The 72,089-nt window shown below is 46.4% G+C and overlaps 1 protein-coding gene across 1 annotated transcript; it reads left to right on the top strand.

Annotated features, from left to right (window-relative positions):
* The first annotated feature begins 1,562 nt into the window (after positions 1–1,562).
* ADAMTS15 (ADAM metallopeptidase with thrombospondin type 1 motif 15) lies at positions 1,563–42,742 on the top strand. Its single transcript, XM_063139509.1, has 8 exons — positions 1,563–2,540; positions 23,523–23,655; positions 29,777–29,944; positions 34,532–34,815; positions 36,052–36,229; positions 38,326–38,507; positions 40,172–40,347; positions 41,540–42,742. The coding sequence occupies exons 1-8, from the start codon at positions 1,563–1,565 to the stop codon at positions 42,318–42,320; spliced, it is 2,880 nt and encodes a 959-aa protein (XP_062995579.1). The 3' UTR covers positions 42,321–42,742.
* The last annotated feature ends 29,347 nt before the right edge of the window (positions 42,743–72,089 follow it).

The following is a 72,089-nucleotide window of genomic DNA, read 5'->3' on the forward strand; positions in this document are numbered from 1 at the left end:
GGGAAGGCAATGGCAAACCACCCCGCTATAAGGCCTGCCAAGAAAACATCAGCGAAAGCTGGCATCCCTCCAAGAGTCAGTAATGACTCAGTGCTTGCACGAGAGGAGACATGTACAGGATTACACTGTTACTGTATTGTTTTATTGCACTGATTACATTTTAAGTCATACCATGACTAGAGAGAAAAGTTTTCATTTCCATTCTATGTTTCCTCCAGCATCAATGGGGTTAGCTTGTTTATTATCTTCATGGCAACCATGTGAGGAGGGCGAGGCTGGGAGATGTATGTCTTTCCTGGCTGGGCCATGCAGTGCTCACACACGGTGAGGTTTTTTGGCTGAGTGGAGATCTTAGCAGCCCAACTTATTGCTCTGAACTATACCACACTGCTCTTAACTGTATCTGCAGGCCCTCAGTCAGCCCCCAAGCTGCAATGTGTGTTCACACATGAGCTGGCATTCAAGTAAACGGGGGAGGAAATATCTGTGAGTTACAATATCTGTGAGGACAACTGAACAGTTATTTGTTTTAGTTTCAAGGGACCGGTAACAGTGAGTGCTCAGAAATGCACACGGAAAGCTTTCCAAGTCGGAAATGATAAGGGGAACACTAATGAAGAGAAAGGAGACATAATGCAGCCTTATGCATTTTTTGGCTGGGTTCAAACCTCTCTCTCTCTCTCTCCCCCTCCCTCCCTCCCTTCCCTTAAAACACACACACACAGCATCCTTTTGGCTGCAGCCTTTGGCTTGTCAACGCTTTCCTGGGGTTCAGGAAACCTCAAAAGATCTGGCCACAAACAAAACACAGTCCTATGAAAAAAAAACAGCGGAGTCAGAGAAACGCAGGAACTTTAATTAGAGAAAGAGGGGGCGGGGTAGAGCGAGAGCGATGCCCTAAAGTGGGACGTGGGGCAAAGCGTCTGCAAAGAAGGCACGAAAAGGAACAGCAGACGCAGCAGCACCGCTGCCGAGCGTCTCTCCACCCCACCCACCCCACTATTCAAAAAGGAAAAGGAACAATTGCAAAAGTCAGCTAAATTTTGGGCGGGTTTGCAAACAAATTTGCGCTGGCTCTTTAAAACGCGAGCAGAAGGCGCCGCACAGAGCTCCTTGCAGCAACTCAGAGCGCTGCAAGTGGTTGAGGGCAGCCCAATAAGACTCTTCAGCACCTCCCCTTGGAAAGAAAAAAAGAAAGAAAGAAAGAAAGAAAGAAACTCTCGTTACAAACCCCTGGATCTATTAAAAAAAAAAATTGGCACATGACAGCAATGTATATAAGGCCCTAACAAGCCCGATGCCTTTTGGAAAAGGCAGGTACCGTGAGGGGGGGAAAGGCACGGCGGGGATGCCTGCTTAAGCTAGACCAGGGCTCGGAACCGGAGCGGGGGCTAGGCGAAAGGCGAAAGGCGCAAGGCTCGCCGGGTCGGGGAGCTGGATTTCCCCCGGAGTGCCCCGGGGTTCCTTTCTCCCGCGTGGCGGATGTGCAGCGGACCCCGGCAGCCCCACCGGCTCTGCTCGCTCCCTCTCTCCGCCCTCCTGCCCTCCCTATCGCCGCAGCCATGCCGCTGCCGCGGGGCTCCCTCGCGCTCTGCCTGGCCCTCCTGCCTGCGCTCTGCGCGCCCCTGGAGACCGAGGTGGTCACCCCGCTCCGCCTCGACCCGGACCTCAACGGGCGCCAGTATTTCCAGCGGGGCCCCGAGGATCCCCCGCAGCAAGGAGCGATCTTCCAGATCAGCGCCTTCCGCGAGGATTTCTACTTGAACCTGACCCCGGACGCGCAGTTCCTGGCGCCCTCCTTCGCCACGCAGTACCTGGGCGCCCACGCGGCCGGCCGGGGCGAGCAGCAGGGCGACCTGCGCCACTGCTTCTACTCCGGGGACGTCAACTCGGAGCGGGACTCCTTCGCCGCCTTGAGCCTGTGCGGCGGGCTGACGGGGGCGTTCGGCTACCGCGGGGGCGAGTACCTCATCAGCCCCTTGCGCAACGCCAGCGGCGACCGGGCGCGGCGCAACAGCCAAGGCCAGCACCTGTTGCAGCGCCGGAGCGCGCCGGGCCACGCCGCCACCTCCCGCTGCGGCGTGGGCTCCAGCCTGAACCCGGCCATCCTGCAGGCGCTGGAGAAGTACAAGTTCAGCCAGGCCGACGGCCGGCCCAGCCCGCGCGCCAACGAGACGGGCCGGCCCGGGGCGCCCAAGAAGAGCGGCCGCGCCAAGCGCTTCGTCTCCATCCCCCGCTACGTGGAGACGCTGGTGGTGGCCGACGAGTCCATGGCCAAGTTCCACGGCGACGACCTGCAGCACTACCTGCTCACCCTGATGGCCACGGCGGCCCGCCTCTACCGGCACGCCAGCATCCAGAACCCCATCAACCTGGCCGTGGTCAAGTTCATGGTCATCGGGCAGGACGACAAAGGGCCCAAGGTGACGGGCAACGCGGCGCTCAGCCTGCGGAATTTCTGCGTCTGGCAGAAGAAGTGGAACAAGGGCAGCGACAAGCACCCCGAGTACTGGGACACGGCCATCCTCTTCACCAAGCAGGTGGGTGCCTCCAGAGACGCGGGGGGCTGGAAGGAAGGGAAGTAGGCAGGCGGGCGGGCGGGGGGCGGGCGCGAGCCGGCTCGCCAGCCAGCCAGCCAGCCAGCCGTGGGGCTTCAGCGCTTTAGATGTCGCCTCCTGTCCTGCGCCTTTGGCGAGGCCGGGAGGGCACCGCACGTCGCTGCCGCCGCCTTGCGCCCTGGGCGCCCTGCCTTGCCCCTGCCTCTCTTCCCCGCCGCCTTGCGTCCCCTCCGGGCAAGGCTGCGGGGCGCCCCTCTCGGCCGCCCTCCTCCCAAGCCCTCTCCAAGGCGCAAGCGCTAGAGGAGCGCAGAGCGGGCGCGCAAAGGGATCCCCTTTCCACGGACCGTCGATGGGCTTGTTCGACCCGGCTTCGTGACTTCAGAACCCGGGGAGTTTGGACCTGGCAGCCAATAAGGCTGGTTGGCCTCATCGAAGGAGGCTCTGTAATAATAATTCTCATTCTCTCTCTCCTCTCTCTCTTTCTCTCTCTCACTCTGTGTGTGTGTAGAATTGGCTCTCCTGTCCTTGTTTTAGTTTCTGCAGTTTTAAGACTACAGCATCCAATGGAGGCTTACTTAGGAGTAAGGCGTCCATTGAACGAAGTGGGGAGTTATTCCAAAATAAACATACAAGATTGGGCTGCACCTGCCGTCAAGGGCACGTCAACAAAGGCCTTCAGAATATGTCTGGCTAATGACAGCGGATGGGTTTTGCTAATCGGTTGTGTGGGCTTGGGGGTGATTTGCCAAAGAAAGGCAGGGCGCCTATGAAGCTGCTTCATTTAGCCTAGAACCCGGTTGCCTGCTAGGACTGGCTGTGACTCTTCAGGGTCTCTCCCTGCCCCTTGAGGGTTTTAATGCAGCGGCCAGGAACTGAAGTTTGGATTTTCTGCATCCGAAGCATGTGCTCTTTTGCTGAGCCCTGGCCCCTCCCATAGCTCAGTGGTAGCTCAAAGAGGGGAACTCGTGGGCCGTGTGCTTGGCATACGTGGAATTCCTTTGGAACAGCAAGCCAAGGGGGAAAAAAACAAGCGCCCGTTGGCACAAGTTTTTCTTTTTCTTTTTAGTGAGACCAGTAAATGGGTCAGAGGAAAGACATTCTTCAAGCGGAGGCATTTTCAGCAAGAAGCTGCAATTTGCCACTGGGCACCTCTTTGGGCAGGGCGGAGCCACGAACCTTCTCCTTTCATCCTGCTTCTCCCTCTTTCCTCCCTTTTCCTGCCTATTGGCTCTTGGCTGCCAATTACTCGATGCAGCAGACTTTCATTTCATGACCCAGAGCAGCAATCATCTGTGGCTCTGAACGTTTGCTGGATGCATCTGTAAATGCAACTTGAGGATTTTATTTTATTTTTTTACTTCTTCTTTTTTTTACTGGGGGTGGCGCAGGGAGGCAAGACTTCCCAGGGATGGAAATATATTTCCCCGATTCTCATACTACTAGGACTTCCAGGGTGATACAGTGAAATGAGTAGGCAGAATGTTCAGGACAGAGGAAGACAATGCCTTTTCACGCAATGAACTCATGGGATTCACTGGCACAAGATGTGGTAATGGTCAGTGACATTAGCTATGACAGCTCAATGGGGCTTCTATGTTGAGGGATAGTGTATCTATGCATACTAGTTACTGAAGGATTCCCCCCTTTCCAAGGAAGGGCTATAAAAAGGAGGCAAGGCTAGGTGAACCCTTGGCCTGATCCAACAAGGCTTGCATTACATTCTTATTTGTTCAATTGCGCCAAGAATTGGCTTCCTTTCTGAACTCTCCAAAACAGCTGGATGTGACAGCAATGTCTTTTCTGAAGCTGTTGCAGAATCCTCTGTTGCAAAGCGCCTAGGAAACTTGAGAGCCATTAATATGTTCCTCACCCATGTGAGTTCTCTTCCTTTGGAAACCATTAGCTCTCACGTGCCTTGTGTGTGAAGTGGGATTTGTTTCCCCAAAGTCATTTTTCATGTGAACGTTTATTTACAGTTGACGTAAACAAGTGAAGTTTATCTGGCGGCGTGACTCCTGTCCTTAAAGAAACAGTCCTGTGACTTATCCCTAATTAGAAAGATTTGTGACTCCCTTCCTTGCGGTTCTTTTATGTTTTGTTTGGCGGGATCCATCACAATCTAATGGAGAACAGAATGATGTTCCTAGTGTTTTTTTTTAAAGTCAAACTGTTATGGCTTCAGAAAAGTCAGCATCCATCCTGACTTCCTGCTGGTAAACTAGCCGTCTTCAATAGGATACAAGAGGACTGGACAGTTCCTAGCTCCTCCCTCTGTGGTCCCTTTGCTCTTTAGCATCTCTGCAGATGATGCTGACAACCAACGCATCCCCTGTCATTGGTCATGTGCTATCGCTTCTTGCCCAATAGGACTACAACTGTCCGCTTCACCCTGTGTCCCTCAGCAGTTGTCATCACATGAGAGTGAGTGACATCTGCTTTCTCTCCAGCTGGACTGCCTTCAGACAGGTGATAGACTTGAGACTTCCTCGAAGAATCCCTTGTCATGCTCAGGCAGGATTTTGGCTATTCTGATCCATGGCAGTGATCCCAGTGATGCTCATGGGAAGCATTTGCGTTCATCCAGTCAGCATTCCTCCTTTGACACTGCAATAGCTTCAGCTAAACCATATCCCGAAATGGTCCGTCCTTTGCTTTTCCGTTTCCACCATTGCTGATTTTCTTATTTTTCAGGGGTCGATTTTATCTAGACATATTTTCTTATCCGAGTCTACATGACTGGCTGTTAGCATTCACAAATTCAAGTTTTTGGGGTGGGTGGAGAGCTAGGGCCAAAAAATAAATAAAATGCCTCCCTTTCCCCAACATGCTGAAAAGCCTAACCCTAGATATACAGCTATAGGCTCATAGACGAAAAGTGGACTAAGAATGTAGCAAGTCACAAAAGCAATGATTACCGTGTGTGTTTGTATGTGTCACCAGAACACCGTGCATGACTACCTGCATGCATAAAACAGGTCAAAGTCACCATAGCCACCCCACAGCCCATGCATAAACATTGGGTTTGCTGGGTGAGAGCAAACCATAGAAGTCCTTGAGACTTAAGGGAGATAGTGTGGGGTGAGAGGCAATTTGGTGTAGTGGTTAGAGTGTTGGGCTGTGACTGGGCAGGCCCAGGTTCTAGTCCTCACTCAGGCATGAGGTTTGGGAATTATTATTATTATTATTATTATTATTATTATTATTATTATTTATTACATTTATATACCCTCCATAGCCAAAGTTCTCTGGGCAGTTTACAAAAGTTAAAAACAATGAACATTAAAAACAAATATACAAAATTTTAAACCATAAAAAAACATAAAATACAAACAAAAACAGGCAATATCCATTTAAAACAAATATTCTGGTGTCAGTTAAAAAAACTCAGCATATGCTTTTAAGTGCTGTTGAATGTCTGGGAGAAGAGAAATGTCTTGACCTGGTGCCAGACGATCCTCGTCAGGGAGATCATTCCATAATTGAGGGGCCACCACTGAAAAAGGCCCTTTCCCTTGCTGCCGTTCTCTGAGCTTCCCTCGGAGTAGGCACCTGGAGGAGGATCTTAGAAGTTGAGCGTAGTGTACGGGTAGGTTAAGGGAGTTGACTTGTGCCTGACACTGCCTCTCAGCCTAACCTACCCCACAGGGTTGTTGTGAGGATAAAAATGGAGAGGAGGGTTATGTACACTGCCTTGGGCTCCTTGGAAGAAAGGCAGGCTAGAAATGAATCAGTCAAACAAACAAGTTCCATATGTGAGCCTAAAAGAAGGGGTGAGGGGAGGTCATTGAAAAGCAGTGACGTAATATCTGTTTTGGTGGCGTGGTGCCTCTATGCATGTTCCTGGCACCAGCCCTCTTGTATGTAGATATAACTCCTAGAAAGAGCTACAGACTTTGGTGTGTTGAATGCAGATGCGAATCCGCCGTAAGACAGAATCCTGCCTTTCCCCTGTCTCCACCCAGTCCTTCCCATGATACCAGACTGGAGCAGGCCACGTTTGGCTGTTTCTACTGTGCTGCTCAATGGGGTGGGACTGCAGGAACCTCACATGGTAGACATTAGAGCAGGAGGTGGCTCGGCGGATGAGACCCCTTGTCTTACTGAAAATGAGACCTGGAACTTTTCCACCAACATTGAAGTGGGAACGGAATGATGCTTTAGTTGCTGCTGCACGGCAGTGTGACAATGGATGCAAATGGATGCAAATGTGTGACAAATGTGATTTTACTTACTGGGTTGTCAAGAAATTATTCACACAGGGTGAAGAGAAAATAATTGTTTTGGATTACTAACATTTAGGAGTGTCATCACACAGGGGGAAAATCACGTTTGTTTACTGTCGCTTCTCCGCCCCCGCATTTGTCCCTCATTACTTCCTCTTTTGAAAGAGGAAGTAAACAAAGTGCACGTGGCCCATTCAGTGGGCCGTTTTGATCCTGCTGCTTCTCCTGCACACAGCGGGAGATAGGGGCAACTTCCATCTTTAAAAATAAGTCAGACTTGCTGGGATGTTGGGTTTTTTTGTCATGCAAAGAAGGCCAGAAGAGGCAGGAGGTGCACAGGACTCAGATGACGTCATGAGAGGGACCCACAAAATCCCATGAGTGCCCAGTAATGAGTGTGTAATAAAACCCTCATCTGATGGAGCTCTAGATAGAGGTCTGCAGTCCCATGGCTGCTGAAGGGATAATAAAAAGCATAATATGATATGTTTTAATATATAATAAAGCAAACCTGTCTTACATTTTCCTTCCCCATTCTGTGGAATTCTATCTTGGAGAAGATGAGTAACTCTCCTGTCTCATTTTTTTGTTTCTTCTTCTTCTTCTTCTTCTTCTTCTTCTTCTTCTTCTTCTTCTTCTTCTTCTTCTTCTTCTTCTTCCTCTTCCTCTTCCTCTTCCTCCTCCTCCTCCTCCTCCTCCTCCTCCTCTTCTTCTTCTTCTTCTTCTGAATTTATCCCCCCTTCCATAAGTATTTCCAAAGTAAGATGCTTTGGAAACACAGGAAATTGATCTCAGCAAGTCTGAAGCAATTTAGACAACATGATCGCTGTAGGTCTGACCTTCCATTCAACTTGAGCAGTAGTGTCCTAGTTCTCACAAAGAGCAGATGAAGAAGTAATCTTGGGCATGGGGCCGTACCACTTCAGCCTGGAAGAGTAGGGCTCACATGGATGAGTGTTCTTCCAGACTTTAAATGACACTGCTTAACATGTCAGGGGGAAAGCAAGCCTAGATTCCTTCTCATTGAGATCTAATGCAGAGGGGATTTTGCTGTGTGCAGGAGCTTACAGTCACATGACTCCCCAGTCATGTGAGGCAGTATTGTCCAGGGATGGTTTACCATCTCGTATGCAGTTTGTAAGAACTAGGCCGTTGAACTCCATCAGATGAGTGCACGCTCATTACTGGGCACACACAGATTTTCGCAGGTCCCTTTCACAATGTTGTCTGCCTCCTGTGTGCCTCCTGCCCCTTCTAGCCTTCATGTGACAAAAAAACACCCCAGTAAATCCAACTTCTTTTTAAAGACAGAGGTTGCCGCTGTCTCCTGCTGAGTGCAGGAGAAGTAGCATGATAAAAACAGCCCACTGAATGGGCCACGTGAACATTGTTTGCTTCCTCTTTCAAAAGAAGAAGTAATGAGGGACAAATGTGTTGGCAGAGAAGCGACGGTAAGCAAATGCGATTTCCCCCTTGTGATGACGCCCTATGACAGGGCTTAACTATTTGTTGTGTTAATTGTGTGGCTTGCAGTCACATTGGAAGATTCCCCCCCCAATTTAATCCTTGGAATGGGGTTGGGGGGCAATTTTCCATTGTGATTGTGGTGTGTGGGAAGGGGAGGGTTAACCCTTGCCTCTCCAGCAGAGTTCCTAATGGAAATCATCTCATCCCATTTTGCAACAGAAACACACACACCTCCCACTGGGGTCAATGGGGACATCTTTTCTATCATGGATGGTGTGTGTGTGTGTCATATCCATAGGGATTGTGGCCCCTCCCCACCTGCTGCTGTCCATACGGAAATCTCCACTCTATGATTAAATTTCCAAAAATCTTTTTGATGTGGCTGCAACCCCCCAAATTAGCATAACGTGGTTTCTTGTGTCTATTTGTTCTCACTTGAATTTGAGACCCACATCTGGGCCGGTTATAAGAAACAGCTACAAAAGAGAGAATGGGTTCTCCTCTTGTATCAATATGGGGATGTTTCCCATATTCTTTGGATCAGGCAATACCTGATTTATGATTACAAGTGTGAGAAAGGAAACATGCTGGCCCCATTTACTTGACGGGCTCCCATAGTTCCTGGCAGAATCCTTTGGAAGTCTATGGAGTTACGTTCAGGATAGGTTTGGCTCCTAGCATATGAAGGCCTCATCCCATCTTTCAAATAATACCCAGTTTGCATTTTTCATGCATTACTGAGCTGCTCATTCCTCAATCCCCAATGTGAGGGCACTGGATCAACTAAGACATCTGCCTTGCTTGAACTCATCCATCTGTGGTCCCTTGATGATACTGCGAAATTTATCTGCCTGCCAAAAGGCTGTTATGTAAACCCAGAGCTCTTGTTTCATTAAAAAGAGAGAAGGGAAAAGCTAATTGATAGGCAGTTTGGAATTGCAGTCAACAAGTTAGGGATAGAGCACGGCTGTTCATTCTCGTTTGGCATCAGGACGTTCTTGCTAAGATTTGTTCCCCTCCCAGTAAATGGCACCAGGTGATGGATGCAACCTTACTGAGCTCATTCTCTTCCATAGCTCTTCGTTCTGACTGTCCGTGCAAGTTTTGCATGCAGGGGGTCCCAGGTCCAATTCCTGGCATCTTCAGGTAAGGTTAGGAAAGACCCTTTTCTGAAACCCTGGAGAACCACTGCCAGTCACCGTAAACAATACTGAACATGATGGACCATTGGTTTGACCAGGGCCGGCCCTACCATTAAGCAGGGTGAGGCAGTTGCCTCAGGTGGCAGATGCTGGGAGGCAGCAGCAAAGTGTTCAAGGAGAGAGTTGTGCCCTTTGCTCCCCTTAAGCTAGCCTGTTGCCTTCAGGTTCAGTGGAGGACATTGCCTCATCATTAGTGTTGAAGATAGGTTCATCTGCCTGTCCAGGCAGATTTTGTACATGGAATGGGAGGGGGCGCCATCTTGTCCTTTGCCCCAGGCAGAAAAATGTCTTGGGCCAGCCCTGGACATTCTTAAATAGTGTTGCTAAAGAAAAGCACCAACAGCTCAGGAACATCTCACACATCTGACATGGATACACAAGGTGGCCTTAAGGCCTAATCTCCAAATCTGCAATATGGAGATAATATTACTGACCCAACCTTATAGGGTTGTTGTTAGGATAACAGCAGGACAATGTATTAGGGGTTTGCAAAGTGGGTCTTCTCTGCCTCAAAAATCTGATCTGGAGCTTTGTAGAGGTAATTCTGTGCCTTGATTTCAAAGCCCCTCCCACCTCTCTGCCTCATTGAATTATCCTTGAAATATTCAGGTAACTGGTATTAATAGAAATGCTTACAGCCCCCTCATTTTTAAAGATAAAGAGATAAATTTTGGCACAGTGATAGCGCTTAAGAAGAGCCTTAGTCCCACCAAATTTGAATCACATCAGTTTATGCTTTGATTTTTTAGTTGTTGTTTTTTTTAAAAAAAATCTCCCACTCCAGCTTTCTTCAATCTGGTGCCCTCCAGATTGGACGCCCCCTTGCACCCAACCACTGAAAAAAGGAGCCTGCTTGTGCCTGACTCAGGTGTAGAAGCTTTCTCACTCATGATGTCAGCCATGTCAGCAGCACATGGGCAGCGCAACGTCATGGGCATCGCGCCCATGGAGCCACCATTTTTTTTAAAAAAGAGAAAGAGCTCTAATGAAAATTAAGGTAAAAAAAGAAAAGGCTTGACCCTGCTCCCCATCCCACCCCCAATGGCCCTGGACTCCCCCCATCCCGGCTCTTTCCCTCTGATGACCCCCACTACATGTGGGGAAGAGGGAAGAAGCCAGGACAGGAGCCTACACTGCCTGCGGTCCTCAGGATCATCCCAGGACCGCAGGTAAAACTGGGATAACTGAGGTTTCGGTTATCTTGGAGAAATGGAGGGATCATCCCTCCCTGCTCCCGGGATCCCCTGTGCATCACAGGGATGATCCAGGGATGATCCCTCGAAAAATGGATGGTTTAGAAAGGGCCTTCTTCTGCTAAGTCTTTCTCTCTGGAAAGTCAGCCTGTTAAATCATAAAGTGCTTTCAGCTGTCTAATGCAGGAAAAAAAATGGTGCTTCTGGAATGGGAAATTTGGGGAACACACCACAGGAGAACAGTGGGTTAAAAAGAGACAGTCTCTCTTCCTTTCTGCATTTCTTTCTTTCCCTCCCATACTGGGTGGAGTAATAAGCATGCTTGGGATTGCAGACTTATTTTAATTGTTGGTTTACAATTCAGTTAGAATTTGTATGCTAAAAGTGCCTTTCCTTCAAATAACCCAAGGGGCCTGCATTGGTGTGTGCAGCAAGGTTGTTGTCTGGGCTGGGTGGGTTTCCTCACTTCCCATGTCTTACCCTTTTCTGGTGCCAGTTGCGACACACAAACAGGATATTTTGCCTACTTCATCATCTCTCCCCTCTGCCCACATCCCGTCTGCTGCTCTGCCTATCGGCAGCACACCTCCTTCTTAAATGACTTTCCAATAACCTTCCTTCTTAAATGACTTTCCAATAATCTTCCTTCTTAAATGACTTTCCAATAATCTTCCTTCTTAAATGACTTTCCAATAACCTTCCTTCTTAAATGACTTTCCAATAACCTTCCTTCTTAAATGACTTTCCAATAACCTTCCTTCTTAAATGACTTCCAATAATCTTCCTTCTTAAATGACTTTCCAATAATCTTCCTTCTTAAATGACTTTCCAATAACCTTCCCTCTTAAATGACTTTTCAATAACCTTCCCTCTTAAATGACTTTCCAAAAACCTTCCTTCTTAAATGACTTTCCAATAACCTTCCTTCTTAAATGACTTTTCAATAACCTTCCTTCTTAAATGACTTTTCAATAACTTTCCTTCTTAAATGACTTTTCAATAACATTCCTTCTTAAATGACTTTCCAATAATCTTCCTTCTTAAATGACTTTCCAATAATCTTCCTTCTTAAATGACTTTCCAAAAACCTTCCCTCTTAAATGACTTTCCAAAAACCTTCCCTCTTAAATGACTTTCCAAAAACCTTCCCTCTTAAATGACTTTCCAAAAACCTCCTAGCATATCTTTGTCTGGACCAGGTTGGAGACCTCAGGTGGTGCTGCTGCCCAAAGGCTTTGCTCAGGGCTGAGGGCAACCTTGTAAGCTGCGCAGAAGGTCAACATGGATCTTCCCGTTTCTAAGGGGAAGTGGCATCAGTGGACTTTTCTATTTGAACCCAGGCCCAAGAGAAGGGGGTTAAAGGAGAGCCCATCAAGAGCTGCTTGTTAATCTCTGCCTGCAGTCATCAGGCAAGGTTCATGAGAGAAAGTGTGTCAGTGTGTCAGTGCAGGTGTTGGGCAAGGAGCCAAATGCTCTTTCAGCTAGCAAGGAAACAGGAATACGAGAGAGAGAGGGAGAAAGAGAGAGAGAGAGAGAGAGAGAGAGAGAGAGAGAGAGATGAGTAAGGCAAACCAAATGGCCCACCTCCACAGAGCAACGTTTTCCCTCTGTCAGATTAGCCAAGGTTTTACTTGGGGAATCATACTTTATGAATCTAAAACAGTTTCTGGGACCCATAATGCTTTGCTTCTTCTGACTAGCCGATTTTTACATGGGCCGGGAACGAGCTAATATTGTGTCCACAATGGATACCTTTATCTTAATTATAGACCATGGCAGGGCAACTTGTGGCCTTCTAGATATTTTGGCCTACAACTCCTATCAGCTCTAGCCAGGCATCATGGGAGTTGTGGCCATCCAGATATTTTGGCCTACAAGTTGCCCACCCCTGCTCAATGGGTGTGGTGACCTACATTTCCCCCCCTATTGCTGATGTGGGCTACATTTCTTACACAGAAGAATAGATGTGGAAGCATATGTGTGGGGAAAATGCCATTTGTGGAGTATGGAGAGAATCCACATAGATTTTGCAGAAGAGATTGGGTTCACCACGTTCTTCTTGGTTTCTGCTCACAGCACTTTCCAGAAAACACACACTCACATCTGGATCTTTCATTCCAAACCAACATTTTCCATGTGTGTTTGTTTGCAGGGCACATGCCATCCTTCGGTAGATGCCCAGGGACTCTTGGCCCCCATCCTCTGACATGGGGCCTAGGCCCAAGGCTGTGCCAAATAGGCTGTGCCATAGGCCAGCTCCACATTTGAGAGGGCCTTTGGCGCAGAGTGGTAAGTGGCAATTACTGCAGCTGAAACTCTCCCCACGGCCTGAGTTCGATCCCAGCGGAAGCTGGTTCTCAGGCAGCTGGCTCAGGTCGACTCAGCCTTCCATCCTTCTGAGGTCAGTAAAATGAGTACTCAGCTAGCTGGGGGAAAGGGAACCGCGACTGGGGGAGGCAATGGCAAACCACCCCGCTACAAAGTCTGCCAAGAAAACGTCAGCGAAAGCAGGCGTCCCTCCAGGAGTCAGCAATGACTCAAGTGCTTGCACGAGAGGTTCCTTTCCTTTCCTTTTCTTGGCAAAGTGCTCTCTGAGGGTCTCCCTCCTATTTCAGTAGGTTCTTAGACCACCACTATAATTTCCCACAATGCCCCAAGGTGAGGCAACATTGAGGGCACTGTGGATATAAAAATGGTGGCTTCAAGACCCAGCACTCAGTGAAGTGCTGAGAGTAGCGGGAAGATGTTTGAAGGTAAAGTGGGAGGTCGCGTCCTAAACTGAGGCCTGGAAGCTCCCCAAGGTTGCTGCACGCTGGTGCCAGGTCTGATGCACCAGGATTCCTTGGCACAGTCTTGTGTTACAGTTGTCAGCTGTAGGGGGAATCCTTGATACATCACCATTGCCCAGAAAGCAGGGAGCGTGTGTGGTGAGTGAGATGCCAGGAAGCACAATTAATAGGGCTGTCATCCATTTGCAAGGGAATATCCCTGCCCAGTAGTCTGGATTTTGAGTTTCTCTGACAAGGAATGTTGTATTGGGGGAGGGGGGGAGGGAGAGAATAAAGACACAGGTGAATAGGGATGTATAGACAGAGGATCATGGGTGGAAGAAGGAGAGGATAGCCATGCATGGTGCAGACTGTATGTCCCTGAACCTAGAGCTTCTCCCAAGTACTCCTTGCATGTTTTTAGACATTTGCAAGCATGAAGACCAGAGAGAGTAGCCCATCAAATAAGAAAAATTGAAAGCTGAGATCCTTCTCTGTGTGAGTTCCTCAAAAGACTGAACAACCTGGCTTTTAATCTGACATAGCTTGTGTGTCTTCATGTGTGGGGATGGGGAATTTGTTCAGCATGAAGGTCTCCTGAGGAAATTTGTCACAGGGTTGGAGAGTTGTATTTGATTTGGATATTTTATTAACATGGATCGTTGCAAACTGTGACAAGCAACCAGCGGGACCGTTTTGTGAGCCCACTGCAATTCCATCCCCCTTCCCCCCACCACCCTATCATCCCTGCCCAGATTGCTGCAGTAAAGGATGGACAAACAGACGAGATGGATGCTGAATGAAGAATTTGGTAGCTTTCTCCTCTTGATCTTCTGAGAAGCAGCAAAGGTGATCTTGATGATGGATGAGCATAGCTTCCTCTCCTGGCCCACCTGTCACAGAGATATGAGAGCAAGAAAGTGAACTTTCTTCTGTGGCTGATGGAAAACAGCCCCAGGAAAACGCTTGCTTTGGAATGTCTGTTGAGGCCGCGGCCTTCACTGGCACTTACCAGCCACTGAACATCCCATCATCTGACAAGGGATGTATGGATTTTGTTAAATCTGCTCCGTCTGTGTTTCACGGATGGTCAGGCCTTGTTTGTTCTGACTTCTGCTCTTTGACAGGATTGGATTTGTTTTTTTTTACCAGAATTTATTTCTACTCGCACTTGTGCACTAGTTAATGTGCATTAGCACATCCGTGTAGATGCGCACCTGGACTAATGTGCACTTGTCCTATTATGCGTTAGTACATCCCCCAAGTGATAAAACAATCTGCAGAATCCATGTGACTTGGAAAAAGCTAGTCCACTAGAGAATCTGCAGGGTCAAATTTATAGAAATCCAAAGTCATTTGGCCCAGTGAGTGCTCAGCAGCTGCCCACTTGCATGCTGAAATAGCACACTTCCCTTTCCTGCATCAGTGATGGCCACCATTGACACAACGGGGGGAATTGCACACTTTCAGGAGCCTCCATACATTGCACACTTTCAGGAGCCTCCATACATTGCACACTTTCAGGAGCCTCCATAAATTGCACACTTTCAGGAGCCTCCATACATTGTACACTTTCAGGAGCCTCCATACATTGTGCACTTTCAGGAGCCTCCATAAATTGCGCACTTTCAGGAACTTCCATACATGCGCACTTTCAGGAGCCTCCATACATTGCGCACTTTCAGGAGCCTCCATAAATTGTGCGCTTTCAGGAGCCTCCATACATTGTGCACTTTCAGAAGCCTCCATAAATTGCGCACTTTCAGGAGCCTCCATACATTGTACACTTTCAGAAGCCTCCATAAATTGCGCACTTTCAGGAGCCTCCATAAATTGCGCACTTTCAGGAGCCTCCATACATTGCGCACTTTCAGGAGCCTCCATACATTGCGCACTTTCAGGAGCCTCCATAAATTGCGCACTTGCAGGAGCCTCCATAAATTGCGCACTTGCAGGAGCCTCCATAAATTGCGCTCTTGCAGGAGCCTCCATAAATTGCACACTTTCCTCCCTTCATGCCAATGGCAGCCTTATAGGCCCATTGGCACAAAGATAAAGGTGTGAATGGAGGAACGGGGAGGTGCGTGATTTCAGAGCATGGGTGGGCAACTGCTAAGCAGTTCCCAGGGTCTTACGTGCACTCAGGCAGGGGTCTGCACTTATGTAAGGAGCACCCAACTGAATCCAGGTGGCCAAACGCAGGGGGGTCATTGAACTCCTGTACCAAGTCGGGCACTCATGGCATCACTACTGGTGTGTCTTCATTTGTGGTTTCATTCCTATGACAGTCGATTTCACACATGCAAGCCATCCAGCACTCCCAATGAGCCAGGACATCCCCCAGGAGCAGCCGAGGAAGATACTTTGTGCTCCTTTATCTGTTATTGTTTTATTCCCCTCAGTCATCTGTCTTTGTCTGTGAGGCCTTGCACATATCAGTGCTCCTTTGGAACTCACCCACACCCATTCCCCTGCCACTGGCCTGGCTCACAAAAGTGGACCTGTCAGTTTCCTGACAGCTATGTGTATTCTGGGCTGTTGTCACACAGCAGTCATGTTGGATTATATATAATTTACTAAATGATAATAATAAAAAAATGCTGATCTATCCAGACTAGGGACCAATGTCTGAATGCTGGCCCGAAAACAAAATGACTCCTTCCTATCCGCCACTATTCCATTTTCCCATTTGACCAGTTATATTACCGGCTTCCTGTTAAGGACCAGTAGTTGACTAGCAGGAGAGGATTTTTTGGCTCCTTACTCAATCAACTTTTTTCTTCCTCTTTTCTTTTTTTTTACCGACTGTGCCAGATTATCTGCTCCGTTGACCAGCATCCGCCACAGAGGAGTGTGTGTGCTGGTTACAGACATGTGGTTTGCGTATAAAGACAATGGGAAGATGTTTCCCTTGACTATTCAGGCTGCTGTTTAGGGCTTTTCAAATGATAATGCAGAAGGAGAAAGGAAATTAGACGCAGGGAGATTTTGGATACACTTTTAGAAAGTAAATTCTGGTGTGGTTGCCCTGTCGCTCTGATGCAGCAAATATGAAAATAGACGGAGGGAGTCTTGCCGCACTTTAAAGGTGAACAGATTTAGGCTGCAGTCCTAGGCATGCTTACCTGGGCCTAGGAATGTTAAAGAAATCTACAACAGATTCAAATGAGATGGGATTTCTATAGATTTGACATGCTGATTTCACAGTGGAGCAATTCCTTTCTGTGTCATGTGGATCCTGTGGCGTCGTGGACCATGACAAACATTTGTCATTTTGAGGGCGATTGGTGCTAATGCATATTAGCTGCTCTACTGTGCATTAACTAAGGGCTTTGCTAGACCTGCCGGGATAAGCCGGCAGGGAGGCGGGGCGACGGCGCGCTAACTTTAAAGCACGCTGCCCAGCCTCCTAGACGGCCGACGCGTAGGGACGACGCAAGCCCTGCAGCGTCGGCCATTTTTTTTTTTTGGTTAAAGGGGCCACATGCGGCCCGAAGCCGAAGGCAATGTAAGGTTTTTTTTTACAAAAATTAAGGCCCCCTGCCCACCCCATCACCCCCCTCCCAATGCCTGATGACCTCCTCCCCCCTCGCTCGCCCATCCTCCCCCCCCGTGCCCGATGCGTGGCCTCCCCTCGCCCCTGTGCCAGCCCCGTGTGCCCGGCTGCTTTTCCCTCGCCCCCTGTGCCGTGCCCGGCTGCCTTTCCCTCGCCCCCTGTGCCAGCCCTCCACCCTCCTCTGTCGTCGCCCTGTGCCAGCCCCCGTCGTCTCCCATGCCACCCTCCACCCTCCTCCGTCGTCGCCCTGTGCCAGCCCCCGTCGTCTCCCATGCCGCCCTCCACCCTCCTCCGTCGTCGCCCTGTGCCAGCCCCCGTCGTCTCCCCCGGGATCCTCTCTCCTGGCCCGATGGGCACAGCGCTCAGCGCTGTGGCCAGTCCGCGGCTTTTTGCGGCTACTCGCGAGTATGCGAGTAGCCTCAAAAAGCCACGGAAGTCTCTAGACGTTCCGCAGCTCCGGCCTGACTTTGCTTATGGCGCGTTAGAGGAGGCTTCAGTGCGGCCTGTAGCTGGATTCCCCTGTGCGTCATGTGGAAGCACAGAAGGGAAACCGGCTTTCAAGGCGCGCTAAGGCCTCGTCTAGGAACGCCCTAATATGCATTCACACACATGTGAATTACAGGTAATACGAATTAGCGCAAATAGTATGAAATTCTGGTTACCTCCAACCCTCCTAATTCTGTCAATGAGTGGATGATGGAACATACGACACCTAACCATCTGCGGAACACAAAACTGATCTTACAACAGTGGTAAATCTCTACTCGGGAGTAAGCCTTTTTTTGAACGTAGTGGAACTTATCTCTGAGTAAACATGCATAGGACTGGCTGTTATTGTGGCACAAGCTTTTGTGGACCAGACACCAATATACACACACAAGCAAATGCACACAGGTACAAAGGAAACCTTGTGAACAAGAGAGGCCAAGGTACAAGGGAAGCACAGGGATTCTTCACGGAACAAAAGCAACTGGCAAATGTGCACAACATAGGATGTGCTTATCCTGTACACGTTTGGAAAGAGATGTTGGAGATGGTAACACCGGCTTTTTGTTACCTGTTTACATCTCCTCTCCATATCTTCACATTCATAAAGGGCAAGGCAACCAATGACTACTAGAACCGGTGTGGTGTAGTGACTAAAGTGTTGGACTGGGAGTCGGAAGATCCGGGATCTAGTCCCCACTCGGCCATGGAAACCCACTGGGTGACTTTGGGCCAGTCACAGACTCTCAGCCCAGCCCACCTCACAGGGTTGTTGTTGTAAGGATAAAATGGAGAGGAGGAGGAGGAGGATTATGTACGCCACCTTGGGTTCCTTGGAGGGAAAAGGGCAGGATATAAATGCAATAATAAATAGTAAAATAAAATACTAGTTATAATGGTTTTATTGCTTTAATTGTCCCTAACTCCTGCAGTCCACATTTTTTCTATAATATTTACGACCAACATGGCAAGCTCCCACTGGCTCATACCCCAAGCATCTTCACTGGATTCCTTTGGCTGTTGGCGTGATGGCTGAAAATGATAGAGGTGAAATATGATCCTCCAGTCTTTCCCAAAAGATGAAGAATGTCCATATGTGTAAATTCCATGGAGCCCATTTATCTTCGTCTCTTTCTTCACCCCCTTGACTCTCCTGTGTGGGCGCACTTCAAAGGAAATGGCCCCCACAGGAAAGAAGGCGGCTGTATCTGCCTCTGGGAGGGAGAAGTGAACACAAGGACCTGAGTGGGATTTGATAACTCAGGATGCAAACCCAGTGGTGGAGGTTAGCCTTCACTGTGATGTCTGGAATAAATAAAAAATGCTGTCCTTACAGCATTATCTTTTAACATCATCATCTTCTCTCCAATCTGGTGCCCTCCAGATGTGTTACACTATAACTCCCAGTATCCCCCAGCCAGATGGGAATTGTAGTCCAACGCATCTAGAAGGTGCCAGGGTGGAGACGGTACATGAAGCTCATTGTTGATAGGTCCTGGATCCACAAAACAAAGCCATATGGGCATGGATGAATCAATTCCTTTCTGTTTCTCTCAGTTTCTTATTTTTCGAATCTTAGTTTTGATTTGTCTTGAGGTTTGAGAATTCCTCCAGTCTTGAGTTCAATTTTTCCCAAACACTGAGTTTTTTTTAAAAAAAGAGCCCACATAACAATTCGTAAGTGCTTTTGTGCACATTTCTCCAAAATACATGCATTTTTGAATCCCCCCCCTAATATACACTTTTTTGCCAGCGGTTTTCCTAATATAATGCATTTTTGGATGTTATTTCATGAAATGTACACATTTTGGTATGCATTTTTTATTGGAAAACTCCATTGCAAAATTTGGAAAAGTGAGAATTTAGAACGGTAGCCGGGTTTCAGTTCACACAAGAGGTCGACAGTGCAAAAATTGGTGGTTTTGCAGTAAAAATGCAAACTACATGAATTCCCCCCTTCCCTAATTACTGCAAGGTACGGCAATGGGTAGTAACTTATTTTTAAGTTCAGCAGCTTTTACCCACTGATACTGAATACCTTCCTTAAATAAATAAGAGCTTCCTTAAATTACCCCCTTTCTGCCCCCCGGCATGCTCTCAGTCATAATAGGTAAAAGGGAATTCTATCCGTCTGATTGCTTTAAGCATGAACGGGATGATAGAGTGATCTTGGGTGGGGGGAAACAATTGGGGAAATCTTAGGTGGATCAGATTGGTGCACTTTGGAGCACTACCGTTTTTATGGGTCACTAGCTACTGCTGGTTTTTCTTTTTCTTTTTTTAAATCCATTTTTTTCCATTCCAAAAAAGAAAAAAGAAGAATGGTAACATTGCAAATAGTTTTGAAAAATATATTTGGTGGGCCATGTCAGTAATCCAGGTGGCATGATAGATCTGCTGCCTTCAGATCTGGAACGGTTGAAGCCACATAAATCACTGGTGTAGAACCCATGACTTTTGAATGGAGAAATCCAGAGACCAAATGCCCCCCACCCCATGGGTCACATTCTGGGCCTCTGTGATTCCCTACAAGGCCATAACCTTTCCCCAGGCCTCTTCCCCATTCCCTTCAACCACTGATCATTCGGTGATTTCCTTGCTCTTATGCAGTTTTCCCCCCATTCTAAGAGGTTGAAGTGTCTCTCCTAAGGCTTAATTACTGGCAGTAAGAGCTGTAAGCTACAATATGCTGGTATTTTTGGTATTTTGCAACATGGCCTGCAAGAACGTCTCCAAAATTGTATTTGGCCCTCGGACTGAAAGAGGTTCAGTGCTACGGACATCAATGTACACTTTTCTGCTCCCTCTTTGCTTAAGGTTCCAAGCCATCTTGAGTTGGCAGAGGCTGGACCCAGGAGGTTGGATTCTTGTGTGTGTGTGTGTGTGTGTGTGTGTGTGTTTGGGCAGGGTGGTACTGCTGCATTTCACATTCTTCCACAACCATTGCACACTCTTCATCAGGCGATGCAGTGTAGCCCCTGGAACATGACAGTGTGCGTTCCTGTTAAAGAAGTTATTTTGGGTCTCTGAGGATCTGTCTTGAAGCTTTTCTTCTTGCTGCTTTTGCAAGAAGAGGATATGGAAGCAATTTGCAAGACGTGAACGTAACGCCACTGCCCTAGCTCATATTTGTGTACCGGCCTCTGCGAGCAACATCTGCAGGCCATGATGTCAGGCCTGGCTCCTGACAATGGCAAGAGGGCTTATCGCTTAAGAGGAGGATGTGGCAAAAATCCCCTGTGATACTTCTGATGTTGGAGGCTGAGGTTCTTGTCTTTTCCAGCTGTGCTGGTCATGGCCTGGAGCTTTCATGCCTGTGAGATGAGAGGACTAGAACTGTAAGAAAGTAGCTAACCTTGAGACTTCCAGCTGGGGAGATGAAACCTTTTGTAATGGTCTTTTTCCGTCTTGTAATGACTTTTGCCAATCTATAGAGCATCACACACACTCTGGCACACACTCGTGCACCATTTAGTACTTTCCATGCTTTCTTGGCTGTGAGAAAGACTGGACGTTCTATTAGTGTCACCATGGGGCTCTCTATACATGCCCAAAGTCCCACAGTGGCTGCAAATCTGTGCTGCAGCAGTTATATGATGCAGACACAGATTCGTAGCCACTGCAGGGCTTTCCCCTGAAACTCTGAAGAAAAAAAGTCTGGGACTTGCCCTGTTTTTCTTCTTCTCCAGAACAAGGTGAGTAAGGAGTATCCATCATCTTAGCCTTGCTCCAGAGTCACAGTGGAGGTGTGGCCAGGCAAATGGTGACTCATGATTGGTCGCCGTCCACCCAGGCAGAGGACAGGAGGTGGGCCTGGTGCCAGAAACCCCACACTTTTGCTGTGACAACAGGATTAGCCACCGCTGTCCTGCAGCAGCAAAAGTGCAGGATTTTAGCTCGTTGTGGTGGTAACCCACCGCTGTATAGATCGTTCCCATGAAAATAGCTGGAGAAACAGCCTCCAACCTTTGAAAGCAAAGACACCTTGCTTCTATTTTCAGCACTGTGGTTTTTTCTGTCCCTAGCCCAGTTCTCTAATTGCTCCCCCAGTCCCATCTCTTGTCTCCACACTGCATTGGCTGACAACTCATCCTCCCCTGCTCTTATGTTACGGAAAAGTCGTTTTCTTTACCAGTCCCACTAAAGGCAGTCAAGTCTGATAGAGACCCACGTTTATGAGTTCTTTCACAGGTACAGTATGTGAAATCCCAGAATAACAGATTTGCCGTATGCCCATCACATTATTAGATGAACACCGAAGATGTTTTAAATGGAGATGTGAAATGTGCAGTTGGTGAACTGGGATTGGCTGTCTTGGGTACATATTCAAAGCAAATCAAGGGCTGCCTCTGTGTCATGTGTGGCATCACCTGTGGGTGAAGTCTAAAAGCCATCCCGTAGAACAGGATGCCAGCCCAAGGACTGAATTGCATTTTGGATGAGTTTATGGGGGTCACATTCCAGTGGTAAGTGAGGCCGAAGGCAAAACGGGGTAGGTCCAATATATACCACCCTATTCTAGCTTAAAGCTCTTACTGCCTGGCCTTAGCTAGACCTAAGGTTTATCCCGGGATCATCCCTGTTCATGTAAATGACACACAGGATATCCTGGGAGCAGGCAGGGATCACCCTGGGACGACCCCGGGATAAACCTTAGGTCTAGCTAAGGCCCCAGTAACTAAGCCTTAGGGGAAACATTTCAGCCTTTTAGAGTGGGAGAAATATTGCACAAAGGCTGGGAAACCACCACACATGGTTGGAGGAAAGAGGGGCCATAACTCAGTGTGGTAAAGCACAGGCTTTGCATGCAAAAGATCCCAGGTTCGATTCCCGGTATCTTCAGGTAGGGTGAGGAAAGAATCCTGCCTGAAACTCTGGAGAGCTGCTGCCAGTCAGTGTCAACAATACTGGGCTAGGTGGACCACTGGTCTGACTCAGTATAAGGCAGCTTCCTATGGTCCATCTGGGAAGCCCCGGAGAGCTAGATTTGACCCCGAAACCTACTGTTCTATACTGCTGGTGACACATGAGTGGACACATCATTCAGTTTCTGCATCACTATGTCAATTAAAACAACAACAACAGCAACAACAACTGATACACACACACACACACACACAAAAAAAAAAAAAATCACATTTGTTTTTATATGCAATTTTGCACCATTTATATGCGTGTTTGTATGCAGCGTCCCCTGAGATACGCATTCCTGTAGGCAACGTTTGGGCTGAGAACTGCGTTGCAAAACTTGGAGAAGTGCACAATCCGAAGGACGGCTGTGTTCCAATCCAGCTCTTCACTCACAATGTGCGAATCAGGCTGGTTCACTGCAAATGCAGACCAAACAAAATTCTCCCCCATTCCTAGCAGAGGGCTTTGGAATTTATAACATCACTGTTTGCACTGAACCTGAGTAAAAGCACACTGAACTTCACCATCATCACCCACCTCTTTTCTGGGACTAATTTACTTTCTGTCTGGAGAACTAGGAACCCCCAGCTCCATGCTCGTGTGGTGAGACACCACTGTTTTGAGAAAGAACGTCTCCTTAGCCAGGGGAGTATTCCCAAGTACTGAGTTAGCTCCACCCACCAAAGCTGGTCCTTGGTTCAAGAGGATTTTAACGGTTTCCTGATCAGGCTGGGAGGATGTTGCCTGGGCAATGATATTTTTTCCTAGTTCTTGTCTTGTTCATTTGCATGACCTCCCAGTTCAACCCGCTTTGGCTCCAATTCCTGGCTCGCCGGCTCTGACCCCTGGCACAACTCTTGTTCCCTGGCATCCCCTTGACACCTGTCTATGGCTCCACTCCAGCACCTTCTCAACACAAAGCTGGCTTTTTCCATCTCCCCCCCCCACACAAGTTGGCCTTTTCTGTTAGCATGTGGAACTAGTCTTGTAAGTGGTTTGGCTCAATCGCGGTTCAGCATTATATTACATAGCTTGAATCTAGCACTGTTGTTTTGTTGAAAGGGGTTAGGGAGTCACATTTTTGGGACTGAGAAGGAATCCCGCTTCCCTGTCCTGCTGAACCTTCCAAATATAAGGTGATGATTTTCATCTTCGCAGGATTTGTGCGGTGCTACCACGTGTGACACTTTGGGAATGGCAGACGTTGGCACCATGTGCGACCCCAAACGCAGCTGCTCAGTCATTGAGGATGATGGCCTTCCTTCAGCTTTCACCACGGCTCATGAGCTAGGTAAGGAATGGCTTTGACCAAGAGATTGAAATGGCCCGATAGCACATTCAATGTCCCTGCCCATGTCAATTTCCTTTAATGTCAATTTCAACGTCATTTTCTATGTTCAATGGTGATGTCAATTTCATTTAATTTACTGCCTTTCCATATACTATGCTTAAGCTGGTTTAAGTGAAACTGATAAGAATCTAAATAAGCATATGGTAGTATAACATTCATTACTTGAGATCTACCAGACCGATTTTGCTCATTTTTGTTTTAAACTGAAGCTTGAGCAGTGGAAACAGGCAGGCGAGTTTGGAAATTGAAAAAAAGTTCAAAGCTCGAGCTTTAATAGCACTTAATTTCCTCTGCACCAAATTTCACAGAGGAGGGATTCATTATGCATGAGCCACATTTGCAATATTCATCAGCCCATGCCACATGCACATTTCCGAAGGGGAATTCACTAGTATGAACCCATTTTTCTCCTCCCACCCCCTTTTCTCTCTTTCCCTCCTGCCACCCCCCTTTTCTCTTCCTCCTTCTTTCCCACCCAGTGAGCTGGCTGGGAAGAGACAGATGGCTTTTTCCAGAGGGCTTTTGAAATTAGGCCGTGGACCACAGATTGGCTATCACTGGCATAGGGCAAGACATAAGAAGCAGCTTTGTAATCAGGTCAGACTATTTGTCCATCTAGTCTAGTCTTGCCTTCTCTTACTCACAGCAGCTCTCCTGGATCTTAGCCAGGGAGAGGTTCTTCCCATCAACTTCTAACCAATTCTTTACTCAACAAGAGCTGTGGAGAAGCTGGCAATTAAACCTGGGACTTTCTGAATGCAAAGCAGTTGTTCTACCACAGATCTGTGGCCCCTCCTGGAAGCTGGCATGGATACCTTCCACGTCTATGGTTCTACAGCTCTATAGGCCAGTTCTATACATGCCTTTCAGACCTTTGATTCTGTGAACACATCTATATGGAGGTAGGAAAGAGAGGAAGGGTTGCACTGGGGCCCTGAGCACGTGGGTCCCCAGAATATCTCTGTAGGCTTCCAGTCCAGCAATGCTGCTACAACATCACACCATTCGCTGCCTGCGCTTTGCCACTTTCTGGTTCTGCATGTTCTCCTTCAAATGTTTGCCAGACCATATCTTGGCTAAAAGTCTCAATCTGTCACCCTGTGGCTTAGGAAGTGGCCACTTAAACCAAAGCCACAGCAAAGAGGCAGGGCCAGCATCCGCGGTTGCCACCTGGGGAGCAGATTTCTCCCAGTGGGGTGGGGATTGGATCCATTTTTTTTAAAGCAAGGAAAGTTTCTCAATCCGTAATTAGGAAGGAGACAAGCCTGAGGTTTAAAATAACCTCAAATGCTTCATTCAGGAAGTTTAGATAATGGCAAAGCTTCCAGAATAGCTTCCTGGGGAAACTCCACCGTGTGTGAGAGAAAGAGAGAGACAGAGACAGACAGACACAGAGAGACAAACTAACTCTATTCCCAGTGCTGCGGGGAAGTTTCACTGGAACTGTTGAGAAACAGCTGTTAGGAAAACAAGTGAGACCAAGCTAGATTCGTCTGTTTTAGCTTTACAGTTGTTTCAGTTCCCAGGCTTTGGAAATCCTGAACTAACATGTCATGGCCAGGACGCATTAGACACACACCTAGATCCGGAGAAGCCTAGCACTGGATTGTCAACAGCATTTACAGCCAAATTGCCCCGCTCTTATGCGGATACCAGGAAGAGGCGCATTCATACATCTGATTCCAAATCTGCCACACGGCAAGAAATGAGATCACCAGGAACCGGATTTTCTCGCTTAGTGTGGGCCGGCTCATGGGGGATGCATTTGCCCCTCATTTGCCCATCCCATTCAATGGTGGCGACTCAGCTGCACAAATGCGCTGACCCAGATGAAACACCGAAGACAGAACTTCAACTTGACTGCAATGCTTCACACAGCGACATATGCTTGGGTTCGTGAATTAAGCCAGTTGAAAGAAGGATTTGGGGGCAGGAGCTTCCAAGCTTAAAATTGTCCTTTTTACATGTTTGAAACCTTTCAAGCGTGGCCTGGTGGACAGAAAGTGAAGGTTTGTTCAAATGGTAGCTCCCCCCACCCCAGGAATTGTGTGTGTGTGTGTGTGTGTGTGTGTGTGTGTGTGTGTGAGAGAGAGAGAGAGAGAGAGAGAGAGAGAGAGAGAGAGAGAGGTGGTTTTACAGTGTAGCGCAGCTTCACTCAATCTGGTGAATTCTAGATGTTTGGAACTTCAACTCCCATCATTCCCAGCCAGCATAGCCAATGGCCAGGAATCCTGGGAATTGTAGTCCAGAACATCTGGGGGCGGGGGGAAAGCACCACATTGGAAAACACTGCTATAGAATAACACATCCAAATGAAACCAGTACTTCAAAATAACATGCAAACACCAAGGATAGAAAGTACTATATATATACTTCAGGAAAATCGCTGGTTCATCTCCCCACCCCCAATGCTAGTCCACAGATCCTAGTGCTTGCTTGACTTGGCAAATGGCAGCCTTAGAGGGGCGATGTTCACAACATTACAGGCATGAATGTGTACATCACCCAAATGGAACATTTATGGACAAGAACAAGCCAGCATTTCTGCCAAAAATGGTGGCTTGCCAAGGGAGTGGGTGCCTGCACCCTCCTCTCAAGAGGCCATGGTCTGCCCAGTGGTTCGCCCAACATCACCAGCTGGGTGTGGGTAAATGATGGGGAGTTGGCGAGGAGGCATGAAATGGTCCGTCCATCCCTTCTCCCATGGTAGGATCTATACTTGTTCTGCTGCTGCTCCTCTTTTTCCCTGATCCTCCTCCTCCTCCTCCTCCTCCTCCTCCTCCTCCTCCTCCTCCTCCTCCTCCTCCTGTTCCCTGCTCTTCCTTACACTGTTTTCATGGGATTTGCCAGCATGTTCACCTACAGTAACCCACTCAGTATCTGTTGCTAGGACCAAGAGTGGAAGGGTTCTGTTGACCCCCATGTCATGCTTGCGGGTTGCCCGTAGGTATCTGGTTGGTCACTGTGGAAACATGATAGTGGACTAGAATGGACCTTTGCAGTGATCCAGTAGGGCTCTTCCTATATTCTTACATTACATTTTAACAAAGTTTCCCAGTGGCTCAGGAGCCTTCTGGGGAATTCAAATCTGGACGTTGAAACTCAGATTCTGCCTGGTTTTAATGTGAATGTTTTGGCGGATGTAAAATTTAGGGGAAACTTATTTTAGGCATAATTTCTAACAGGCAGCTTTTCAGCTGTTCCCAATGTCTCTGCCGTCTGTTTTCAAATGTTCAGAAAGAGCCCAAATATAGGGGAAATGGGGAGGGGAGGGGTGTAGGACCTTGTTCCCAGAGTGGCCAGAGTTTATGAATCAGGAAGTGATTTTTCCTCCCCCCACTTCTTCACCGGTTTCTCGAGTTTCCTGCTCATGTCTTTTGCAAGGATGAGTGTCCGTGCACAAAGCAGATGGTGTGAATCTTGGCCAGAGAGCTGCTGGCTTTCACAAGCTCTTGCTGGCAGGAGCTGACCTGCATCTGTTGTAACTTTTTCTGCCTTTGGGGGCAATCTGATTAGAACACGAGACGGAAGAAGTCTGCAGAGCCAGGAAGGGGATGCGAAGAAGCAACAATTGTACTGCAGCCATTTCCAGAGCTGGTGATCCCTTAAGTGATAGAGGTGTCTCCTGCAGATTATATCAATAAAAGAATAAATAAATTACACAAGCAGGTTGTAAAAGACTTTTTGCTACCTTGATCCACGGAGCGCAGCATCCCATTGCAAAATATAGCCCTTGGGAGGACGCTACATTGTGTGATAGGAACACCGGGATGGCAACAAGTATTTGTGAAAGAAAAGGGGGGGGGGAGAAAAGGGAAAAAAAAACAGAAATGCAGCTAGGACTGGACCATGCCCCCACCTCGCCCACCAAATGACTACCAAGAGAGCCAAAGGAGATGAGAGCATGAAGGCAGCCGAAACAAACTTAATTTTATTCCTGTAGTCATGATGATGCTATGGTTTAGGCAGTGGAGTCTGGTAGCACCAATGCCAATGTGGCAGTGAATCTGTTCCAGGTTTCAGACAGAACCATTCAGAACTATTCAGAATGGTTTGGGGCCAGGTTATTTGAAGGCACACCTCCTCCCATATGTACCTGCCTAGACCTTAAGATCATTTACAGGGGCCCTTCTCCGTGAGCCCCTGCCAAAGGAAGTGAGGCAGGTGGCTACTAGGAGGAGGGCCTTCTCCGCTGTGGCACCCCGGTTGTGGAATGAGCTCCCCAGAGAGGTCCGTCTGGAGCCTACACTGTACTCCTTTCGTCGCCAGCTGAAGACCTTTTTATTCTCTCAGTATTTTAACACTTAATTTTAACTTACATTTAAATTTTACTGTTTTAACTCTGTATTTTAATCTTATATCAATTTTGCTGTGTGGTTTTATCCTGGTTGTGCTTTTTATGCTGTATTTTGTATTTGTGCTTTTAACCTGTGGGTTGTTTTATGATGGTTTTAATTTTTGTGAACCGCCCAGAGAGCTTCGACTATTGGGCGGTATAAAAATGTAATAAAATAAATAAATAAATTTATAAACCTGCTAGTGCGCCCACCCACTCACCTCTTAATAGGGATTTCCCTCCATGACTGTACTTTGGTTGTGCTGCCATTTAGTGAAGCTTATGCACCTTCTGTACACACATGTAGTCAATTCTTCTCCCACCTCCAGGGCTTAAATTGTACCTGGGGAACAAGGGTGCTCCCAGTGTTTCCTCCCATGTAAGGTGCCAGGGTCGTTGTCTCAAACTAGGGAACCCGGAACTCAGAACCCAGGACTTTCCCTCCTGAACCATTGGTGATTTACCTTGCTGGGAAACCTGGATGACTGAATTTGGAATACCATACATGTTGACTCAGAAGTTGCAGAGGCTTGTGGCTCCAATTTCAGTGTGGTGAATCCACTCCAGGTTTCAGTCAGAGGTCTGAAGGAGCGATCCAAGGTGCATCCCAGAACTTTAGAATCCACTTTGGGTTCTGGCTGAAATCCGGAGCGGATTCACCAACCCAGTGACATCGCAGCCACCAGCCTCCCCTGGATTTAACTGTGTTTAATATGCAAAACTGCACATGCTAAGATTGGTTTAAAATTCATCTGGCCTACCCAGATGAATTTTAAGCCTAAGAATTTTAAGATGTTGTGATAGTTACTTTAATATTGTATCAGTTTTATATGCTCTTTTAATCAGTTTTAAGTATTGTATTGTTGTATTTAATGTTGTTCCCCACCTTGATCTAGAGGGAGAGGCAGGTAAGAAATAATAATAATAATAATAATAATAATAATAATAATAATAATAATAATACTCTTTTTCTCACTTATGGCAGTTTTTCTAGATGGACATGATGGGCTTTGCCAAGTCCTCCTCCTCCTCCTCCTCCTCTATTATTATTATTATTATTATTATTATTATTATTATTAGTCAGGCTTGACAGACAATTTGAATGTTATTATTGTTCTGATGTTTCAAGAATATGGATGTAGTTAGACAGCATGGTTACTGGGAAGCCAATGGAAACGCTAGTTGTGAGCTTCACAGATGAAGTAATACAAATGGCCATCTAAAAGAGGCCCCTGTAAAACCATGGAGTCCAGGCTCAAACATTAACCTAGATGCAACCCTGAGAACAGCTTTTTTTTTTCAGAGGCCCTGCTCAGATGACACCCTAAGCCACAGTGGTTAAGCATTTTGAGCTGAAAGTTACAGCTTAGTGTGTCATGTGAATCATAACTTAGCGTGTTGTGTGAACCATTTCTAAGCACGGTGGCTACATAACCATGGTTTGAACACGCTCACTAACCATTTGTTTTAAAAGGGTTAGTGGCCTAACCATGGCTTAGCATGTTGTCTGAACAGGCTTGTTGTCTGCTGTCACCAATTTGAAATGCCTTCCCCCAAAATTCAATACAATGTTCACTACCTGACTGAAAAGCTCAGATTTCTCTTGCCCACCCCATTCCGTCCATGAAATGGCTTCAAATACTTCGACCCCATGTGGATTTAATTGCCCAGGGGCTGCCAGAGGGCTCTCTGTGATTTTCAAACCATCCCTCTTTCTCCTTCCAGGCCACGTGTTCAACATGCCCCATGACAACGTGAAGGTCTGTGAGGAGGTCTTTGGTAGGTTGAGGACCAACCACATGATGTCACCCACTCTGATCCAGATTGATCGCACCAATCCTTGGTCGGCTTGCAGCGCTGCCATCATCACCGACTTCCTGGACAGTGGACACGGTGAGCAGGGGATGGGGTGTAGGTAGATGAAAGGTGGATGGGAGAGAGAGGCGAGAAAAGGGAGATGTTTGGGATGTGTTTCTGTAGCCCAATAAATTTCCTTTCTATTGAAGTGTGCAAAGCTAGGAAAAAGTCAGGAGGAGGCATCTCCACTTCTACATTGGGATGTTGGAGGATTCCATTTGGGGGGTAGAGCTCAGCATGTTTTCACCAGCTTGGCTTCCCCAGACTCTGTCTCAATTATCTTTGAACTAGCTCAACTTGGTGTGGTTTTTTAAAAAACATCTTTATTATTATTTTCTCAAATCATAACAAGAAAAAGGTGAAAAGAAGGGAAGCTTACAACATTGCCAACTGAACATAAAGACTCGAACCATCCATGCATTTAGAATTCCAATACATTACAAAAAGAGAGCAGTTCTGAATAATATTGTTTACAGTAGGGATGTGCTCCGCTTCTAATCGGACCAGCAAATTAGAAGCGGAGCGGGGTGCTTCGCCTCCCCTTAAGGCGGAGGCGAAGAGGATTGGGGGCCGGCGGAGCGTGGCAAAGAGGATCGAGGTGAAGGCGGATCCTTCGCCTCGATCCGGAGCTCCGCCGGAAAGGTAAGTGGGGTTTACCGGGCCCTGCTGCTGTCGCTGTCGCCCATGCGGTGACAGCGGCAGGGCCCAGTAACCCCCCCTCCTCTCCCTTACCTGCCTCCGTCTGCACTTGTGGCCCAGACTTCCTGGTTGAACCGCGGGCTCAATTGAAGACGGCGACGGACCACGGACGGAGGCAGGTAAGGCCCCCCTCCCCCTTGGTCCCTTACTGGGCTCTGCCGCTGTTGCCGCATGGGCGGCGATGGTGGCAGGGCCCGGTAACCCCCCCACCCTCCTCTCCCGGCCTTACCTGGCACCACTCCCCTCCACTGCGGAGCTCCGATTCGGAGCCGGAGCTCCACGGCGAAGAGGAGCGGAGTATGGGCGGAGCGGAGCGGCGCAGAGTGGAGCGGGCCGATCCAAAATTTTTGGATCGGCCCGCAGGGTGGAGCGGGGGGTCCGTGCACACCCCTAGTTTACAGAGCCTTGTTTTTTTAAAATATTTTCTTAAAGAAGTCAGATTTATCATATGAACCATGTCCCAGACCTTCTGGAACCAATCTTCATTAGTTGGGATCTTGATCTTCTTCCAGAAAGAAGCAATCTTTCTTCTTCATTGTTAATTTGCACAAATAACAATTTGGGCAAAATTGCAGCTGTATGTATTGACGAAGATTGCAATCTGCGCAAAATTGAGACCCTAAATAGAGCAATGTGTGCAAAATGGCAGGCATAAATGGGAAAATTAGAGCTGGAGGAGCCAGGCACCAGAAACATGCATCATTAGAATGTAAGAAGTGCCATGCTGGATCAGACCCAGGGTCCATCTGTTCCAGCACTCTGTTCACATAGTGGCCAACCAGCCGTCAGCCAGGGATGAACAAGCAGGACAAGGTGCAATCATTCAGCCCCACAAACATGATTGAATATGCAGAGATCCAAAACCAAACAGAGGTAGCTGCCAAAGCCCTGGGCATGGGTGGATGAATCTGTCAGTTGTGGTTTCTGACACATTCAATTTAAAAAAAAAAACAAGAAAAAAAATGAATCTCAAGTTCTTTCTGTCCCAGATATGAAGAAATTTGGGGATTCAATTCTCACTCATCTCTAGTTGCTAGTTAAGCCATGCTCTGAGGCCTTAGCTAGACCGGGCTTTATCACGGGGCGAACCCTGGGATCATCCCTGTGCATCCACATGATGCACAGGGGATCCCTGGATCAGGGAGGGATCATCCCTCCCTTGTCCTGGGATAGAGCCCTCCACTTTGGGCTTAGCCTGAGACCACAGAATGTGTGGCCTGTTGCCGCAGTTTGACCCAGCTCCACGTGATTCCTCATGCGGAGCCAGGAGCACTACACCCATCGGGGGTAGGGTGAGGGGAGTGGGGAAATGGCTTGGGACCACAATACCTGATGGAACGCCTCTCCTGACATGAACCTACCCGCACACTGCGCTCAACATCTAAGGTCCTCCTCCGAGTGCCTACTCTGAGGGTAGCTCGGAGGATGGCAACAAGGGAGAGGGCCTTCTCAGTGGTGGCCCCCCGACTGTGGAATGATCTTCCCGATAAGGCTCGCCTGGCGCCAACGTTGTTATCTTTTTGGCGCCAGGTCAAGACCTTTCTCTTCTCCCAGGCATTTTAAGCAGCATTTAATAACGTTAAGTTTGTTTTTAATGGACCCCAGAATTGTTGTTTTAAATGGATACTGTTGTTGTTTTTATATTGTTTTTATGTTTTTAATTTTTTTTGTGTGTACTTTTAATGTTTACTATTTTTAATTGTTGTAAACCGCCCAGAGAGCTTCGGCTGGGGGGCGGTATATAAATGTAATAAAATAAATAAAATAAATAAATAAATGAAGTAAAATAAAAAAAGAGAGACCTACCTTAAGTGCACGAGCGTTCATGTGCTGCTGCTTCTTTAAAAATGAAAACAATGGAGGGCACAACGTCTCTCTTCCTGAGGTCGTCACGCCTCACGTGTAAACGGAGGAGGGATCTCACGTTAATCGCAATGCGAGATCTTCCCTCCTCCATTTTGGATTATCAGGTAGGTCTAGCTAAGGCCTGAGTGTCGTTCTCCACTCCTCACTAGCATTCGATGTCCTGTTGGGTATCTAGAACTGGTTCAAAGCTGTTGAGACCCAGACCCAGAATTTGAGTCAACAGGGAATTTCCTCTAAAGTGACAGTTTGGGGCAAATTGGGAGGTTCTTGTTTGAGAGAAAAATCTGACGATTTGGTGGGAATGGGGGATAAAAGTATTTTGACAGGACTTGGTAAGTTCTGCACATCCTTAATATGCTTTCGTACTATCGAAGTGGCTGTGTGAATGTGCTCTTAGAGTATAAAGAGAGAGGCTGCAGTAGAACATAGGCCTACACAACAATAGATGCTAGAGATCCTTAAAACCAGCTGTCTACAAGGTTGGAGTCATCACACATTGCTGGGACATTGCCTGACCCAGTTGAACTTGGCACACTCCTCTGCTTTTATTAAACAGTTTGCACTCAACGGGCTGTAAATCATTAGAAACTCAAAGTCTGAATAGTGCTTGGAAATAGCCATTTTAGAAGGAGCTGTGTAACGTGTGACAGTGAGGCAGCTGAACTCCGGCTTGTTGTGTTGAAGCTGTTTTTTCTGTTTCCAGTTTAATGTGGTTTGGTTTAATGAGCTTTTTATACCGCCTCTCAGTATACATTTCCAAAGTCGTATCCACTCTTAGGTTGCAAATCACTAAAAAATCCACATGAGAAAATAACTTTAAAAACCAAAACTGCAATAAAAGTAAAGTCAATAAACGAGCAATTGACAGAAGGGATGAAAAACGCATGTTAGCAGGGCCAGTTACTGAAAGTGCAACAGAAAAGGAAGCTCTTATCTAGGGAAGGGTAAGAAATTTGTTTGGTTCGCATTTCAGTGTGAATTTACCAAATTTGTACTTCTCGAACCTAAACTCAAACCAGAACGCGGTTAGATATCCAGATCTATACTTTCCTGAAATTTGCAGTGCAGTCCACGTGCCAAGAATGCATAGAAAATAATGTATAGATTTGAAATGGTGCCTATTTATTTATTTATTTATTTATTACATTTATATACCGCCCCATAGCCGAAGCTCTCTGGGCGGTTTGCAAAGGTTAAAAACAGTGAACATTAAAAACAAATATACAAAATTTTTAAACCATCAAAAGCATAAAACCAACAATATCCATTTAAAACAATGGCTGCCTTCTGGGGTCAGTTAAAAACTCAGCGTATGTTGTTAACTGCCTGGGAGAAGAGAAAAGTCTTGACCTGGCGCCGAAAAATATATATCACAATGTCAATGTTTCAGAAAGTGGGCATGAAAAGATACATGAATTTTCATGCAAATTAAAATTAGGGAACAGTGTACAATATAATTGTGGGGAATATGCAGCCATGTGTTTTGAAATGAGCATAGGAGCATGGACCCAGTCACGAACATTTGAGTTATATCTGCATTTTTCTTCACCAGCATCTAGTTTTGTACATCTTATGCTAAGAGACTTACACTCTAGTAAATGGTCCCATATCAATTTGCATAACATTAGCTCAACTGGTGTTTTGTTTGAATCCCTTCTACTGCTTCAGCAATAACAAGACTCCAAACTTCTGATTCAGAGATTATATGATATTGAAAGACAGGGACTGTACTTTCTGTCTAAGAGAACTTGTTCACCCATGGCCAATGGGATTCTGCCCAGTTCTGGTACCTCACCTTCTTATCTGACGTATCTTCTATTCGTAGGTCTATTTTGGATGTTCTCCCTCTTTTGCACCTTTGCTTCAAACTCAGTCGGTAGCTTTCACTGTACATTCACTAGTCTTTCATATCTTATTTGACGTCTTTTGATCTGGTTGGAATCCCAGCAGATATTGAATCTCTACCTGCTTTCTCAAGAAAACCATCCACTTCTATTGAGTCTGACTCTCTCATGTCTACTCCTATTTTGCTGACTCTCCTCCCATTTCTCTTTCCAGGTGACTGTCTCTTGGACCAACCCAGCAAGCCCATCCCATTGCCCGAAGACCTTCCTGGCACTAATTACAACCTCAACCAGCAGTGCGAACTGGCCTTCGGCATTGGGTCCAAGCCCTGTCCGTACATGCAGTACTGCACCAAGCTGTGGTGCACGGGCAAGGCACGGGGCCATATCATGTGCCAGACTCGCCACTTCCCTTGGGCTGATGGCACCAGTTGTGGAGAAGGAAGGTTCTGCTTGAAGGGCACCTGTGTCGAGAGGCATAACATCAGTAAGTACCGGGTGAGTACACGATCACTCTGAGCTGAGGATGGAATTTGGAAAGGGGGAGGGTTATAATACTTGCAGAGGTCTAGATTTCTGCATGAAAAAGCTCTAAATGACACAAACAAAATAGATGTCTACAATACCTGCAACTGACTTCCCCTAATACGTCCAAATGATACTCAATGTTGGTGGAAGGAGTGTCATCAGAATGGTTCCTACTGTCATTTTTGGTGGCCATGTTCTAAAGTGCAGAAGTTTTTGAACATGATTGCTGATTACTGTCAGGAATTTCCTCATGTTAGACCACTGGTAACTCCTAAGGACATGCTTCTTCATCTTTTTGAACCTACATCTGTAAAGTGATGTATTATCTGTAATTGGAAGTCACCAAAGCAAGGAACTAAAGAGCAGTGGGTTGATGCAATTTTGGAGACTGTGTATAAATGTACTCAGTAAGTTCAGCACACAAGGAATCCTAAGTTTATTTATTTATTTAGTTAGTTAGTTCATTTCTACACCACCCAATAGCTGAAGATTTATGGGTGGTTCACAAAAATGAAAACCATAAAATACAGCATAAAATATAATATGGATGCTTAAAACTGCAATATGCTTTATAAATTATATTTTTACTCATTCATAAGTTTTTGAGCTCCTACTTAGGCCATTTTACTGTAGATGCTCCATAAGACTAAGAATGATAATTAGTGGACTCCTTTTTATCTTTAGTAATCTTGATTGATTATTATACCTGTTCTTCTTTTTGTTGACTTTAAGTTAGTTATCTTTATTTTGAAATAAAATAACATGTCATGATTAAAACACGTGCAAACTGATATAATTTGTTTCAGTTTCATGCCATGTTTCCTATTCTACAAGTGTGAGCATCTCTCACTCTCTAGTACAGGTCCGAATCACGGTTACGCACTGCATGAACAATGGACATACTTGCTAGTCAGCTTGCTCATTTAAGGGCCTCTCCCCCTTTTCCGTAGATCTGGAGATAATGTCCTCAAACCTCCCCCCTGTTTCGGATACAGAGAAGAGCATTTTGAGCATGCTCAAGTGTACCGTTTTCCTGTTAGCTAGCGAGAGCATAGTATGTCTTGAACCATATGAGACATATGAAGTTCATGTTTCGGAACCCAAGGCTAAAACCCCTTTTGGAATAGGATAAGAGAGGAGAAAGGAAGCACAGATGACAATGGGCATGTGGGTTTTGCATCTACTCAATGTCGTGTGTTCTGGCAGGTGGATGGCAACTGGGGGAAATGGGCGCCCTATGGCCAGTGCTCTCGGACCTGTGGCGGAGGAGTCCAGCTGGCGAAGCGTGAATGCAACAACCCGCCTCCTGCCAATGAAGGGAAGTACTGTGAAGGGGTTCGAGTGAAATACCGCTCCTGTGGTCTGGATCCCTGCTCTGATTCAGGTGAGGCTTTATAAAGGGGAGGACCTGAGTGGGACCCAGTGAATGGTCCAAGGACATCTGTGGCTGCACATGGTTTGGAGCGAAGCATGGATGGGGCTGATCAAAGTCTTGGATGGGAGGCTGCTACTGGGAGATCCTGGAGGAGAAGGCTATCAAGGGCTACTAGCCCTGATGGTTATGGGCTGCCTCCAGTATTCGAGGCCGTAAGCCTGTGTGCACCAGTTGCTGGGGAACATGGGTAGGAGGGTGCTCTTGCACTACGTCCTGCTTTGTGGGTCCCTGGTCAACAGCTGCTTGGCCACTGTGTGAACAGAGTGCTGGACCAGATGGACCCTCGGTCTGATCCAGCATCAGGGCTCTTCTTGTGTTCTTATGTTCTTAAGAGCAGGATATCATGAAAGAAATATCTCTTTAAAAAAAAAAAGGAGATGGGAGATGAAGCTCTGCGCTGAGTGGCTAGCACAAGTCTGTTGCAAGCAGGGCCGGTGCCAGACTATTTTGCGCCCTAGGCAGGTGAGCGACTTCCAGCCTGGAGCGCCGTTCCGAAGCCGCCCCCCAACCCCAGCGTCCTGGCTTCAAAGCCAGCACCGGGCCGGAAGCCGCTCCTGGCTTCAAACCCAGGACTCTGGGGTTGGGGGGCGGCTTTGCAATGGCTCACCCAGAAGCTGCTCAGTGGCTTCCAGGCGCGCCGTTCTGAAGCCACCCCCCCGCCCCTCAACCCCAGCATCCTGGCTTCAAAGCCAGTGCCCAGCCGGAAGCTGCTCCTGGCTTTGAAACCAGGACTCTGGGGTTGGGGGGCAGGCGGCTTCAGAACGGCACTCCCAGAAGCTGCCCTCTCAGAGCTGCCGTTCACTGCTCCCTTACTTTGGCACTCTAGGCTGCTGCCTGAGCTGCCTCTATGGCAGCGCGGGCCCTGGTTGCAAGTGTTCCAAACTTAACTACTGATGTTCATAAGGAGGGCACATCAAGATGCTGACTGCTAGCCATTGTGCCTACGCTATCATTTTACCTCTCCTGCATGCCATGGAAGCCAATACCAGGGCCTTCTTCAACCTGGTGCCCTCCTGATGTTTCAGACAACCACCTTTGAGGGTAAACCCCCTCCCCTAGGCAGTGTATAGCCAATTTCAAAACCATAAAACAAGGATTAAAACAACTATAAGAAGAAAAGATCAAAGCTAAGAAATAAAAAGTAGATGTACACAAAGGCATCCAATAAAATCCCAATTCAGTTACAGCCAAGATAAACAGATAAATCTTTAGGGCCTGGGCCTGGCAGGCATCAATTAGAAAAGAGTTCCACAAGAAGGGGTCCACTATCAAGAAAGTGCTGTCTCTCGTGCCCAGTGGCCTAATTGCTCTCACAGGCAGGACTACTAGGGCTTCCAGAGGTGATCTCAGAGCGTGGGCAGGTTAGAAGGCAGTCCGTCAAGTGACCTGGACCCAAACCAGGTTACTTGAATACTTCCTGGTATTCAGTGGTACAAGGAGGTTCTATTTAGGTATCATGATTAATAGTCATTGGCAGACCTAACTAACATCTGTTTTAGAAATGACCATCAGCATCTGAGAATACACAGCTTGAAGACTTGGTTCACAGTAGCTAGAAGAATGGACATTAAACTAAACAAGTGCATGCCATGTTCTCTGTCATTCAAAATTGTAGGACATGAAATAATGGGCTGAGGTTTCAGGAAGACAGATTTCAGTTGAAATCGGGGAGGATTTTTTTTTTTTTAATGGCCAGAGCAGTCAGACAATGGAACCAACTGCCTAGGGATGTGGTGGGCCCTCCGTTGCTGAAGATATTCAATAAGAAAATGGACAGCCATCTGTCAAGGATGCTTTAAGTAAGATTCCTGCGCTGATCAGGGGCTTGGATTCAATGGCCTAAATGGCCCCTTCTAACTCTACAAAGCTATTCTATAAGTGGGACCTGCAACAAAATGTTGCAGCGTGGAATGCTGCTGAACAGGATTCCAGCCACTCCATTCCAGTCTCCCCCCCACTTCAATAGTTCTAGTGACACCCATTACTGTAATGCACTCTATATGGGGCTGCCTTTGAAACTGAATGACTTTTTTCTCCCATCACAGTCCCAGGGAAGAGCTTTCGAGAAGAGCAGTGTGAGGCTTTCAACGGCTACAATCACAGCACAAACCGGCTGACTGCCACGGTCTCCTGGGTCCCCAAGTATTCGGGGGTGTCACCTCGGGACAAGTGCAAGCTCATCTGCAGAGCCAATGGAACTGGGTACTTTTACGTCTTGGCTCCGAAGGTGAGTTGGGAAAAAACCATCCTTTTGGTAAAGCTGGGGAGGACGGCAGATCTGGGACAAAGGAGTTGGCCAGAAAAGACCATATAAGCAGGGGTGGGGGGAATGATGAAAAATTATTTATCTTTACATATTTCAAATTAGAACAAGAGGGGAGAATTTAGAAAGTATTCTCACGAAAGGGAAAATGCTGAGGTTGTTTAGACGAATTATTCCTTGAAACATATGTATTGCAGAAATAGTTTTTCTTTGACCTAAATGAAGACATTTTACTGGTTGTTCTGAGTATACATTTCCCCGCTGTCTCGTTAATTGAGGAAGATGATAGCTTGATGATAGAAATATGACTTCGCTAAAATTATCTGTGAGATGTTTGTGATCACTTGTCAGTTGCATCAGTCTTGGAATGGTATGGGAAGCCCTCTGGTATGTTGCAATGCAGATGGAGAGCTACATACAATCGTGGTGGTGGTTAAAGACCTGGCAGTGTACCTAGTAGGGATGTGCTCCGCTTCTAATCGGACCGGCGAATTAGAAGCGGAGCGGGGTGCTTCGCCTCCCCTTAAAGCGGAGGTGAAGAGGATTGGGGGGCCGGCGGAGCGTTGCGAAGAGGATCGAGGTGAAGGCGGATCCTTCGCCTCGATCCGGAGCTCTGCCAGAAAGGTAAGTGGGGTTTACCGGGCCCTGCCGCTGTCGCTGCACGGGCGGCGGCAGCGGCGGGGCCCAGTAACCCCCCCTCCATCCTCTCCCTTACCTGCGTCCGTCCGTGCTCCCTCGGCTTTTTCAGTTGAGCCATGGGCTCAATTGAAGAAGCCGAGGGACTGCGGACGGACGCAGGTAAGGCCCCCCTCCCCCTTGGTCCCTTACCGGGCTGTGCAGGTAAGGGAGAGGAGGGAGGGGGGCCTTACCTGGCGCCACTCCCCTCCACTGCGGAGCTCCGATTTGGAGCCGGAGCTCCGCGGTGAAGAGGAGTGGACTATGGGTGGAGCGGGCTGATCCGAAATTTTTGGATTGGCCCGCGGGGTGGAGCGGGGGGTCCGTGCACACCCCTAGTACCTAGTCATTTTTAAGCACTTCCAGGTAGCCCCCAGACCACAACAAAATAGTCAGATACATGCTGAAGGTGTTTTCCATAGGCAAAAGTGATAAACGCCCCACTAAACCTCAAAACCTTCTGTATGCCAAGGCTGAATGTGCAGGGCAAAGGATAAGAGAAGCATTCATAGGGCCATGGATTGGCATTCCTAGTTTACAGATGCTCCATATGATGAGAAGTTTCTTAATGAAGGCATCGCAATTGAGGACCATTTCCAGCCCCTGTGTGTTTATTCTTTCGTTTAGAGCACAGTTGCATTAGAACACATCACTTCTGAGTGTCAACCTCAATCCAGACAGGGTGTTTATTTCTAGCTTGCTGAGGACATAAATCAAGATGGGCCTCTCATATTGCACTGTATCCTGATGGAACAGTCTTCTCTTCATATGAACAAAGTACCATTGGCTTGGTTCCATTTTTAGCCCGCATTTCGAGTAGGTGTATTGAAATCAATGGGAGTTAAGTTGGCGATGATTGATTGACTGAAAACCCATTGATCTTAATATGTCTATTCTATGGCTAAATCTGGACCCAACCATTGAATGCTGTCCTCTGCTTTGGTGATCTCCAGGTGGTGGATGGTACGCCGTGTTCTCCAGACTCCACCTCGCTGTGCGTCCAGGGCAAATGTATCAAGGCTGGATGTGATGGGAAACTTGGCTCCAAAAAGAAGTTTGACAAATGCGGAGTGTGTGGAGGAGACAACAAAAGCTGCAAGAAGGTCTCAGGGTTGTTCACCAAACCCATGTGAGTGAGCTTCCTTTAAAAATATCTACCTACTTCATTTAGGGGGCTAGGGCCGTGGCTCAGTGACACTGCACCAGCATTGCATGCAAACTGCCCATCAGACTCGATTCCTGGCATCTCCAGGAAGGGCTGGAAAAGATCTCTGCTCAAGATTTTGGAGGGCTGCTCTTTAGACAGTATAGGGCTAGGTGGACCAGTGGTCTGACTCAGGGTAAAGCAGTTTTATATGTTCTTTTGAGAGAATAAACATAATACATTTAAATAATGAATAAACGTAAACCATTAAGAACAGGGATGGGCAACATCTGGGGGTAGGGGAACTAAGTTGCCCCATCTGTACCCCCACTGGAGCCCATACCCCTGCCCTCCCCAATATGCCAACAGAACATTAGAGGACCCATGATGGATCAGAACCAAAGGTCCATCTAGTCCAGCATTCTGTTCACACAGTGGCCAACAAGCTGTTGATCAGGAACCCACAAGCAGGACATGAGTGCAACAGCACCATCCCACCCATGTTCCCCAGCAACTGGTGCACACAGGCTTACTGCCTTGGATACTGGAGGCAGCCCATAACCATCAGGGCTGGTAGCCATTGATAGCCTTCTCCTCCAGGAATTTATCTAATCCCCTTTTAGTGCCATCCAAATTGGTGGCCGTCACTACATCTTCTGGTAGTGAATTCCATAGTACAACTATGCACTGTGTGAAGAAATCCTTTCTTTTATCTGTCCAGAATCTCCACCAAATTTACCAGCATTTCAGCACTGGGGGAAAACTGGTCATTTCCCCCTTTCGGCTTTCGGCTGCTGCCGCTGGACTATGGCTGATTTTCCGCAGAGGGCCACTTCTTTACCCACTGAAACCAATTTTTGGGTGGCAAATTCAGTGGTGCGGCAGTGAGGGCACAAAAGAGGCCAGGGGGGTGACTCTCAGTTCCAGCCACTTGAGTCTGATGGGAAGGCCCAAAGCCAGTGCAGATGCTGAGCCCTGCCATGACACTGGGCCTCAGGCAGCTGGCCTGAGGATGGCCTGTACGGATGCGGAGCCTGACTTGAAAACTGTTGTTCTGAGAGATTCACTGCGAAACAATGAGATTCTCCACTTTTGTGTAAGCCCTCCATCATGTGAATTTGCCTACTCATATGAAAGTCTTCTTCTCCCCCACCCTCTCCTGTTCTTACCCCTCAAGGCATGGCTACAACTTTGTGGTGCTCATCCCCGCTGGAGCTTCCAGTATCGACATCAGACAGAGAGGCTACAAGGGCTTGATCAGTGACGACAACTACCTGGCGGTGAAAAATGGCCATGGCAAATATCTCCTCAATGGACATTTCATCGTCTCGGCCGTGGAAAGGGACCTGATGGTCAAGGGCAGCGTGTTGCGCTACAGCGGGACGGGGACGGCCGTGGAAAGCCTCCAAGCCTTTATGCCCATCCTGGAGCCCTTGACAGTGGAGGTGTTGTCGGTTGGGAAGATGACTCCACCTCGGGTGCGCTACTCCTTCTACCTGCCCAAAGAGAGCAAAGAGGACAAGTCCTCGTACCGCAAAGATGGGAGGCGCCCGCCAGTCCTCAACAACAGCATCCTCAGCCTCTCCAATCGCCTGGATACGGGCAGGCCGGATTACAAACGCCCCTCATCCAAGTGGGCCACCACCAGCTGGGAAGACTGTTCCGTCACCTGTGGCAACGGGCTGCAGAAGCGCATGGTGCTTTGCCGCGACGCCCTCGGCCAGCTGGCCTCCTCTTGCGACACCACGCAACGGCCCATCGACATCCGGATATGTGGGGATCCCTGCCCCGCGTGGGAGGTCTCCCCCTGGTCCTCGTGCTCCAAAACCTGTGGCAGGGGGTTTAAGAGGCGCATGCTGAAATGCACAGGGCGAGGTGGCACCCTGCTGGCCCGTGACCGCTGCAACCTCAGGAAGAAGCCGCAAGAGTTGGACTTTTGCACCCTGAGGCCATGCTGACCGGGCTGGACCCATTTCTGACCAAGGCATCACGTGCAGCATTTCGGCTCTTGACCGACAAGTGGCTGAAAGTGTAAAATCTAGCCTCCGGGGGGAGGGAGAGGGAGTCGACTGAATGGAGGGTGGGGTGTCTGTTACATAGCGCATTTCAACAAACAAAAGGATTTTGACCGAGCAGAGGGAAAGAGTGCCAGTGAGAAGGGGCTGAGTAAGGGTGTTCTTTTTTTCTTTTGACGATCCAGTCGCTCAGTGGTAAAGCAAGAATAAACAACTACCTCGAAGCTGCCAAACCACCCACACTCCAACACGGCCTTCTGCGGGCGTGAAGGAGAAAGGCAAGAACAGAATTGAGAGAAATTGCCGTCCAAGATGGACCAAAAGACAATGGCGGCCATTCCGTAGAGCCGTGGCCCCAACCTGTTCCAAAACATCTTCTGTTGGGGTCCTCTCTCTCTCCTCCTCCCCAAACACCCTAGTGTTATAGTGGACCATAAGAAATTATCACTGCAACTGCAACAAAATGCAAGGCTTAACGATGGGTACAATGCGGTACCTCCAAGGCCTACCAGAGAATCATACCCCAGTTCTGATGCATTGTGGGTATCTAGACACACTCTTCCCTTCTCCTTCCTTTTTTTCTGACTTCCATGTTTCTGTGCAGGGCTGACAAACAGTCACTGATTTGTAGCTTTATTTCTCTGATTTGTAGCTTTATTTCTCTTAACGTTTATGGACCAAACCATTGTAAGTTTTAATGGTGCTTGACCCTGTTTTCTCGTGAGTCCTCCTTGGTTGAAGCAAACCATTTCTTAGTTGCCTATTTCCGTTGGTTGTTTCCATGACACTGTGCCTTGCAGTGTGGGGGTGGAAGGGTGCATTTAATTTTCCCATCACCCCCTGCCATAACACACACACACACACACACACACACACACACACACACACACACACACACACGATCTAAAGTCTCCAGACGCTTTTCTTTTTCTTCTTCTTTTAATTCTTCAATTACTCAAAACTACCCACCTTCCCATTTCACTGTTTTAAGTGAATGTGTTCAGAGATCCTTGTGCAAAATACCGTGGACCTGAACTTCCCTTCATCTCCAGAGGATTGGATATTTCCCAGGCTAGCTTTGTACTGTGTATGAAAAGGATCAATTTGTTGTTCTCATAATGATCCTTTGATGCTACTTGAACAAGTTGGTTTTGGTGTGTGTGTGTGTAACCATACTGTTAGGTGGCCTGTTGATTTGGACCTCTAATGTCCAGACCAAATCAACTATTATGCTAAGTAGAATATAGAGAAGTTTTCACGCTATGCTATGGTGTTCTTGTCTGGGTGCTTGTTAGTTTGATATTGCACCTTAATATTTTCTATTGTAAATCTCTTTACTAGAATACAGCGGTTGTTCCCTTCCAAAAAGACAAGGAGGAACAGTCGCTATGCTTGTTGCCTGGGCTTTGCAAAGAGCAAAATACTGCCTACTTAGCATAGATGGAAAGAATGCATTGCCCTTCATTCTGCAAAGCAAAAGAGAGGACTTACAGATGACTGAGATGGGGCCACAATGGTATAGTTCATCCTGGAGCAGGCCTATACCTGTTGTAACCTGTAAAGCCAAAAACAACTCTCTGTTAGGATTTGAATCCAGAGTGCATCTTGAGTTTGTGGTCTTAGGGATGTTGGGTGGAGCTTCAGCCTCATGTGTCACCATCCAGTGCTGTCTAGGCCTGGTATCAGTGGCTAACATCCTTGAACACCTATTGGAGCCTCGGCATCTGGGCAGGGACCTCCATTGACACTTGCCTTGGTGCCTCTACTCCTACCAGCACCAGAAGACCACCATATTTGTTTTTGACAATGCCCTGGAAGACAAATCCACTTCTAGGACTCTCTCTCTCTCTCTGTATGTGGCCATTCCTTTTCCCCAATGCTCTGAAAGTTGACTAAACTTCTGGGATGTTCTCTCTCTCTCCCCCCCCCCCCCCAATGCATGAGTGCTTGCATGTAATGATCACTGCCTGGTGTTTTGGTGCCACTAAAACAACCCCTTTCCCTAGGGAACCGTAGAGAGGGCACCAAAACCATGTGGCATTTTGTCAAAGGCCCTCTCAACCTTGAAGCTGGCCTGGGGTGAGTCAACTTTGGGATGACAGGCCAAGATCCAAGAAGGCTTCCTTGTGCCAGTTAGTCAGATGAGATCAGGTATTGTTTTCAGACCACTACGGGGCTTCTGCCTTGAGCTTCCTTGCAATTAAGACCTTCTCTGGGTGGTTACCCACCACCACTGATTTGCTCCTCCTCTGCCTTTGCCTGCAGGAGCTGAGATTGACAGCTATTGGCCACATATCCAAGTGTTCAACACCCACACCCACACCCACACCCACTCCACACACCATTTTGAAATCCAGGGCATGGAGAAGAAACAGGAGGTTTATTTAGGCTCTGGCGATCCACCATTCATGCCTAGTGAGATTTGTTTCCCTTGATGGGTCACAATCTGTTCAGGCTTGTCCTAGGGCAGCTTTCATCAACCTGGCATCCTCTAGTTGTTTTGGACTGCAGCTTCCATAAATCACAGCCAACCAAAAGTCCATAACAATGGTCTGACACATCTGGGGCACACTGGGTTGGAGAAGGCTGTCTTAGGGCATCCATTTCAGTTTGGTTCAACTGTGCCTGATTGAGGAGTCGCCACCATTACTACCATCATCCTCCCAAAAGGATTTCTATTATTTTTCTAGGAAGAAATATCGTCCACGGTTTTGTTTGTTTCTGTGTCACACGTAGCAAATAGGGGGAACTCTCATCCCTTCCAACAAAATGGTGCTCTTTCCATGAGTATTTGGGCCAGAAGCCATTGTTGACTAAAAGTAGTAGCACCCCCTCTCTCCTTAAAGATTGTTTACAAGTTTTTAAGATTATATTATATATGAGAGATATTATGAAATAAGATAGCTGAGCCTGATATTCTGCTTGTCCCAAAGCCCAGATTGTCCAGTGGTTCCACTGCAACTAATAGTTTTGGGGCAGTGTTAAAAGAATGTGAGAATGAGATCAGGCCTTCAGATCTTTGTTGTTGTGTTGCTAGGAGGAGGAAATTGTGAAGGGGGCTGGCTGAATTTGCAATAAGATGGAGACTGAAGAAGGAAGTGTTATTGCTGGATGTGTTAGAATGTTATCAGTTAACATTTCCCTCCAATGACACTGTAATGCCATGGTGCTTGACTGTTTCCATCAAATGTCTACACTTCTGTGCAGAATTATCAATACTAAGGTTAAAAAGGATCTAAAAAATAATTTGCTTAGACCAAACCAAGATCTGGGATTACCCACACCTTGTACACAGGTTTTATGCTTCCTTATTTTTACTGGAAATATCACACCTAATACATCCAAGCACTCTATAGTCTTTTTCTTTGAAATCTTTTCCCCTGCTCGTGTTCGTCTTTGGACTAGGCCCACCCACCATTTTTTTAAAAAGCTGATCAATCATCTGGACTTTAAACAAATAATTTTTATGAGATGAGCTAAAATGAGATTAATGGAGAAGCTTCAGTTCCTTCACTCAACTACAGTTAGAACATAAGTGCCATGTTGGGTCAGACCAAGGATCCATCTAGTCCAGCACTCTGTTCACACAGTGACCAACCAGCTGTTGGCTAGGGACCAAGAAGTCATGACTCAAGATTCTTTGCAGGATCCCATGACAGCAAAACCAGAATAAAACTATTGTAAATGTGTAGTGTGGATATGCACTTGAGATGTTGGTAAATCATCTTCAGTCCACACGTTTATGTACAGGTGCATCAGATTGCAGAAGGAATTCATGTGTGTGTGTGTGTGTGTGTGTGTGTGTGTGTGTCTGGCTGGAGATGAGAAGCAAATTCCAGAAAACAATCCTTCCTCCTTGGTACCCAGAGGAGTCCATTGAGAAACCTGCATATCTGTTAGCCATGTAAGTAAGTGTGAAAGATGGGTTGGGTTATTGGGTGTAGGAATAGTGCCACTGCATCTCCAATTTAGGCATCACAAGTCACAAGTTCCCAGCTGGACATGGTCACCATTACTAGGCACTTCCCACCGAATACCAGTTTCTGGAGAGGCTGTGGGCTTCCCAGAAGCATCTGGTTGGCCATTATGGGAAATGGGATGTTGGACTAGATGGATCATTGGCGTGATCCAGCAGGACTCTTTTTACAATGTTCTGGTACTTCAGATACTTAAGAGAAATCTCAGAGATTTAAATCTTAAGAGGGACAATTCAGATAACCAGATGTGCCTCTTTCCAGCCAGCCAGTAAATACTCAAGCTGCTGTTTCTTGCCAGATCGGTTTCTGAGCATGTCAGTATCAGAAACCAGTATTGGTTTTATGTCAGTTTCACCACCACTGCCTTGTCCAAAAAATTCTGGGGGTTGTAAGGTGAGGGGTGCTAAGAAATTCATAGCTCCCATTCCCTGGACCCCGAAAGGGACAACTAAACCAGTTTACCCTCAAGAGAGTAAATAAAAGAGGTCATAAGAGAGGATTTGCCCTCTAGTAAAGATTATGGGTGAGTTCTTAGAAGGGGCCAAGAAATAGGAAGATAAATTGGACAGCAGAGTGAAATTAAAGGCATCAAGTAAGTTGCAAAATCTGCAATGCAGCAGACAATCTCCATTTTCAAGATAAATCTTAGGGTAGCGGTCTTCAACTGATCCAGACCTGAGACCCACCTCGAACTCCCAACCTGCAAAATGGGGCCCACTTTCACAATTTTCTCCATGCCCAACATGGTGGCAACAGCTTTGCTGTGACCCATCTGGACTGATCTTGCAACCCACTTTTGGGTCGTGACCCACCAGTTGAAGACTACTGATATGTATAATTTCATATCAGTTTGTGACATGCCCTGCCCCCCCCCCCAAGAATCCTGGGAACTGTAGTGTGGCAAGGGTGCTGAGAACTTCCAGGTACCTATTCTTTCCCGATCCCCAAACCACTGTTCCCAAGTTTCCTTGGGAAAAGGGAACAGCTGTTCAGCCAATTTATGTCTGTAATTTAAATATGTCTTTCGAACTCAACTGTACTATCTTCCGTACTCCCAGATGTTTTGCAGATCATACATAGATATTTATCCTTGGGATCTAGTCCCCCCTCCTTGCACGCCAAATCATCATACAACCATTATTAGTAGGACAAACGCCACCCATCCTTTTCTTTGCTTGGGTCTACAATGACCATAACAATTATTCAATGTCCCATTTCCTTATAAATCAGTGTATGTCACTGACGAGACAGAAGCATGTGACATCTGGAAGGTGTGGAGCATTGGATCTAGGTCTTGTGGTTTCAAGCGAGGGGTTTTCTGATCCAAACTATTTTCATTTGGACCAAGAGAAATGTATCAGACATTTGACTGGGCAAATCTGATGCTAGTGTTTGACGGTATTAATCCAGGTCTAGATGCCTTAGGCATTAGGCTAGCAAGATCATCTTTGCTTTACTAGGACCTTTTGATCTACCATTGGGATACATACATTTAAAATTCAAGAATTCTGAGCCAGGAGTTTGTTTTGCATACTGAGCTCACAGTCCTTCCACAGGAAAGTCCACTGCTGGATTGGTTATCTCAGGTTTTCTTCATTTCAGCAGTATAATTTAGTGGTAGGGGTGGGGGACATAAGAAGAGCCCTGCTGGATCAGACCAAGGGTCCATCTAGTCCAGCAGTCTGTTCATACAGTGGCCAAACAGCTGATGACCAGGAACCCACAAGCAGGGACCATTTTATTATTGCTATTGTTAAACAGTTTGAAGTCAGAAATCTTTGATGATCTACTGCAAGTCACCTAGAGATCTAACAGTAGATCCTGAACTACTTTCTGCCCACCGCTGCCTTAGGGCCTCTCTTGCTACACCATCAAACTATATTGGGTTTACATCATTTTAACCAAGCTTTTAAGTAGCCTTTTGCCTGATCATGTGATGTGTACAGATGGCCTGCAGATGACCAAGAAAAAAAGCCTGACCAAATTTGGCTCCTTTTGTCTCCTGAACTATAAAGGAGTAACATGGATATGTGTGGTGTGATGGGCTAGCACACATTGCAGATTTACTTGCAAGGAAGAGTTGTGTGGTTTCATTTCAAAGAATCCTGGGAAATGGAGTTTGAGGAGTCTCAATCAGAGAACCTTGCCTTGCAGAACTACAATTCCCAGGGTTCCCTGGGGGGGGGGAGGGATTGGGAATGACCTGTTCTATGTCTGTAGTGCAGATACGACTAAAGTGTCTGCAGGTTGTATAGATCTCAAGTTGACTTGCTTCTTTCCTTAGAAATTAATTGGTGGATTTTTGTTGTTTTCTCTGTCTTGCCCAGCAATGCATTGATTGGCTACTGATTTTCTCAGAGGCTTGCCTTAAACATTTTAGGATCAGAACAGTGGATTCCCTTAAAAACTATACAACACTGGCATCTTTTTCTGTTGCAGTGCGTTTGGGGAGGGAAGGGCTTTTATTTTTATTTTTTTTAAAAAAATATTCTTTTGCAAGATATACAGCAAAAGGACGAAAATGCCGATTGTACTGGCTGCTTTGTGTATACCATGTATACTGTATGTTGGTCTCTGCTGTTTGTGAGTTAATGGCAAACCTGAAATAAAATTCTTAAATATTTAAACATTTTGGCTCTTCTAGGATTATTCGGGTTCTGCTTGATGTTATCAACCATGGACACACAGCAACACTTAACAACACCAACGATTTATGTAGTGGACTTCCACTGTTCAAAATGCTTTGCTTGCGTTAGTACTATGCAGGTATAATGCTTAACCACACTTCTTCTTCTTCTTCTTCTTCTTCTTCTTCTTCTTCTTCTTCTTCTTCTTCTTCTTCTTCTTCTTCTTCTTCTTCTTCTTCTTCCTCTTCTTCTTCTTCTTTCCCGCCTTTTGTCCAAAGCTGGGTGTCAAGGCGGCATTACAAAATTTAAAACATATACATTTAAAGCCTATAAATAGAAATATACAAAGTTAAATATATTAAATATATTCTAATATTTAAACATTTAAAATGACTGTTTTAAAAGTTCTTGGCACAGACAGAGGTCCTGATTATTCGCCAAAGGCCTGCCGGAACAAAAAAGGTCTTTGCCTGCCTCCTAAATCACATCATGGAGGAAGCCAGTCTAGGTTCCCTGGGAAGAGAGTTCCCAAACAAAAACAGGAACCAACTGTCCGGGACACCAGCACAAAATGGCTGCCATGAGAGGAGTGGAAAAGGACAAGTAATCTGGCTCAAAGATTGAATGCAAGGCAGAGGTGGTATCTAAGCTGCAATACACTAAACTACTCCTTTGTACCCATAGTTCTCAGCACCTGTTTCACAGCAATCCCAGCTGCAGTAAGAAAATGTGTTTTCTTCTTCTTAAAGTGGGAAGGGCAGACCATGCTGGTGGCTGCCAAGAAATGTGTCCATGGGCACCACATTGAATATCCCCGATTTATCCATATAAATTAGCATATGCAAATATTATGCAGGTTGGGGATCTATTTTTTAGTGATTTTTCCTTTTTTTGAGAACTGTCCACCCTACCTAACATGGTTCCCATAACACTGAAAGGCCTGGCATCATGTGAGAGAAGCAATCCCATAGGCCCTTCCCAAAGCAGGTGGGAAGGACCCACCTGATTGGTCATGCCCATTTGTTGCTGGATCTTTGAGGTCATGGAAACAGCATGGGAAGAAGCTGTGGTTGAGTGGTCTTCTTGCTGTCTTCAAGGGCACTGTTGAACCTCAACCTGTGATAATGGTAATGGGAGCAGGATTTGCCCGCCCCCTGCCACCCTCTGTGTATTGTTTTGCACATTGCAAAGATGACTCACCTAACTTCTTGCCACTTCTTTCCCAGCACACCCTGGATGACTCAGTCCATTCTCTGGAGGCAATATCAGCACTATCTTTGAGATAAAGTCCGCAGCTCTTTTTTTCAGGGGAGCAGCAAGGTGCTGTTGCACACATGTGCTGCTTTTGGGTTTCCTGGTTGACAGCAGGTTGGCCACTGTGTGATCAGAATGCTGGACTAGATGGGTTTCCTGGTCTGATCCAGCACCAGGCCTCTTCTTATGCACCCTTCCTCCTTATTTGTGCGTGTACTGAAATCCCTATATAAAAAAGAGTTTGTTCCAGTACATATTGTCCTTCCTCCCCCTGCCTAAAGAAATTAAAGCTTGTCATTTTGCAATTGTTTTGAGGCCCTCTCAATTTGGGGGCAGAGAAAGAGTTTTATTTGCGTAAAGGGAAAACAAAACCGCATCCTACTTTTTCACTATCAATAACAACTCTTTACCAAAACCCTCTCCAAATGATTCACAGAAAATGATGGATAGTTTTGTTTTCTATCCAGAAGGTCATGTTGATATTCCGTTTTACTGTGACAAACAGCTTTATTAAGAGCATATGGGCCACCTCTTCTAGCACAGCACTAGAAAGAGAGCCACATCATGGGGGCAGAGCTCCTGTCTCTCAGGGATTGGTCCTGAGAGGCACAGTACATTAGAGGATAGCATGGCTGAGATCCAAATGCAAGTCAGACTGGGCAGTAGAGGGCAGTACTGTCTCCAGGTTTTTTTAGGGACCTTCCATGGGTCCCCTCACCCATTGAGTCGATCTTCTCACCACCATTGTCATTAGCTGTTATTGCTTCTTCTCTTTCTCATCATTGAGAATTGTTTGCTTGATAGGCAGAATCTACTAGGGATGTCGGAGAAATCTGTCCAGGTGGTGAAGCTCAATGAACTTCCATTGATTTGGCCCCTGCAACATTGGTCCATTTTTTGTCCTTCTTCCTGTGAAGTAGAGTGGATAATATTTTCTGTGTCATGGGCCACATTCTCTTAATGGCACACTCTTGCAGGGGGTGTGTGTGTGCATGCCCTCCATCTATCTATTCACACCCCATCAATGCATTCATTAATCCATCCCCTCATTCATCCTTTTGGGCTTTCCCTCTCCCCCAATCTTCTCACACAAACACATCCATCCATCTATCCATCCATCTACAACCCCTTTCAATCCATCAATTAATCCCCCCACCATCTATCCATTTAATCTCTCTCTCTCTCTCTCTCTCTCTCTCTCTCTCTCTCTCTCTCTCTCTCTCTCTCTCTCTCTCTCTCTCTCTCTCTCTCAGAACATAAGAAGAGCCCTGATGCTGGATCAGACCAAGGGTCCATCTAGTTCAGCACTCTGTTCACACAGTGGCCAACCAGTTGTCAACCAGGGATGAATAAGCAGGACATGGTGCAACAGCACCCTTGAACCCATGTTCCCCAGAAACTGGGGTACACAGACTTACTGCATCGAATACTGGAGACAGCACACAACCATCAGGGCTAGTAGAAAATTGATAGTCTTTGCCTCCAGGAATTTATCCAACCCCCTTTTAAAGCCATCCAAATTGGTGGCCATTACTGGATCATGTGGTATATGAGTTACAGACACAGACACAGACACAGACACACACACACACACACACACACACACACACACACACACACACACACACAGACCCCTGATTGTAGCTGTCCTGAGTTTGCAAATTAGGGGAAGTTCCATAACCAGGTGAAATCCAAAGGAACATTAGCTTTACAGTCAAAGAATATTATTTTATTATCAATCAAATATTTGCTTAACAGAGGTACTAGATTAAACATTTGGCTAAATCTGCCTGATAGCCCCCGGCTAACGGTAGTGCCTGCAGTATTGAGCTACTTGGGGGAAGAAACAAAAGCCTGGAGAATCTACCCATTCTAAGTGGGTTTTATCACTCAGTTCTTCTCCCATTTTCCCTGCCTCTTTGTAATAGTTGCATGCACATTTATAAACACAGTGAAAAATGCACTCCAGACACAACCACATGTATGATTTCGCCAAAATTCTTCTTTTGGAGTGTTTTACCATTGTACAGATGTACATCAGTAAAAATGCCACGTTAAAAATAATCTCACTACAACTATGTGCTATCACATCACATATCACATCAAGGGCTTGTTCAGAAGTCAACTTAAACCATGGCTTTAACCATGTTGAAAAAGGCTTTTTTGCTTTATTCACCATGGTTAAAGCCATGGTTTAAGGTGTCTTCTGAACAGGGCCCAATGGTTTTAGCAATGTGCATATGTGCATTCATAAGACAGAGATGGAGGGAGGAAGGAACTGATCATTTGCACTAAACAAATTTCATGAATAAAAATAAATTGATACCAATGTAGAATTCTAATTCATCAAGCTGACTTTGGAGAGAAGACCAGGGAAATTGAAACCACTGTCAGAATATCTCAGAAGCATCCATACATTTGGTGAACAAAGTCCATCAGACAACTGTGTTGGTTTTCTAAGGCTGATTCTAATGACTTTTACCTCTACCATGGATCTTCTCTGTGGAGAAATACTCATGAGAAAACATATGTATGGATGCCACATTAAAACATATACAGAAAAGTTCCATGGATAGGAGATCAGATGCCTGCACGCTCTTTCGCTCAGATCTTTTTTTGGGCATTGGCACATGGATGTTTGCATTTTTCAACAGTATTTCTTCCCATGCATTCCTCCACGGGTGTTCCTTTGCGGTGGGAAAAAATGTGACATTGGAATTCATCTTCTGTAAGCATAATATACAGGACCAGAGGCCTGCAGTCAAAGATTTAAGTGGCACTTGGCTTGAAGTCAATATGGAACTTGAGCATACTTCACTTCTTCAGACCCTACCAATACAACATCCCCCACCCCTCTCTGCCCATTTTCTTCTCAGTTTCTTCCTTCTGGCTTTCTCTTCCCTTTCTTTCTCTAGACAAGGAGTAGGCAACCAGAACAAACAGGAGGGACCACAAACCGCAGGCTGGCTTATGTGGTGCAGTGCCTAGTTGGGTCTGGGCAAAGGAGAGAAGGGAACAAAATCAACACTTAGGTGGATTAACACTTTGGCCACAACTTTATTTTTCCTTTAGCTTGAATAGGATTGGCCAAGGCGTAAGATGTGGATCCCACCTGCTGTCTGACCACTGCACAGGCCACGAATGTGAACCCGCTTTTCACCACCCAAGATGTGGCAAGCTTGCAGCCCTCCTACTGATCTGGTCTTGGTTCCATATCCCCTAGATCCTTTAAGGGGATGCCCACTATAGGGGAGAAGGGAGCCCAATCCTTCTACCTCTCACAACTGGATCCAGCCCAATGCAGATCAAACCTACATAGTTGTGAGATAAAACATGGAACACTGGGCAGAGAAAGCAAGGTGGGGAAACTCAGGGTCAAATGTGGACCTCTAGACATCTCATTCTGGACCTCTGGACTCTTCCTAAGACCACACTCCTTAACAGCCCCACTCCAAGTCTTTTAATATATTATTTTCTTCCTTCTCCGTCTCTGACTACAAAACTGATGGAGGGCACCTTGGACAAGTTGGGGAAAGAGAATACATAGATATAAACATGTTCCCCCCTGCATTGCACACTGAACAAAGGTAAGTGTCACATAGGATGGCCATTTCTGGAGAGAGAGAGAGAGAGAGAGAGAGAGAGAGAGAGAGAGGAAATCACCAGAATAGAAGACAAAATAGCAAACCAACCTGCATAACATTTGCCTACACTATTTTATATATAAAGATGCAAATTTAGAAATTAGTAGAATTTTAACAGAAATACTGTACATTTCACTATAGAGCAGACAACTTTGACCAGGTGACAGGTGCTACAGGCGCTACAGTTCTTATGCTTCTTTAACTTTAAAACAGACTTGGACTGAACAGCACTTAAAATAAAAGACAACTTCAGTCCTCTGGCACCCCTTCAAATAGAAGATGGTCTTCTGTAAAAGAGGGACATGGCCACCCTAGAGACATGCCCATAACGTCACCCACTTTGGGCAATCCACTACTTGAATGTTGAACCCTGTACATCTTAACAGAGGCAATGAGCACCTCAATGGGAAAAATACTCCCTGCCCTTGCAGTAAAGGAACAATAAAGGCACGGAAAGCAGGAAAACCCTTAACACATACATCTGTGTCATCCAGACCTCCTTGGAGGAAGGGTGGGATAATGGATATAAATGTACTAGCTAATCATTCACAGGAAAACTAAACCCTCATGGAGATGATGGGGGCAAGGAAAAGGATGATTATTTACCAGCAATAGCAACGTGAATGTATTATATGTGTATGGCGCATGTGACTCAATTTCACATGATTTTGGAAAGCCAAAGCTCTCCCCGTTCTCATGAAACAATGAGGGTTATTTGGCCAGTGTGGGAGAGGCTATTTTGGGTAGGCATTGTTGTCGATGGTTGAAGTGAGCGAAGTTGTACCCAAACTTCCATTTCCTCTGATTTAGAATTTTCCAAGGGCTAACTTGGACACTAGCTTGTACACACATGACATAGCGTTCGTATTATACATTGCTTTTGCATTGTGTTGTGTTTTTTTGGCCAGGGCTGCTATCAAAGGTAGGCATGACAGGGCACTGGCTAAGGCCCCACACCCTCCCAGGGTCCCACTGATGAGAACCTCCTGGATTTGCTCCTCCTCTTCACCCATTGCAACCTACTTGTACTCCTGCCTCTTGCTCTGGCCAGACACTGGTGGTGGTGATGGTGATGATGACGATGACGATGCTATGCACTACCTCAATTCTCACTGGCTGCCTGCCTGTCATGCAAACATGTGATTATGATGATGATGATGATGATGATGATGATGAGCAATAGCAGCTGGTTACAATGGTATTTGTTAAACTTGAAGTGGTGAAGCCTTGCAGTGTACATACTTTATTCATTCATTCATTCATTCATTCATTCATTCATTCATTCATTGCATTTTTATACCACCCAATAGCTGAAGCTCCCTGGGCGGTTCACAAAACTCTTCTATATGTACATTTTTGGCTGTTTTTTATGCTATATTTATATATTGTATTTTATGAATTGTTGTAAACTGTCCAGAGAGCTTCGGCTATTGGGCGATATAGAAATGAAATAAATAAATAAATAAATAGTCCTGCATATAAAAATGCAGGCACAGCATAGGGTTTCAAGAGGGTTCAGTCCATTTTTGTGTTCCTTTACACAGGCAGGAGAGCGTACATGTGCAAGCTATGAGCTCCCAGCAATGGAGGAAGGCAGAGGGGGGTGGGGGAGGAAGGAGAGGACCAGGAAACCACACAGTAGGCTATAGAGAGTCTAAGGCTAGCTATACCCATGCATTAACTAACTGCAATACCGCTCCCTTCATGTAACTGGCAGTTGAGGTTACAAAATTCCCAACTAATTGAAGCCTTCCCCCCAGATTAATTGCTTTGTGGAGGGAGGGGTGTGTGAGGAGGAGAAGACCCCCTGTCTCTTTGGAGAGGCCTCATGAGCTGTATCTGGCCCACAGGCTTGATGTTCCCCACCTTGGCATAACGGTTGATGTGCCCCAACCTTGGCTGCAGGCCTCCAGTTTTGTGATTTTTTTATATTTTCCTGATATTACGACTCCTGCAAATACACCCTGACACCCTTTTCTGTTCAGCGTCATGATTTGAGGCTACAAAATGGGCTTGTGGCAGCATGAACAAGTGACTTTAATGCTGCAGTTTGTCCGTCTGCAGAAGGCAACTGTCTATAGCCTTTTTTCTTTCTTGCTCTCTGGCTCTTTCAATCCCTCTGCACGGAGTGAATTTTGCAAACGCAACCTGTTTATCATAAAAAGTAGAACCTCTTGTTCCACTCTTCCATGGCAAGGTCGGAATAACCCCATAGCTTTGCTCTGCTGCTACACACAGGCCAAGCATAAGTGGCTGTATTTGTTTGGCCACATTTCTACAACCCTTGCCTTATTCTACTTCCTGTAGCAGCTCTTGAGTATACCAACATACCAAGTGGAGGTCAAGTACAGCAATGACAGGCTACTGCCAACAGCTATCAGACACTGGGAAGTAAAAATAAAATGAACGCCCGACGTCCCTTCTTCAGTACCATTTGGTAACTTTGGAAGTGAAGGCTTTGGGTGCCTCATGAGAAGGGAACAGATGCTGTGAAGGCATCTCCCCTACGAGGAAAGGTTACGCCATTTGGGACCGTTTAGCTCAGGTGGGGGACATGATATAGAGGAGGATAATGGTGTGGTGAAAGAAGATAGGAAGAGATTTTTCTACTTCTCTCATAATACGCATGTGTGTGTGTGTGTGTGTGTGTGTGTAGGAGTTCCACAAAGTCCCAGGCTGTCGATTAATTTTGCATTGAGACCAGTGAGATATTGAGGCGAAGACAGAAGAATTTCAAGCAAAGCCCAAAGAGGTCCAATCAAACCAGTGCAATTTTTTAAAAAAATGAAAACAAAGATGGCTGGGATCGTCCATGAGGGAAAATGTAATCCAGAATGGGCAATAATTTTCTTAGGACCAAACAAAATCTCACCAAAATGTGCAAGGTGTTGAGTTCTGCATAAGTAGTGGTGCCATAGATTTGGGCTCATTTGGTCGAAACCCATGCATTCGTAGCCACCTTGGATTGCTGTCTTACCAATTTGGTATTAATTTCTGAATAGATTGTGAACTTTGGAGCACATGCACTCTACATCTAATCCTTAGTGTTTCAGCCCATGTGCAGAGTTGGTTGGTTTATCCGTTTTCTTTCAGGAAGAAATGTGATGTCACTTTAACTCTTTGGGGAAAGGTTGGCATCTGAACTCTTTCAATAAGCCAGTTGTGTTTGAAAGAACAGCCACATGGTTTGTACACACCTCCGAATACTGATCCATATTTCTTTCCTCCATATACTGACCAGCAATGGTGAGGAAACATTTAGTTAAAGGCCATGTGGAAACGACAAGGGATAGATAATGTGGTGACACAGTATGACATGATGCTATTCCAAATTCCAGCTCTCAAGATACAGTTTGATATCATGCAAGAGCAAAAACTCATATACATAGAGGGAGATCTCCAGTTAAGGGAGAACTCTCATCTGAGATTACATGGATGAAATTGTTGCTTTCTGAGGAAATTACCTACTCATTTGGGGTATGTTTGCCCATCGCCGTACAGAACTCATCATGAGGTTAAGTCCAAAGTCCAAAGATTTGACCAGACGTTGTATCCGTGAGCTTCGCAGTTTAGATAGACCCAATCTCAACATGAGGATTTTCCGTCTGAAAGAATTAGTCAGTGGTAGGTGTTGTGGGTAGCACATTACATCTGGCAATGCATTTTGAGATAAGGAATGGCTAATCTCCATTTCTGGAAACATTTTGTACGTCCCCAAACTGGGTAGGCATATCCTCAATCCATGAGCTGGAGTAACCTGCTGTTTGGGCAATGAAGAAGACATCTCCATGGCCCAGACAAGCCTTGGCCTCCTTGGAGAAGCAGCCAAAAATGCTATTAATGGTTGGCAATCATTGTGAAGTTTTGGGGAATGTCACAACAGCATCTGGATCGGTTCCCGGCCATTCATCTAACTTAAGCCCTGTAGCACTGTTAAGAAGAGGAACACACCCCAGGCTAGATTGAGAAGCAAACTGGGCCCAATTCAGAGTAGTTATCCCGATGCTGAGCGCCTTCTCTTTACCCATCCCCCCCCCAGCCCTTTCTCATTCACATACATTACCATCCCTCTAGGCTATTCACTCTGGAATGTTTAAGTAATCATTCAACATGTGATTTTTGGACAGCAGTTAGAAACTGCAAATGTTTTTGAGAAGGCTGTTCTGTGTTTCAACATCTTATTTTCTGCTCGTGGGGACTTTGCTCCATCCTTGGCTCGCAATGTGAATATGTATCTGTTGTTGTTTTAAGCCTGTTACGTTTGAAGGGCGAGAAGTAATTTTTGGTCTCCTGGCAAAAATAAAACGAAGAGTCCTTTGCTCGTCCACATCTGTGTGATAAAAATGCATATGTTTGTCAGTGTCCCTCCTTATAATGGGTGCAGAAAAGAGAAAGTAGCAGGGGTGGGCAACCCGTGGCCGTTCAGATGTTTTGGCTAAAACTCCCAGCAGTCCTAGCTAGCATAGCCAATGATGAGGGATCATGGGAGTTTTGGCCATCACATCTGGAGAGTCACAAATTTCCCAGCCCTGCACAAATATTGGAGAGCCTACTGTTGAACCAAACATTTTCCCCACTATGTAGTACGCTTGCCTCCTTACAAACTGAAAATGACAAAGGTGCTGGAACAATTCCTCGGTGAGCAAAGGTTGCAGTGTTTATTTGCTTTCTGAAGGCTTTTCTAGATTAATAACAAAGAAGCGGTGTGTGGGGATGTTGGAGAAATCTATTTGGGGTGTAGAGTTTGACCGGTTTTCCTAGGCTCACCCCTCCCTGGACTTCATTTCAGTTCCTGCAGTGGTGCACAAGTCAATCGGCAGCAAATCGGGTCAGTTTGTGGGTTTTCTGGGAATTTTGCATATTTTTGGAAGGTTCTGCAATATGCACAAATTACAGCTGAAATTGCGCAAAATCTGTGCAAAATCTGCAAGTTATGGCCGAATTTGCATAATTTGCTCAAATTTGGCCAGAAATTGCAGATCTCCCTGCCCCCAAAGAAACAAAAAGTTCCTGGAGTTTGGGGAACAGACCACATCTCAGCTCACAGAAGCAAAGTGAGTCGTACGTGCCATAAAACTCCATCAAGCCAAAACAGAAATGGATTTTCCAGGGACAGACATTCCTAGTGGTGCAGCTGCCTGATTTCAGGAGCTTGTGTTGTTTTGAGGATGTGTGGCTGTGATGTGTCATGTGATGTTGCTGGGGGCATGATCACATGACTCCAGGTCAGCTTGCAGACATGTTTCTTCCTTGCCCAAAGCCAATCACCTCTTCTCTTTCTGCTGTTTCTTTGAATGTCCCTCCCCCTCCCCCCCCACGGCTATGAGATGTAGGTAGATTATATTTGTACTGAAGACTTTTGTTTGTTTGTTCCCAGGAAGTATGCAACTCCAGAAGATCATAGGTTCCCTGCTGAGCTTCCTTCACATTACCTGGTTTAAAATTCATGAAGCTGAAGCTAGTCTTTTACTTCCGCGCCCACCTGCTGCTCACCTGCCACCATTTTGCCCACCTTGCTTTTGCTACGTGAATTTTTTTTTATAATATTTTTTATTTTCCCCCCACAATACTTAAACCTACAGCATTACAATTAAAGAAAACAACATACTACATAAATGTTGAATAAATGTTGAATACATAATATCATATCAACATAACATAATCAAACTTAACATATAAGTGCACCCCCCCCACCTCGGGATCTCATTCCTGATTCCAAAATCTCATAGTTTCTTCTGCTGGCGGTTTCCCACTTCCCTTAGATAACACAAATATTAGGAACTGTTTCCAAATTCCTTCAAAATCATTTGTTTTAGCTATACCTCTTCTCAATTTAATATTACAAGTCAATTTATCATTAATAGCTATATCAAACTTCTTTCTACCATTCTTCAATACAATAATCCCCTTGAATCTTCCAGTTCCTAGCTACAATCAATCGTGCCGCAGTCACGATTGATTGTGAATTTTAAACAGTCTGGGTGAAGGAAGATGCAGCAGTGAAACTTTTGACTTCCAGAATTGCACAATTCGGTAACTACAGGGGAAGGAGCAAAAAAGAATTCTTCAGCGCAAACGTTACAACGGAAGGGTGCAGCGAAGGGAGAGGAAGGTGTGCTGTCATTCTCTGCCCACTGTTGTGGACAGAAGGTAGTGGGATGTAGTGGTTATTTCCCTCAATGTGTGGAAAGTTCCACAACAACTTTGCATGTAGTTTACAGCAGAGAAGTATGTTGCAGGTGATAGGAGCCCTCTGTCTGGAAGAACCCTTTGAACAAATATGAGTAAGGAGGGAACATGTTCGAGGTATATAAAATTATGTATGGTGTGCAGAAAATGGCTAGGGAGAGGTTTCACTCCTAATACTAGAGCGTGGGGTCATCCCATGAAGATGTGCATGGGAGATTCAGGACAGCCAACAGGGAGTCACACAGTGCATTACTAAACTGCAACATTAGCCATTTCTACACCAGCCTGAAAATCTGGGCTGGTTATGGCCGAGTCCCTGTGCAACTCCTGGGGGCAAGCAGGAATGAGCATGGGTTTTCCCAGGGATAAATAATCCCTGGGGAAACCGATTCATCCCACGGCCTCGGGATCATCCCGAGGCTGTAGGAGGTGTGTGGGCGCCCGTCCTGGCTTAGTCGCACTTCCTCACGAGTAAACAGGCACTCCATGCCAATCGGGGGTGGAGGGGAGGAGCAGAAGCAGTTTTCCCCCTTTAATTTTACCTTTAGTTGGAGCGCATGTGTGCTCACCTTCTGTTCAAACAAAAATAAAAGTGCAATTCTGGAAGTCAAAAGTTTCACTGCTGCATCTTCCTTCACCCAAATTGTTTAAAATTCACGTAGCAAAAGCAAGGTGGGCAAAATGGTGGCAGGTGAGCAGGTGACATCCTTCCTCCCGGGATGTCGTGCACGCATTTGGACTAAGGGGAGGATCTCGTGATCAGAATATTGCAAGATCCTTCCCCCTTCCTCCCTTTACACCCACATTGTGTAGAAAGTAGGAGTGTGCACGGACCCCCCAATCTGCTTCATGGCCCGATTCTCTTTGCGCCGCTCCGCCCGTCCCCCACTCCGTGGAGCAGGATCCGGCTTCGCCGCTGTCACTATATGGACAGCGGCAGCGGCGCAAGATAAGACCCCCCGCCCCCTTACCTGCATCTGTCATGGGCTTCAATTGAGGCCCCGGTTGAAGCCGGAAGAGGCCTCGGCCTTCACTTCCGCCTTCAACCGGGGCCTCAATTGAAGCCCGGGATGGAGGAAGGTAAGTGTCCCTCCTCCCTGCTCCCTTACCTGGCAGTGCCGGCAGCACCAGATGAGTCCCCCTCCCCCCCACTTACCTGCAGGCGAAGTTCCGGATTGAGGCGATCCTCTTCACCTCGATCCGCAACCCCCCTGACTCTCTTCGCCTCCGCCTTTTCCGGAAGCGAATTAGGCCGCCTCACTCCCGCTTCTCTGAACCGAAGAGAAGCGGAGCACATCCCTAGTAGAAAGGACCATTGTCTACTATGAGATGTAGGGATGGCTGTCAACTGCATTTCACCACTGACACCTTTTGCCCAATGCACACAGATATGTTTTCGTTGACGGGCACCAGAAAAGGTTCTTCTCAGGCAGTCCAGCGTCATCCCTTTGCAGCTTGCTCACCCTTGGGAGCAACGTCCTGCACCACATGTGTTACCAATTAGGCCCGTTAGTTCTGTGCGTGCGCTTGTCTCTTGGCAAAAAAAGAGGAGCTGGGCGGAGGCGCGGGGGGAGGCAGGGAGGGACCCAGATTCAGCATGTTGGTCAGAGGCCACAGTTCCTCCCGAGCATTGCTGCTTTGACAAAAATTAGAAGCCAAGGAGGATGCTTAAAACAGCAAGGGATGGTTTACTTTTCACTGAGGAACTGGGTGGATAGAATAGTGCCTGCACGTTTCATCTGATCTCCCTAAAGAGAAGAACGAGAGACAGAAGGAGAAGGAGAAGGAGAAGGAGAAGAAGAAGAAGAAGAAGAAGAAGAAGAAGAAGAAGAAGAAGAAGAAGAAGAAGTGAATTGAATCAGAAATTCCTCCTGTTACCACATTTCCATCCTGGGGAATGCTACACTACTTGAATATCAATGGTCTGGTTCATTGCTGCAGTCCACTGTGGCTTCAATAAATAGTAAATGTAATTAAATATATTAAGTATTAAATATTAAACATTCAAGCCACACCCGGTTTGCGTATGTGTGTGGCAATGGCTTATCATGACATCCGAACCTGGCACAGGGTAGGTTGTTGGTATGATTCAAATAGAGGACTGTGCTCTGGGAAGAAGGACACTTGGCCACTCTGCCACCTGGAGGTGCTGGGGAATAAACCTATGACCTTCTGTGGGCAAATAATAATAATAAAAATAAAAATAGATGCGCTCTGCCACTGAGCTCTTATCCTTCCCCCACTACCTGACTTGATTAGCAAAGCTTAACCTTCAAATGACTGTTGACATGCTGCAAGTTAGGAGATTAATGTTTCTAAAGTTTATATCTGTGGCGGGGGAATAAAAGGGCTGGAGGAAATCAGGCAGCTGTTACAGATTATAACTCTTAGCTAGGTAAACCTTCCTGCAATTGTGGTCAGGACTGACGGTGGCAGGCTTTGCGACGGAACGCTCCCTCTGCCCTGTCGCGGTTGCCATGGGTTTCACATTTGGTGTAATTGACGGTGACCTCAGCGGAGAGATGCTGAACTCTTGAGGCTGTTCAATTCATGTAAGGTCAGCATGAGAGTAATTTAATTTTGGCTCGGCTATTTATTTTTCTAATGGTTTATGTGCAGGGGTGGGATTGGGGGAGAGGCGGTGGCAAAGAAAGAGATGAGTGTAAATGAATTCAGTGCTCGTGGTAAAAAAAAAAGTGCCAGACGGAAAGCCAGCAAAACTGGCAAGATTCTTACTTTGCAAAGCGTCTTCAAGGCCTGGCTCATGGAAGATACCAGAATCTTTGGTGATAGATGGGCACATTTATTTATTTATTACATTTTTATACCGCCCAATAGCTGAAGCTCTCTGGGTGGTTCACAGAAATTAAAACCATAATAAAATAACCAACAGGTTAAAAACACAAACACAAAATACAGTATCAAAAGCACAACCAGGATAAAACCACGCAACAAAATTGATACAAGATTAAAATACAGAGTTAGAACAGTAAAATTTAAATTTAAGTTAAAATTAAGTGTTAAAATACTGAGAGAATAAAAAGGTCTTCAGCTGGTGACGAAAAGAGTACAGTGTAGGCACCAGACGGACTTCTCTGGGGAGCACATTCCACAGCCGGGGTGCCACAGCAGAGAAAGCCCTACTCCTAGTAGCCACCTGCCTCACTTCCTTTGGCGTGAATAGCACTTTCCACACACATTCATTTAGAAAATAGGTAAGCACCATGTCAAGGGCTTGATTTTTGCATTATAGAAGGTGTGGTGGAAGGGGGAAGGTCCACTACCCTGTGGTCAGGATGGCCAAGATGCAATCTGGAGAAGGGATCTGTACATCTAAAAATATGGAAAGCCAACTTCATCCAAGGTCAGATTAAAGAAAGTTCTTCTTCACACAGGACATAGTTAAACCATGGAATTCACTACAAGGTGTACTGATGGCCACCAATTTGGATGGCTTTAAAAAAGTGTGGGATAAATTCTTGGAGGAGAAGGCTATCAATGACTGCTAGTCCTGATGGCTATATGCTACCTCCAGTATAAGAGGCAGTATGTCTATGTATGTCAGTTGCTGAGGAATATGGGTGGCAGGGTGCTGTTGTACTCATGTCTTGCTTCTAGTGCCAGATCTACACCAAGCAGGATATGACACTTTGAAAACTGTATATGGAGTGTGTTCTGGGCCCCAACTGTTGTCACTACTGTTATAAACCATTTTAAAGCAGTAGCGTAGATCCTGCCTGGGTTTTATGTGGGCAGCTGGGCGGCCACTTCATGAACAGAATGCTGGAGTAGATGGACCTTGGTCTGATCCAGGCATCCAGCATAGCTCTTCTTATGTTAATCCTATAATAGAATCAGACCACTGGTGTATTTAACCCAGTGTTGTTGACTGTGACTAGTAGAAACCTTCCAAGGTCTCAGGCAGAGGTCTTCCCTATCCTCTGCTACCTGAGAACTTTTAAATTGCGCTCGTGCATGTTGTGAGATCTCACTCTTCAGGTGAAGGACTCAAAGGCGTGGACTGAGCTCTTCCATCTCCCTTGCTCAGGTTCTTACCCTGCTGATCTCCACTCCACAGGCTGTACGTGGTGAAGGTGACCTTCTACAGTGATTAGGCAGCAGGGTTTTTAGGGGTGCAGGCTTTCTTCACCTTGCTGCAGCCTGGTAAGCCTATCTGCTGTGGTTTCTCTTCCACAACATATAAAGCTGATACCAAGTCCGTCAATGGGAAGAATGGTTGGACACCTGCCAAGGACCTGCATCCTAGCAGAGGCCTCCTGAAAAAAGTTTCTTTTCCTCTTCATCACTGTAGCTTGCTTGTTCTGGTCCAGATGACAGAGGAGGTGAAAATGCCCCTGGAACTTCCTGCCTCTTGAGGAAATGGGGAGGGCAAAATGATACTCTCTGATCCCCCTAACAACCAATCACCTTACAGTTATCAGCTTGTTTGGAGCTTCTGGCGCTTGAAGAGGAGAATCTGCCCCCTTCAGAGATGCTTTTCATTGATTTGCTCCTGGTGCATGCAGACACACCATTGTGTCTGCTTGCCCATAGGTATACGTGTACAACTAATGCTTCCTGGTAGCCTGCAAAAGCCTTGGTGATGTAACCACATCCCTGTATGGCAATTATCTCAGCAAAGATGGAGATAGAATTCAATGTAGATAAGTCCAGAGCGGAAGGGAGATTAAAAGCCAGAGTTTCCCACATGACTCTGCAACAGGCAAGGAAAACAATGACAAACAAAACAACAACATTATCAAAAGAGACCAACAGGAATCTTTGGGGGTGTTTGTGACGAACACCAGAAGCACAGTAAAGCCACTACGATCAGGAAAACAAAATCCATTTTGGGTTTTGATTCAGGATGAGTTCAGAAACTTCAGAGGTCCAGGATTCAGTCTTTTCTCTGCCACTGAGTCTTTTTATAGCCTTCAACAAGTTACTTAAGGGAGAGCGAGTTTGGGCAGTCAAAAGTGGCAGTATGTTTGATATGTTGTGTAAAGGGAGAATGGCAGTATTGCTGAGCTTCACCCAGCCCTCTTTGCAGGACTACACTCTGGTGCTGGCTCTGTCGACAACAACAACAACTATTCCATGTCAGGTACACAAAAATCAAATGGACTTTTTTGGGGACTTGGTTGTTTTAGGATCACAGCCTTCTGCTGTAGATTGCAAGGTGGAATCATGGGGCGGGGTGTATGATCGTTTAATCCGGCTTAATCCTATTAACTTTATTAGAACTTCGTTGGCTGAAGCACAAATACTTCAGTGTGTCTCAACCCAGGTTCATCCATTTCCTTCTCGATGAGAGCCTTCCTCTAGGTCCAAATTAGACCAAAGTCCCCATGAGATCCCTCCACTCCAGTAGTCCCTTAGAAAGGTACTTGATGCCCCTAAAGAAGCAACAGCAGGTGTCCTTTGGCAACAATGGTATGTGAGGCATCTGTGGACAGGGCTCCTGATTACTTTACTTCACTCTTGGAGACAGAGGAGGAGGCTGAGTGACCAGCCAGCCGCGGAGAGCACACAAGGCGCAGGTGTAAGAAGCCTCCTATCAGCAAAATGCATGCTGAAACATAACTCCTCAGGAGTAAGAGGGCTCCTCAGAAGTAGGAGAGAGGGCAATTCCTCAGGAGTAAGAAGCCTGGTACACTGGATCTTACTGTTTCAGCAGGGTTGGGCATGGCTCTGAAGAGCACACTACATAAACCTTCAGTTCCAGTCTGTCTACTGCTGGAACAAGGCCCTATGTACTCATATCATTGTAGTGTCTTCTTTCCAGTGAGTAGCCACTGTTTCCCGTCCCCATGTCAGGAACCACTGGTGCTGCTGGTGGGAACACGCTATTTTCACAATCACCAAGATCCTCCTGGCTCCCTTCATTTCCCATGCTCAATTACTGCTTCCCTTTCATTTCGTTTGAACAGAAAAGTGCACCTTTGAATCAGGGAAAATGCACGTTTTTAAAAATGCACCCCCTCCTCCACTGAGTAAAGAGTGAAGATGCCCATGTTTGCATGATTTGCAAGCATACATGAAATTCTTGTACATCAGTGCTCTCTGGTTAGAAGGTGCAAGGTTGAGCCCAAACACCTTTCATTTTCAAAATCTAAGCCCTAGGAAGATGTCATGCCTCAGGATTTGTAGGCTATTATGACCCTGTGGGTGTCAGCAGCCCAGCTACTTTCTATTAACTAATTGCTTCCAATTGGGAGCTGTTAAAAGCCTTAGCTAGCTCAGGCTGAGCCAACTATAAATGAGTAATGTGGTGGGTGGTGGGAACTGTTTTACAGGGGAGGAGGGATGTTTGCTATGTTCAGTGGGTCAAATGGGTTGGCTTCTCTCAGGCTACAGTGGGAGGCTTTTGGGGCTGGTTGAGAGAAGGAAAGCTTAGGTTTAGGGAGGGGGATGCGTCCAGGAGGTTGCCGAAAGCTTTGGAGAATAAGGGGAAAGGTTGGGCCGGGCCTGTTAAAGAGAGGTCAAACTGATTAAAGGTTCTGTGAGCCTGAGAAAGTGTGTGTAATTGGTTGCCCTTGGGAGAGAGTTTTGGCAGGGCTGCGCATGCAATAGCAATCAAGTTCATTTCAGTGGTTTAGCAGACTGGAAAGGACTGGTGTCAATTTGGGGGTGAGGGGGATGAGGTAGAGCTTTATCACACCAGCGTTATACTGTGCAATCACTGCGAATTGCATGCAAAGGACTCAGAAGTTTTCCACCTTATAATCTGCTTTGATTGTGAAGTACTCCCATGCATCCTGCCTTAACTGTGCAATAAAGCAAAAAAATTCGGCGTATTTAGCCTAGGGTGACCATATTTGGGAAACCAAAAAAGAGGACACCTAGTGAGTGTGTGGGAAAGCAGCTTTCTGAGTCCTGCAGAAAGTACGTTATTCCCCCGCCACCTTAAAGAACCCGATTGGAGTGGAGGAGGGGAAAGGATTTCATTCTGCACCACCACCATCCACTCCAATTGGGGCCTTTTCTATAATGTCCACGAATGACCCACTTTCCCCTTTAAGACCTCAACTGGAGCTCGGGGTGGGGGAATGATGTGCCTCAAGAAAGCATGTCATTCCCTCCTGCCATGCTAATGGCAGCCTTAAAGGGGAAGGTGTGTCATTCCAGGACATTATTGAAAATTATAGAAAATCCCCCCTGACACCATGGAAAGAACAAAAACCAGGACAAATCCGGGGAAATCCTGACAGTTGGTCACCCTAATTTAGCCCCTACATTCTGAGCGTATCTTCCAAGCCGCCGCTGGGGTGCAGGAGCAAGATTTTAAAGAAATGCTCACATCTGCGTAAGCTTTAGAGATAAAGTCACCAAAATTGGCACGGTAATAGATATTAGGGAGAGCTTTAAGCATACCAAATTTGAATTGAGTTGGGTCATGCGTTGATTTGTTATGATTTTTTACATTTCCCCCCTTAAACTCACTTCCTGGTATGCAAAGGATCACTGTCGCCCGGTAGCAAAAACAACAACAACTGCGAAAGCTTAGCGCTACAGGGATAATCCGAGGGAAGCAGGTATGTGGGATGAAGCATGTAGGCTGGGCAGGGAAGACCCACACTTTGCAAGAGGAGCCTGAATGCTATTTATCCCATTTTAAATGGATACACATCTCAGGCCTTTGCTAGACCTACCGGTAAATGCACGACGGAGGAGGGGAGAGCCCGCGATGCAACTATCGTGGGCTGTTGCGCTAGTCTATACGTCAGGTGCGGTGAGCTCAAGAAGAGAGCCGTCGTGTCTGCCATTTTTTATTCTTAAAGGGACAATGCGTGCCAACATTTTTTTAAAAAAATTAAATTCCTTTCCCCCCTGCCCCTGATTGGCGCAGTGCTCCTGGCTATGCATGAGTAATTGCACAGAGCTGGGAAAAGCTGCAAAAATGGGCCACCCATTCGTTGTCTCAGGCTCAGACTGAGACAGCGGGAAAAACCGGGGACAAAGGGGAGGCTAATATCTCAGGGCCAGGCAGGGTTGATCCCTACCTGAGTCCAGGATCCCCTGTGCATCATCTGGACGCACAGGAGCGATCCCGGGTATCAGCCCAGGATAACCTCTGGTCTAGCAAAGGCCTCAGTGTCTGTGAAGTGAGCAGAGAGTGAGTGGATCTTTTTTGAAGCCTAGCCCTCCCTGTGTGCCAGTCCTGGGCATGCATAATGTGTGTGTGTGTCAGTGTCAGTCAAAGTTTTCCCTTGCTTCTCAAGAGTGTTGAGAAAAGAAGATCAGGATGGTGGTTGGTGTCTTGGGGAGATCAGCAAGCGGAAGGATGCCTGATTTTATATGGGTTTTATATTATATTCTGTGTATTGCTTATGTAAACCACTCAGAAATCATCATCAAATGGTGCATAAGCAGCATGAACAAATGAATGCCTGCCTGTGATGTAATTCGTCAAGCTAGTTGGTGCTTAGCTCTCACTTTTGTAGGTTCTTTGCAGACCTTCTTTTACATTATTCTTCCAGCTGTTCATCATCTGCCCAGAGAATGCTTGCTATTTGGCAGATTGAAAATTAATAAATGAATCCTTGTACCTAGAACAGAGTGCCTCTGAGCATCTGCAGAGCTGCTTTGACCAGGAGGAAAGAATTCTTGCGTTTAAAATGGACCTAAGTGCACAATACTCCTGTATGCATGCAGAGTGCCTTTATGAAAGAAGCAGCAGTGTAGTGGTAAATTTTGAAGTGCAAGAACTCGTTCTGAGAGTCCCCATACCCATGTGCCTAGAGAGAGTCCAGAAATTCAGGCAGCTGTGTTGATCCACATCAACACACCAGTTCTAGAAATTTTCATCTTTGGCAGGAGTGAATCTTTTGTGAAGCTTAATTGCTCGTTGAAGAACACACACACCACTCACTATGTTACTGCCAGTAAGCAAAATACTACCCCCAACTACATTTTGGCAATTGGGATGGGAGAGTTGCTTGTCTATAAAATCCAGTGTGGAATTTGCAGACTGGATGGCAAGAAACCTGGACTCATTTGTGGATTTCACCACCATCCCTACCATAATTACATGATGAGCAACCATGGGGTGTAGATGTTTGTGTGAACCAGGGTTAAGTTATCATTGCTGAACTCCCTTGAATTTTCTCCAAGCCGCCTTAAAATCTGCTATTGAACAGATTGCCAGCATGACTTCCAACCACATTGTGTTGGTGGCTCTCACTTAGCCTGCAAACACACCCTTACATTCAGCTCACATCTTGAACTCCGTAACATCTTTCTACCCCTTTGCCTACCTCTTGTACTTTGATTCATCAGGACATCAAAAGTTGTCTCTGCAGATCATCACACTCTGTATTGTCTACAACAGGGGTGTCGAACCTTGTTCAACCAAGGGCCAAATTCAATTTCAGATAAACTCTCAGGGGCCGCATTCCAGTGGAGGGAGGAGTCAAAGTCAAAAGGGGTTGGCCTAAAATACCAGCCTATTTTAGTTTAAAGTCCTTACTGCCAGTAATGAAGCCTTAGGCATTTCAACCTTTTAGAATTGGGGGGAGAGTGCAAAAGCCAGGAAACTACAAATGATTGGTGGAGGAGGAAAGGGGATTAAGACAGTGGAAGGGGATGAGGCCATGTGGGGGAACCCAGAAGTTTGGATGTAGCCCACATGCCTGAGGTCCAACACTGATGGGCAATGGTTCTTCAGGGTCTTGGATGCAGAACTTTGCCAGCCATACCTGGAGATGTCAGAGACTGAATGTGTCGCCTTCTGTTCAGAAGGCATGTGCTCTCCCACTCAGCTAGGACTTCTCTCCCGCTAACTTCCCACCTGCCATGTCCAAACTCTTTACGTCGTGCAGAGTTTTGCTTGGATCCTGCATTTCAGGGAAGGGTTCTGCCTTGTCAAATGGAGCGCACACTTCTTAGGTGTAAATGCTGTTCATCAGAAAGCTTATTGTGACGGGGAGGGCAGTGTTCTTTTAAGAATTTACATGGAAGTATAAAAAGGGCGGATTGCAAAGTAAACACGTTGCTGTTGTTGATCTTTTCAACCAGATGCAACTGCTTTTCCTGGGCTTTTGCGCATAACGATTCTCTATTTGTTTTTCATGAGGAACAGATTTGTGTGTTGTTCAGGCTAATCTCTCTTCTCCGAACCTCCTTGGGGCTGATAATGGGAAACTCTCCACTGCTTCTGAAATGTTGCTTTTCTAGATTAAGGAAGAACTTCTCGTGGAATCCTGGCTTACAATAACAACAGCGGTTGATTATGGTAACGTTATTGCAGAAGGACTCTTGTCTCCCCGCTTGTGTCATGTCCAGCAGCTTGGGAAAAGGAAGGTCAAGTTGAAAACTAAGTACAATGCAGCTGAAGAATGAAGTTGGGTAGCTTGACCTTCTGCCAGGAAAGAGGGACTCTTCACCAAATGAACTGGGTGCTTTTTTTAAAAAAAGAAGACATTAAAGGAAGCAGCAGGAGGCTGCAAAAATTGTGAGATACAATTACTATTTTCCCTTCTGATTCGCTATCTAGGGGGTCTTCACCCCGCCTTCTTTTGCCGAGCTCTCCTCTCCGGCGGAGAGCTCTCCTCCTCATCGTCGGCAGCATGGACGGCTCTTCCTCGTTTCTTTTACAGGGAAGTCAGATTATCGTTTTCGGGGTGCTCTGGGGTCACATAGAAGCGCTCTGGGAGCGACGTGCGGATCCCCCCCTACTCTCCAATTTCTATTTCACCTTTTTGGCTTTTGTCCATCACTCCAGCTGACCTAAATAAAGAATGTGTGAGTCACACAAAACAAGAATCGCTCGTGTTTAACTGTATAAATACCCCAAACATGGCATGGACTGGGATCCAAGCATTGGTAACCTTGAGACTGGACTACTGTAATGCTCTCTATGTGGGGCTGCCCTTGGGGCTGGTTCGGAAGACGAAGTTAGTGCGGAATGCAGAGGCCAGGCTGTTGAATGGTGTGCTTTGCCATCCACACATCTGAAAGATCTGCACAGGCTGCCAGTTTGCTACCGGCCAGGTTCAGGGTATGATTATTGGCATATAAAGCCTCAAACAACTTAGGACCAGGTTACCTGAAAGCCCCTATATAAAGCTGTTAGACCATTACTATCTTCAGGGGATACCTTGTTGTCTGTGCCACATCCTGCCAAGTCCCATCTGGCAGTGCCTTCTCTGTGGTAGCACCCTCCTTCTGGAATGAGCTCCAACATCAGGCACCAACAAACATTTGCTTTTTATGATTATTAAAAACTTACTTGTTTACCCTGACATTCCCTAAACGTTATCTAAATGCTGTTGTGCTTTTAATAATGCATTGTTTTGCGACATGCTGAGTGAACCAATCTGGGACTTTTAAAATGGAAGGGGTCTGTATAAGTAATAACCCAGGAGTGAACCACTGGTTTTTGGCCTTAAAATCCCTTCATCTCTCACCATTGGCTATGCTGGCTGGGGCTGATGGGAGTTGTGGGCCCAAATAAATCTAAAGGGCCACAAGTTCTCCACTCTGGCTATAACTGAAGGCATATGTACCCTAGGTTAAAAGAGCCGCTTTGCACATGTGATTTTAGATTGCAACTACCAAGTGTTGGAAACCAGAGCTATATGCACACATGGCTTCTCAAAATTGTGAGGCTACCATCATCAACATAGCTGGCTTCCCTGAATACAACATAATGTGGGAGTGAAATCAATTTTCACTGAAGTCAGCAAAAGAGAGAGAGATGGAGGGAGGAAAGAAGAAAATCAACCCTAGTTATGTTTAAAGTTTGTAACAAGTCCGAAGGAGCCTCCATGTGGCTCAGAATCAAAACGTTGCCGGCTCCTGTTTACACATGAAGATGTCCAAAGATTTCCTTTTGATGTGGTCTCCTTCCTTCCTTCCTTTGGGTAATTGGACTCCTCTCCAGGTTGAGTGGGGGAGAGACGTGTTTCTGTACCCGTCTCAGTCCACTTTCTCTTTCAAGACACCTTTCAAAGCGATCTTTCTCATTCATGCTTTTGAAGCCCCGTTCAGGCTCATGTTTGCTCACCTCATCAGCTGCTT

This window comes from Elgaria multicarinata, chromosome 12, assembly GCF_023053635.1.
Source record: "Elgaria multicarinata webbii isolate HBS135686 ecotype San Diego chromosome 12, rElgMul1.1.pri, whole genome shotgun sequence".
NCBI classification, from domain to species: domain Eukaryota; kingdom Metazoa; phylum Chordata; class Lepidosauria; order Squamata; family Anguidae; genus Elgaria; species Elgaria multicarinata.

Coding starts and splice junctions, on each gene's coding strand:
- ADAMTS15 (XM_063139509.1), top strand. CDS start 1,563: ATGCCGCTGCCGCGGGGCTCCCTCGCGCTCTGCCTGGCCCTCCTGCCT. Junction 23,656..29,776: donor CACCACGGCTCATGAGCTAG/GTAAGGAATGGC, acceptor TTCTCCTTCCAG/GCCACGTGTTCAACATGCCC. Junction 38,508..40,171: donor TTTACGTCTTGGCTCCGAAG/GTGAGTTGGGAA, acceptor GGTGATCTCCAG/GTGGTGGATGGTACGCCGTG.